General features: G+C 45.7%; 2 protein-coding genes and 1 long non-coding RNA gene across 4 annotated transcripts in view; all 3 read right to left on the bottom strand.

Annotated features, from left to right (window-relative positions):
• The window catches only part of rassf4 (Ras association domain family member 4), a 65,566-nt gene extending 61,362 nt beyond the window's left edge, over positions 1 to 4,204 (bottom strand). The window contains exons 1-2 of one of the 2 annotated variants that reach the window (XM_033012851.1): positions 4,085 to 4,204; positions 1,885 to 1,985 (exon numbers count right to left, since the gene is read on the bottom strand). The gene's annotated coding sequence lies outside the window, so the exon portion shown is untranslated. Of the gene's footprint in view, positions 1 to 1,884; positions 1,986 to 3,596; positions 3,618 to 4,084 lie in introns of those variants that run through there. The other variant, XM_033012852.1, reaches the window with a different exon arrangement.
• A 13,645-nt stretch (positions 4,205 to 17,849) lies between these two features.
• On the bottom strand, positions 17,850 to 29,972 carry tmem72 (transmembrane protein 72). The gene is made up of 5 exons (XM_033012810.1): positions 29,578 to 29,972; positions 21,738 to 21,804; positions 21,571 to 21,642; positions 18,849 to 18,997; positions 17,850 to 18,445 (listed from the first exon to the last, which is right to left on the bottom strand). The coding sequence occupies exons 1-5, from the start codon at positions 29,645 to 29,647 to the stop codon at positions 18,018 to 18,020; spliced, it is 786 nt and encodes a 261-aa protein (XP_032868701.1). The 5' UTR covers positions 29,648 to 29,972; the 3' UTR covers positions 17,850 to 18,017.
• Positions 29,973 to 39,752: 9,780 nt separating this feature from the next.
• Positions 39,753 to 53,997, bottom strand: LOC116966336. Its single transcript, XR_004409998.1, has 3 exons — positions 53,957 to 53,997; positions 52,905 to 52,907; positions 39,753 to 39,763 (listed from the first exon to the last, which is right to left on the bottom strand). It is a non-coding gene; the product is annotated as an uncharacterized LOC116966336 (long non-coding RNA).
• Positions 53,998 to 62,760: the final 8,763 nt, after the last annotated feature.

Raw genomic sequence — 62,760 nt, forward strand, 5'->3', positions numbered from 1 at the left:
TCTCCCACCCACCCCACCCACACACATACACAACTTAATAAAACAAAATTAACTAAAACATGACAAGGAACAAAAAGAAAGAAAAAAACACAGACGGACTGCAGGTGGGCCGCAGCTGTTAAGCCAGCACCACCATCTTGCCATCGCTTGTTGCTGTGAAATGTGTAGGCCAAAGGGTCCACTCTAAACGCAACTAGTAGAGGCCACATTATGGGTCGGGACCCTTGAGACTGAATGCACATTGCACTTTAAGATAATGTCGACACTCTGGAGATTTTCTCATCACCTCCTGAGCTGGAATATGTGTTTTTCTGCCTCACAGCTAGAATTGGTTCATGATCAAGGCCTGGTCCAAGCAGCACTGATGGCCATGGTGAGGAGTTCCACAGTTTAGCCTAGTCACATGATGCTGGTTTGCTGAATACATTAAAGGTCTTGGATTACTGTCAGGGAGCACTAGAACTCTGATACCATTCACGGAACACTTGGTTGCTCAGATTTTCTTCCTGCATTAGTCAGTCGTGAAACATGATATGGTGCGGAGCAATGATTTATACTCTTGGGACCAGGAGGCAGAATAACCTGGAGACATGCAGCTCATTCTTTACGGCCAGGATTACACCGTGACTTGTTCATAACGCCACACTGTTCTTTGTGCCTCACCCCAACCTCATCATTCTCCACCATCTGGCCTCCACTCACAAACATCTTGGAGATTGGTGTCATAGAGCATGGAAACAGGCCCTTCAGCCCAGCCTGTCCATGCAGCATCCAAGCTAGTCCCACCTGCCCGCGTTTGGCCCGTATCCCTCAAAACCTATCCTATCCAATTACCCATCTAAATGCCGTTTAAAGTTATAGTACCTGCCTCAACTGCCTCCTCTGGCAGCTCGTTCCATACACCCACCACCCCAAATGAAGCAGTTGCTCCTCAAGGTTCCCCTTGCCCCACTCACCTTCAACCTAATTGGTCTGGTTTCTTCCCACATCCCAAAGACGTGCGGGTTTGTAAGTTAATTGGCCTCTGTACATTGTCCCTAGTGCGTAGGGGAGTGGATGAGAAAATGGGATAACCTTGCACGGGTGATCAATATCAGTATCCGTATGGACTTAAGCCCCTGTCCTACTTTCACGACCTTGATTATAATCATGTATTATCTTTCCTCTGGCTGCTTAGCACACAACAAAACCTTTTCACTGCATCAGAAGGATGAGAGGAGATCTTATTGAAACATATAAGATTGTTAAGGGTTCGGACACGCTAGAGGCAGGAAACATGTTCCCGATGTTGGGGGAGTCCAGAACCAGGGGCCACAGTTTAAGAATAAGGGGTAAGGCATTTAGAACAGAGATGAGGAAACACTTTTTCCACACAGAGAGTTGTGAGTCTGTGGAATTCTCTGCCACAGAGGGGGGTGGAGGCAGGTTCTCTGGATACTTTCAAGAGAGAGTTAGATAGAGCTCTTAACGATAGCGGAGTCAGGGGATATGGGGAGAAGACAGGAACTGATTGTGGATGATCAGCCATGATCACATTGAATGGTGTTGCTGACTCGAAGGGCCGAATGGCCTACTCCTGCACCTATTGTCTATTGGTACACGTGCCAATAAACTGAACTGAACGAAGGCTCAGCCTGAAACAGCCTGCGGCCCATTTGTTTGCAGCAACATGGGACGGCGTGAATAGATCGATTCCTAGTGTGAAAATTCACATCTCGTGAACAGCAGAACTAAAGTCCCCCAACAAATACAAGCTTTGTGCCACAACTTACTTAACTTCCTGACACAAATCCACCTAATTTTTCCATGACAACTCTCTGGTCCCTGAGGAGGATCTACTATCATTCAATACAATCACCCCTCTCTTTCACAGATTTTACTTACCTGTAAATCTAGAAGTCCATCCTGCGCTCTGTACCGTTCCTTTTGCTCTGTCTATGTGCTCGAGTTTGACTTGATTGAAGTTATGTTTCGTATTAGCCAATCTGTTTGGACAGCATGCATTAGTGGTAGGGTTTTTCACCGTAACTTGGTATGTTTACAGATAACAGCCAAACTCATCCGTTCCAACCAAGATCTAAGCTAGTCCCATCTGCCCACATTAGTCCAGATCACTCAACACTTCTCCTATCCAAGGGCCGAATGGCCTACTCCTGCACCTATTGTCTATCTCCCTCTCAACCCCATTCTCCTGCCTTCTCCCCATAACCCCTGACTGCACGTTTCAGGTCGAGATCTTTCCTCAGACTGACACTTCAACCCAACTCATCGAATCCCGAAATGTCACCCATTCCTTCTCTCCAGAGATGCTGACTGTCCAATGCCGGATTCACCTATAGACTTGATATGCTGAAGCCTAGGGCCTCAAAATCCAGGGGGCCTCTGGCCAAGGTGTATAATATTTTTGACACTGTCATAGGCCTTTCATACATATGCTGTCACAATGCACTGTAGTCTCTAAACAACCCTTCAGTAATTTTCCTTGCCCTCCATTTCAGAATAATACTGTTTTAAGCCGATAACTCGACACTAGCACTGGCAATAAATAAATAAATAAATAAATGGGCTGCTTTCCAGCCCCGTATCTCATTGGCGACGCTCGGCTGCACATCGGTGTCAATCTGATGGCACTGAGCCCCGGCAAACTTTCCCACGTGCTCCAGTAAGCAACGATGGCGGATGCAGCCAGGAACATCTTTGGACACTTGCGGGCTTCAAAAGTCAAAAACTCAGGGGTGGGTTGGGAAGTGTAAAGATATTTGAACTAGGAAGTTGGCAAGGAGCAACGCTAGGGGTAGAGCTGATAATAGTTGCTAGAAGCCTACTGTGGTGCTGTGGTTGCCACTGTCAGCTTCGTAATAAAACTAAGCTTATTTGTAGCATCTGTGTTAACGATAGGAAAAGCATTCTCGTTTTGTAAACGGTTTTTGGAAGCAGATTTGATTCAGGTTTTTTAATATAATTGTAATTTTGTAATTGTATAATTGAGCAACAAGCAAAGGCCACCTGGCCAGATGTTAACGACAGAACTGCCACAAGGAGACAAAGAGTAAGGAAATGGCAAGGAAATGATGGAAGTGCACCTGGTCCTGATGCTTTACAGGAACTCTCTTCAAGAGACAAGTTTAGGATAAAATCCTTTATTTCCATCTTCTTCTAGTCGTGGGGGTGGGGGGGGGGGGGGGGGGGGCGGTGGGTAGGTTGGAGGTTGGGGGGGGGTTGGGGGAGGCCTCACAAGTGTAATAGCCTTCGGCATCTCTACATCTAAATCCGGCACTGTGCCTATCCTGCTGAGTGACTCCAGTTTTTTGTGCCTAAACCAGCATCTGCAGTTTCTTCCTCCACAATTAGAATGACAATGTACTCATAAAACTTGGAACAGCATTATATCAGCATTTAGCAACCAAACCAAAAAAACAAAATAGCCAAACACACAATTACATGAATGAAACCACCTGCAAACATGAAACAATACGAGCTAAAAATAACGTTTCCTCTGGCTCCAGCAACATGCTGGATAACTGTTGTCCCACACAAAGCGCACCGCTTCAAATGACAGCACGGTGAGTCCAAGGATTGCTTGCGACTTGCCTCACCCTAAATAAACTTTCGCGGCGATGAACTGTAGCAAGGAACACATTTGTCTGTTCTTCCCGTGGGGGCCTCCCTCCTCTCCCAGGACCTGTTCCCCGCGCAACACAATTAGTTTGTGGACAATTAAACCATCCCGCACGGCTGCGGCCCGTCTACATTCAGCGCCGATACAGCAACGCGGGGGCACCGAGCTGAGACTGGGACCCCATCCCAGTGTGGCCAGCAGCCCCCACACACACACACCATCACACACAGCAGCCCCCCGCACTCCAGCCCCCACACACCAGCCGCCGGCACCGAGCCCGCCCCGCCCCACAAACACACACACCGCCCCACAAACACAAACACACTTCCAGCTCCATGTGAAACAACATCAATAACAGATGCAAACTCCACCCCCCAAATGCAAACTCTGGGCGGTGTTCACAACATGAAGTGCCCCCGCCCGCTCCCCACAACCCACCCACCCCCATCCCCGCCCCGGCTTTACCATCACCGCCACCGCGCCGCTCCTCGCCGGCCCCAACCCATCCCATCCATCCATCCCCGGCCCCAGCACTGGCTGTCTGACGGGGGTCCCAACCACACGGCACCCGGGCTGCTGTCCTGAACCCGCCTCCCCACCAATCCCCGGAGCCGAGGGGCGGGAGCAGTAACAGCTATAGTCAAGTATGTATACATACAAGGGATTTGCCTTGCTCTATCCACACTACACCTTCCCACCCTGCCTCCTGCAAAGACTCTATCCCCCTACTCCCAATTCATCCGTCTAATGCACATCTGCTGATGCACAGCGGTAGAATTGCTGCCTCACGGGTGCTGTCTTTATGGAGTTTGCACGTTCTCCCCGTGACCTGCGTAGGTTTCCCCCGGGTGCTCCAGTTTCCGTAGAGGTTTGTAGGTAAATTGGCTTCGGCGAAAATTGGCTTCGGTAAAAATTGTAAATTGTCTTTAATGTGTAGGATAGTTTTAATGTGCGGGTCGGCAAAAATGCTGGAGAAACTCAGCGGGCGAGGCAGCATCTATAGAGGGAAGGAATAGGTGACGTTTTGGGGGATCGTGGACCGAAGGGTCTGTTTCCGCGCTGTATCTCTAAACTAAACAAAAACTAAACTAAACTAATCTGTGCCCAAGATGAGGTGTTCCTGCAGTAGTGGTGAACATTACCCGGCCAATCGCAGGTACTGACTGACCTCCCCACCGTTAAAGCCATCTTCAGGAGACACTGCCTCAGAATGGTATCTAATTTCACCACGCTGGCCACACTATCATTCCACTCTTACTATCAAGATGAAGGTAAATTAGACTTTCTCTTGCGAACTAGGCGCAAGAACATTCTGTCCATTAACCATCAGGCTATTGAACTACCCTGCACATCTTTAACCACAACCTTACCTCAGCACCATCTACTCCGGACTTTGGATAGATTGCATTACATACTTCAGTCTGGACTATTATGGTCAGTATTACTGATAACTGATTCTATTATTGATTATTGCATATTTATTGTGTTGTTGCATTAATGTGCTATAAAGCTGCAATAAGTAAGAATTGCATTGTTCTGTTCCCAGTGTATAGCTATCTATCTATCTATCTATCTATCTATCTATCTATCTATCTATCTATCTATCTATCTATCTATCTATTTATCTATCTATCTATCTAAAATTCTGATCTTGACCACTTCCTGTTGTTCTGTATATTGATTTTAGAAAAAACGCTGCCACTTACGGCTGTGATTTTTGGGCATCTTACTCAGAGTCCCCCTCCGCTGTGCAGGACAAGAGGATTTTTCCCATCGATGAAAAATAAAAGAGTTATTAGTGTTTAAAAAATGTTGAGATTCTCTCTCCTGAAGGCCATGCCCCTTCCGGAGGGACTATAAAACCCAGAAGTGTTGAGTGCCTCAGACAGTCTCTGCAAGATGGGGGAGCGAGAGGGTCATGTCTCTCAGTCTGAGCTGTGAATAACACTGACACATGTCTAATAAACTGTGAGTGTGGTTTTACTGACCTTGAGTGCCTTTAATGTGGTTTGAAAATGAAATTGTGGTTGGTTTGAAATAAAGCAAAGTAAATGATGATTGGTGGTGGTTGGTTTGAAATAAAGCACAGTAAATGGTTGTTGGTTTGAAATAAAGCACATGATTATAAGTCTAAACTTGACAACTCCCTGCTTGCACTGTATATTGATTTTAGATAAAACGCTACCACTTACGGCTGCGATTTTTGGCCATCTTACTCAATGCCCCTCCGCTCATCAGGTGCAGAGAATTCTTCCCATCAATGAAAAATAAAAGTGTTAGTAGTGTTTAAAAAATGTTGAGAATCTCTCTCCTGTCAATCACTCCATGAAGGCCACGCCCCTTCAGGTGGGAGGGGGAGGGATTATAAAACCCAGAAGTGTGGGTGTGGCTCAGTCTCTTTAAGATGAGAGAGGGAGAGGTCATGGCTGTCTGAGCTGTGAATCAACTGAACACACTGAATGTCTACTGAACTGTGAGTGTGGTGTTTATGTGGTTTTGTGTGGTTTTATGGAGGTTTTATGGTAATTTCACCATGCTTGAAATGGTATGAAACTGCATTTGAATGTGGTGGCCTTGCACCCTGCATGAAATGGTAGGAAACAGCACTTGAGTTTGGTGGCCTTGCACCCTGCTTGAAGTGGTATGAAATTGCACTTGAATTTGGTGGACTTGCACCCTGCTTGAAGTGGTACAAAACTGCACTTGAATGTGGTGGCCTTGCACCCTGCTTGAAGTGGTATGAAATTGCACTTGAATTTGGTGGACTTGCACCCAGCTTGAAGTGGTCGGAAACTGCACTTAAATTTGGTGGCTTTGCACCCTGCTTGAAATCGTATAAAACTGCACTTGAATTTGGTTCAACTACACTTGAGTTTGGTGGCCCTGCACCCTGCTTGAAATGGTAGGAAACTGCTTTTGAATTTGGTGGCCTTGCATCCTGCTTGAAATGGAATTTCAATGAATAGCGTGAGTCATCTGCCAGCCCACCAGCCGTGAGTGAGCTGCCAGCACATCAGGCTTGAGTGACTGAGCTGCCACCCCAAGAATCCATTTGGCCCACAATGTCCATATTAGCCCTCTGGAAAACAGTCCCTTCAGCCCACAACACCCATACTAGCGCTCCAGAAAGCTCCCCCCTCCCCACTGGCCACCAATATTGGAATTGGTGGAGAGGTGGAATATTATGTTGGTGGACCAGCCCTCCCGTGTGAACATGGGTCCCACTTAGTCTTGTGTTCACTAAATATTCATCACACCCAGTGCAGCAGCCATGGGCATTTGCAGGAATAGCTATGCTGGACCTTTAGAAGACTGAGATAGCAAGTTTTAGTTTTTAGTTTTGGAGATCCAGGCCCTTCGGCCCACCGAGTCTGTGCTGATCAGCGATCCCCGCACACTAGCACTATCCCACACAAACGAGGGACAATTTACAATTTTACCAAGCCAATCAGCCTACGAACCTGCGCGTCTTTGGATTGTGGGAGGAAACTGGAGCACCAGGAGAAAACCCATGTAGGTCACGGGGAGAACGTGCAAACTCCATACAGACAGCACCTGTAGTCAGGATCGAACCCGGCTCTCTGGCGCTGTGAGGCGGCAACTCTACCACTGCGCCACCTTGCACTGTGGTGACCTCAGTAAAACCACAACATTCCTCAACATGCGGACAGGTGAAGATGAAGTGCTGTTGTTTCTCCTCGGGGAATGTCCAGCAACCAGTTACACTTGTAAAACAGGGGCCAACATTGTGATGATGAGACATTTCATCAGCAAGAGCATGGTGGATATTCTACCCAGGCTCAGTCACAGAATATATTCAAGTCAGACACTGATAGAATATTGGAAATGAATGGGATCGAGGGACATGGGTTTCAATACAATAAAATACAATCAGTTTTATTCGTCACATTGCACATAAAGTGCAAGTGAAATGAATTTGCCAGCAGCGGTACAATGATAAAGAACACACAATAAAAATTTAACACAAACATCCACCACAGCATTCATCACTGCGGTGGAAGGCACAAAATTTGGCCAGTCCTCCTTCATTTTCCCCCGTGGTCGGGACCTCAACCCTCCACAGTCGCCACTGCGGGCGTCCAGATGAGTAGACATGCATGAAAGCCGCATGGTGGAAATTCAGGCTTCATCTCGTTGGATATCGGAACAGACATATGGAGCTAAATGTCCCGCTCCCATTTCTATTTCCAATGTTCGTAGTTACACATTTAGTGCACTTTTTCATGGATACAATGGGGCTGATGCACAACAACACTGAGAACTATATTCTGCACTCAGTATCTTCCACATTGCTCCATCTATTGTATTTGAGTTGGACCTGACTATATCTATGTATGATACATCTGATCTGTTTGCACGGCATGTAAAACAAAGCTTTTCCAAGTACCTCGGTACATGTAGATAATAATAAATCTAATAACAAAACCTAACATGATGACTGCACCACACTAACTACAACCCTAGCTCAGCACCCATCATTTATTGTGCACCTTGTTTTAGTTGCACTGAGGCTCTGTCTTTGCACCATTATGGTTACTGATTATTAATGATATTGTTATTGTTTATTGTATATTTATTTGTGTATTATTGGGCCAATGACCCTGTAAAGCTGCAGCAAGTAAGGATTTTATTGCTCCGTTGCAGGTACATATAACAACTGAACGAGAGTAGGAAGGAATTGCAGATGCTGGTTCCAACCGAAGATAGACACAAAATGCTGGAGTAACTCAGTGGGACAGGCAGTGTCTCTGGAGAGAAGGAATGGGTGACGTTTCGGATCGAGACCCTTCTTCAGACAACACTAATCCTGCCTGTCCTGCTGAGTCACTCTAGCATTTTGTGTCTATCAACTGAACATCTCTGACTCTTGACTTTTCATTGCTGAAACAATATTTTGCTGCCAACATGAGTTTGGCTAATTATCCCCTAAATATCAATTACATTTGGATGGGTGAATTTTAGAACTATGTTATTGACAAAACCCTAGACAGCAGCAGATCTTGGTGAGTCTTTGTGTGCTGGACCCAGAGGAGGATCTACTACCAGTCGATATGTTGCCCTATTCTTTTAAACCTCTTTTCTGCCAGTAAATCTGGCTGTAATAACTATGTATATTCTGCACTCTGTCTTCCCACTACACTTTATCTATTGTGCTTGAGTTTGACACGGATGAATTCACTGATCTGTTTGGACAGCGTGCAGAGCTTCTCACTGATCCTTAGTACATGTGTCAATTGTAGACCTAACCTTCTGAATCTAACGAAGGGTCCCGACCCAAAACGTCACCTATCCTTGCTTTGTGGATTATTAGATTATTGACAATGACGTGGAATGTGCCTTTGACAATATTAACAAATATGTTAATTGATAAATTTAATCGCATAATTCGCAGGACATATTCCATGTAAATCTTTAAGATGTAAACTTTCATAATTTACTTATTTCATGTTTATATCTGTATAGATAATATTCATGGTTAAAATTTCATTATCACAGTTTGTGAAATTATGTAATTTAACAAAAGTTAGTTTGAAACGGGTTTGATGTGTAAATGACATGCCCTTTAATCAATCTTTAACCGGATGGAAAGGCAGGGAAACTGCAATGAAATTCCATGCAGGATATACACAACAGCACTTTACCTTGCACTAAACATTATTCTCTTATCATGTATCTATACACTGTAAATGGATTGATTGCAATCATGTATTGTCTTTCTGCTGACTGGATAGCACGCAACAAAATATTTTCACTGTACCTCGGTGCATGTGACAATAAACTAAACTATATATACAAAAGCACTTAATCTTTTAAAGAGGAACACAAATTCTTATTTCGTTTTGTGCTTTGATTTTTTACTCCAGAATAAAATGAAAATCAAAGTAATATTTGTGAATGATTATATTAACACAAATACAAAACAGGCAATTTAATTGTTGTATTTCATTTATCCGTAAACATGAGGTAATGAATATTTTAACATTTAGCTCTCAAGGTCTCGACCCGAAATGTCACCTATTCCTTTTCTCCAGAGATGCTGTCTGATCTGCTGAGTTACTCCAGCATTTTGTGTCCACAAAAGAAAAAGTATTAGACGTTATGAAACATCAAACATGAGAAAAATTATTTTTTGATTATGAATTTGAACTTCTTCATCTTTCGTGTGGCGTGCACAGCTTAAAGTTGTTGGACAGCTTGTTCTATTTGATCTTCCGTTTGTGCACGTCGAGTTGATTGCATTAGTCCAAACAGGGCGGACCACGTGAAGGTTGCAATCTTCCACCCCAATTTGAACTAATTAACACTGTTCTATGGAAATTAATACTCTTGACCTCGTGTATTTAATCATGGAGTTCCTTTGATTCTAGTTATTTATGTTTATGACCTGAATGTCTTTTTGTTCCCCTAGTTTATCAATCTCAACTAAAAAACAAATATTATTCTCCTACATGTTCAATTATTCAACTAAGTCATTGAGGGTTTTTATTTAACATTTGCTCACCGGCTAATAAGGGAACTAAAGGTTTGTGTTCGAGCCCTTGGTTAGAATGTGGAATTCCCTTTCAGTATTCATTGTAGTTAGAAGGCCGATAAATTAATTTGAAACTGAATTAGATGGTTGCCTTAATAAAAAGCAATTGGCACTTCGAACTTGCTTAAGTGTCAAGTGGACACAAATACACCCTATATGTTTCAGCGAGTCTGAAATGAGAAAGATGTTGAGAATATGTTTCTAACATGTTGTATTCTTTTCAAAGATGTCTTACTCCAAGCCACTAATACACCAAGCAAGATGCACGAGTAAGCACACTCGGGGGATACAAAGGTTCAGGAGAAAACTGATTATAAGGCTAAATCAATAAATGGGTGGAACTCTTGTTAATCAAGGGACCTCTTGAATTACAACAAATGGCAGCTAGCAATAACATGCTTTGCGAGACCCGCATTCATAATAACTGATAATGATGCAAAGATTGCCACAAAAACTGTGCATGGGATTGTTTACTTTCGTGGGATTTACTAGATCAAATTTAGAAGCAGATTTAGCACAAATGAAGGATTTGCTTTGCTCTCTTCAAGGTGAATGCAGTAATACGATGCAGACAAAAACTCACAATCACAAGCAAAGATAAAATAGACCACAAAACACAAATGCGACACCGTTTGCTGCACTTACCTGAGATGAATGTATTGTGTACAAACACAAAAACGTCTTCTGTTCTTGAATGAGCAAATTAAAACCAGTGACCTCATGGTTCCATTACTGTCAGCTCAAAATACAAACTGAATACAATATGGATTCATTTATATGAATAACATTGCCCTAAATAGAAAGCATATATTAAACAAAGCAGCATGGTTCAACATACCAGTGAAATGCCAGAATAAAATGCTTTTGTTTCAATGAGGATATCGAGTTTCCCTGTGAAACTGTACTGCAAATCTTCTTGCCAATGGTCTAGAGTATTTAAATTATAGTCTTTTTCCTCTTCTTTCCAGGCCTGCTTTATATTGTAACTCCCACCATACCCCCAATGTTAGAAGAATGGGCATCCACTGAACTTTGCACTGGGTTAAAGCAGTGCAGACAACTGAGTTATATGAGAGCCACAATCTTCATTCCCTTCCCCCCCCCCCTTGCCAGACATTGGCATCTATCCACTCCCTGGGGAACCCCGATCAAATGCCTGACCTAATTGATATTTGTATTGGTTTATTGCCATCACGAGTAGCAAGAACGTGCTGCTACATTTGTCAATTTAAAATTAATCTGCATTTATAAGCAATATTTTTCCATCCATATAAACCCAATGTTGGGGATGCATTAACTTACTAAATAATAGATAAATAGGGTGGCAGAGCTAGTAAAGCTGCTGCCTCACAGCACTTTAGACCCTGGTTCAATCCTGACCTTGAGTGCTGTCTATATGGAGTTTGCATGTTGCACGTGGACTTTCTCCGGGTGCTCTGGTTTCCTCCCATATCCCAAAGACGTGCGGGTTTGTAGGTTAATTAGTCTCTGTGAAAATTGCCCCTAGTGTATAGATAGATAGATAGATAGATAGATAGATAGATAGATAGCCTTTATTGTATGGTGAATGGGTGTGAAAATGGGATAACATAGAATGTGTGCGAATGGGTGATCGATGGTTGGCATGGACTCGGTGGGCTGAAGGGCCTGTTTCTATGTTGTATTAAACTAAATGTCCTAACTCATTCACTAACATGATCGATTAACTAAGGACAATTAACAAACATACGTGTTACATTAAAGGTACATGTATGCCACGTAGGTAGAGTCACAAAGACACACTGGCCTGGTACAGCATTGTAATGTTGAGCCATGTCTCTCAGTCACTGCTTCTAATCTGCACCGTTCATGAGTGATAGGAGAAGAATTAGGCCATTCAGCCCATCGTCTACTCTGCCATTCAATCACGGCTGATCTATCTTTCTCTCACAACCCCATTCTCTTGCCTGCTCCCCATAACCTCTGACACCTGTACTAATGAAGAATCTATCTATCTGTGCCTTGAAAGTATCCATTGACTTGGCCTCCACACCCTTCTGTGGCAATGAATTCCACTATGACCAGAGTAGCTGTACAAAGCTTGATGAAATGTATTTATTGTTTCAAGTGCAAGTTTCCACACTGCTTTGTGGCCACAGTGTTGATCTATACAGGACAGGAGGCGTTAGTTATTACCTCTCTGGCTCTAGGCTTCCTCACAGCTAATGCCCACCAGGAAACACTGGAAGTCTGCTCCATTTTCCTGCCTGAACTAGGGTGAGTTGTGGAGGATGTTGTTTTCACTCACAGTTTCCCTTTGTTGCTTCCTGCCACGGTTTAGTTTAGTTCAGTTTAGAGATATAGTGCAGAAACAGGCCCTCTGACCCACTAACACTGTGGGCGTGGGGGGGGGGGGGAGTGAGCTCAGAGAACAGTTGGGGGACATTACGGGGGAGGGGGTTGAGGAGCCAGCGAGGGGGAACCAGAGTGATCGTGGCTGGTCGCTGGTCGTTCTCCTCTGCTGGGATCAGTCTCCTCTTTCCATTTGACTGGGTCTCCCACGGGGTGGGTGGGGGGGGGGGGGGGGGGGGCTTCTGCTGGGGGAGGGGCTGCTGCTGGGGGCGGGGCTGCTTCGGGTCCGGTTGGAAACCGGCGGCCACCCTCGGCTCCACTAAAGACGCGATGGCGCAGGAAGGGGCGGACCGTCCTGGGAATTGACGGGGAAGAGACTAATCCGCGCGTGTGCTCGTGCGTGTGTACATATATGTATGTGTGCGTCTGTGTGTGCATGTGTATATGTGTGCGTGTGTGTGTGTGTATATCTGTATGTGCATGTGTGTGTGCGTGTGTATATGTGTGTGTATATGTGTGTGTGTGTGCGTGTGTGTGCGTGTGTGTGTGTATATCTGTATCTGCACGTGTGCATGTGTGTGTGTATATATGCGTGTGTGTCTGTGTATACACATAATATATATACACATAAATACAATCATACTCAAGTACAATAGGTAGAGTGAAGAGGGATATACAGTACAGAATCTAATTCCAGCATTGTATATATACAATGCAAATAACAGTGCAAAGACAAAGGCAATGCCTCGATGTAGGTCTGAGCTTATTTGAGGTTGTCGTGTTTAATAGCCTAATGGCTGTAGGGAAGAAGCTGCTCCTGAACCTGGACGTTACAGTTTTCAGGTCCCTGTACCTACCCAATGGCAGGGGTGAAACGAGAATGTGGGCAGGGTAGTGTGGGTCTCTGATGATATTGGCGACCTGTAGATCCCTGCAATGGTGGGGTGCTCACTGCCTGTGATGGTCTGGGATGGACAATAAATGCTGGACGAAGTAACGTCCACATTGGATTGATGGACAATGGCCAGTTCCCGTGTGGCTGGGGTAGGAGGCCGAGGTGATCTGAGCGGACTTGGTCAGCTTGTCCATGTGCAGAGGGAGGGATGGAGTTTTATGCCGATAACTTTGACAACCGATGAACACTTGTGGACAAAAGTGCTGGATAAACTCAGCGGGTGCAGCAGCATCTATGGAGCGAAGGAAATAGGCAACGTTTAGTCCAGAAACTTTGCCTATTTCCTTCGCTCCATAGATGCTGCTGCACCCGCTGAGTTTCTCCAGCACTTTTGTCTATCTTCGATTTTCCAGCATCTGCGGTTCCTTCTTAAACATTTGTGGACAACCTCTCTTCAATAATCTGTGTGGGCCGTAGAAGGCAGTCTTGCCTCAAATGTTGCAGCATCCCTGTATGTCTGGTGGCCAAATAACCAACCCAAGCTGCAGAGCTCACTGTGATGGCTGTCGGTGGATCCTTGACAAGACACACTTTCCTGAAATTCTCCAGCTGCTTTTCTGTTGTAAATCACTCAATGTTGTGGGACTCTGATCTTAGAATGAGTGTATAGAGATAGAGAGAGAGAAACATAATCCTAGTTCAAGATGAAGTTGCTTAAGTGGCAGTGTGGTGTTTTTAATGCACTAGTATATAGAACCTTGAACTACAGTGCAAGAACAGGCCCCTTGACCCACAATGTCTTTGTCCATCAATGTGTATTGCTGATCTGCGCAGACAGTGAGGAAACATGGAGAGGAGAAGAGGATGTGTCGACATGTGTAGCAAGCGTCCACTGCTCCTAGAGTCACACAGCATGGAAACAGGCCCTTCAACTCAACTTATCAACATCGACCAACATGCCCCATCCACACTAGTCCCACCTGCCTGCCTTTGGGCCATATCCCTCTAAACCCAAGGTAGACACAAAATGCTGGAGTAACTCAGCGGGACAGGCAGCATCTCTGGAGAGAAGGAATGGGTGACGTTTCTGGTCGAGACCCTTCTTCAGACCTGAAACGTCACCCATTCATTCTCTCCAGAGATGCTGCCTGTCCCGCTGAGTTACTCCAGCATTTTGTGTCTACCTTCGATTTAAACCAGCATCTGCAGTTCTTTCCTACACATTTTGCCTATTTCCTCTAAACCCATCCTATCCATGTACCTGCCTCAATGTATGTATGTTCTTTGTATGTTGTGATGGTACCTGCTTTCTCTGGCAGCTCTACATCAATGGTGTAAAAAGGTTGCCCTTCAGTTTCGTATTAAATCTTTCCCTCCTCACTTTAAGCCCATGTCCTCTGGTCCTTGGTTTCCCCAACTCTGGGTAAAAGGCTGTGTGTGTCACCCTGTTTATTCCCCTTGCTCTGGGGAATCAGGCACGGTGAGGGTCTCGGACCACCACTAGGTGGCAACTATTGATGAGGCAGAGGCTGCAGGTTAAAGCACTGACTTGCATCAACTGGTCAATGGAACAAAAGTTCTGGGAAATGTTATAACATGTGGAGAGTGAGTAGATGTTTTGATTATACACCAGTAAATCTCGGAGCCAGTAGAGCTGCTGCCTCACAACACCAGATACCTGGTTCAATCCTGACCTCTGCTGCTGTCTATGTGGAGTTTGCACATTGGCTCTGTGACTTCCTGGTTTTCCTCCGTGTTTTTCCAGTTTCTTCTCACAACCCAATAATGACTGTGTTACTAAACCGATGGGGCAGTGCAAGTGGTCCTGGTGTGTAGATGAGCGGGTGTACTGGGGCTCGTTGATGGGAATGGCGGGAGAAAACAACATATTAGTGAGGAATGAGAGTAAAACTGGGTGGTTGATGGACGGCATGGACTCAGTGGGCTGAAGGGCATGTTTCAGTGTTCTATCTTTCCATATGTTCTATGTCTCTCCCACATCAGCTGCTGACTGACTGTCAGGGCAGTATCTCTGTGAAGATGGCTTCCTTCACGATATGATGGAACGTTATAAATCCCAGAAGGGAAACTGATCAAATCAGATTCACTGCTCACTGTACAGAGTCAGGAGATGGGTGAGGTTGGTTGAGGCTCCATTTCATGTTAAGCCCCCAATGTCATTGTAGATGTGATCTGGGCAGCAGTGAGATACCACAGTGGGCAACTGATAGTGTTCACACTGAGCTCCAGCAACTGAAGTTTAGTTCCTGGGAAACTCTCTTTAAAAAGCACATTTATTTTGGTAAAGTGTATGTTACAGATTTGTTCACCGATATGTAAATAATACATAAACCAGATGTAACTATTCTTTTAATAAAATGCCATGGGAAAATAAAAACAGTTCTTATCTAATTGATATTCCATGTGGACTATCTCCACTCTAGTTCTAAGGCTGGATAAATAAAATCATGGACACACACAACACAGAAACAGGCCCTTCCGCCCAACCCGTCCATGCCGACCAAGATGCCTCATCTAAGCTAGTCCCATTTGCCTGGGTTTGGCCTATATCCCTCGATGTACCTGCCTCAACCAACTCCCTCTGATCCCAGCACACAGTCCCACACCACCACACTCAGACACCAATCGCCATAGCCTCCTGATCGTGGACATTGGTGTCCATTAGTCCATAAGTGACAGGAGCAGGTAGACCATTCGGCCCATCGCGTCTACTCCGCCATTTAATCATGGCTGATCTATCTTTCCCTCTTAACCTCATTTTCCTGCCTTCTCCCCATAACCCCTGACACCCGTACCAATCAAGAATCTATCTAGGATGATATGCTGAGAGAATGGAGCGGCTGGGCTTGTACACTCTGGAGTTCAGGATGAGAGGGGATCTTATTGAAACATATAAGAGTCCAGAAGTCCAGGACCAGGGGCCGCAGTTTAGGAATAAGGAGTAAGCCATTTAGAATGGAGATGAGGAAACACTTTTTCATCCAGAGAGTTGTGAGTCTGTGGAATTCTCTGCCTCAGAGGGCGGTGGAGGCCGGTTCTCTAGAAACTTTCAAGAGAGCTAGATAGGGCTCTTGAAGATAGTGGAGTCAGGGGATATGGGGAGAAGGCAGGAACGGGGTACTCATAGTGGATGATCAGCCATAATCACATTGAATGGCGATGCTGGCTTGAAGGGCCGAATGGCCTACTCCTGCACCTATTGTCAACCAATCTCTTTAAAAATATCTATTGACTTGATGTCCACAGCCATCTGTGGCAATTAAATCCGCAGATTCACCATCCTCTGACTAAAGAGTTTCCTCTTCGTCTCCTTTCTAAAGGTACACCCTTTAATTCTGAGGCTGTGACCTCTAGTCCTAGACTATCCAGCCAGTGGAAACATCCTCTCCACATCCACTCTATCCAAGCCTTTCACTATTGGCTAAGTCTCACATCGGTCTAAACTCCAGCGAGTACAGGCCCAGTGCCGTCAAACACTGATCATATGTTGACCCACTCACCCCTGGCATCATCCTTGTGTTGACTGGGCTGCAAGGGGGCACTCAGAGTTGGAGGGCTGGTTAGTTTCAGTCTACCATGTGTGCTGTACAGGGGAGTGCTACTTCATTAGAGGTGGTCTATTAAATGGGATATTGATCTAAGCTGTCATCTAGTGAACCATCCCATATCAATTACCCCTCGTGATATTGTGTCCAATACTCATTCTCCAAGTAATGTTTCTAAAGTTCACCAACCCCCAGGCTGACCATTTTGCTGCTATCTGTGACAGTTTGCCGTGCACAAGAACATTGCAGTAACAACTCCACATCAAAAAGTACATCCGTGGCTGCAACACAGGTACATGCCTGAACTTCAAAACGCTCTCTGGAAAAGTCATCCTTCTTTTCTGCTTCAGCTCGGAAACAATCAGTGCATTGACATGAATAACACACAGAGTGCTGGAGTAACTCAGTGGGTCAGGCAGCATCTGTGGAGAACATGGATAGGTGACGTTTCACAGAGTGTTGGAGTAACTCAGCGGGTCAGGCAGCATCTGTGGAGAACATGGATAGGTGACGTTTCACAGAGTGCTGGAGTAACTCAGCGGGTCAGGCAGCATCTGTGGAGAACATGGATAGGTGACGTTCTGGGGTCTGATGTTTAGTTTAGTTTTGAGATACAGCGTGGAAACAGGCCCTTCGACCCACCAAGTCCGTGCCGACCAGCAATTACCCCGTACACTAGTTCTATCCTACTCGCTAGGGACAATTTACCAAAGCCAATTACCCTACAAACCTGCACATCTTTGGAGTGTGGGAGGAAAACGGAGCACCTGGAGAAAACCCACGTGGTCACAGGGAGAACGTACAAACTCTGTACAGACAGCACCCGTAGTCAGGATCAAACCCATGTCTCTGGTGCTGTGAGGCAGCAGCTCTACCTGCTGCGTCACTGTGCAGCCCACTAACATCTCCTATCCATGTCCTCCACAGAAGGGAGTGGTAACCCGCTGAGTTACTCCAGCACTTGGAGGTTCCTTGTTTCTCCATTGATGTGAATATTCATTTGGGAAGGTGTGTGTTCAGTGGGTTGAGTGTGAAGTAGGCCAACGTAAGTTCTCACTTGGAGATGATCAGTACTTTATCAGATGTGGTCTCATCTGGACCAGGCTCCTCCAGATCTCCAGCCTCAGACAGGACCATTTTAATAACACCTTCCTCACACAATGGGCCTGCGTTCGCTGTGGTCCCAGTGGGAGTTCTGGTCATCTTGTGCTGAGAGGTCCTTGTCGGTTCACTGGCTGGAGGTCTTTCTGTGTTGACTTTGAAGATATTTCGCAGGTGGTTTATCAGGGAGAGTCTCTTCTTTGCAGAGTGCTGTTGGAAGCTGTACATCTGCTCCCTCTGGCCGGCCTCTGACAGAACTATCGCAGTGACGTATTGTCCGGGGCAGCACCCTCTCCCCATCGCCTCTGCAACCTTCGTCTGAAATGTTTTCCTCAGGCTAAGCACAAAGTATGCGAGACCGCTCACTATCAACATGGTGCCTGGAATGAGACGGGAATCACACGTTTCTGTTCCTTCTGCCGATCAACATGAAACCATTCATCCCATGGGTACGTTCTCATAAATAACAACAAGCGCGCAGTGCAGGTCACCCCAGGACAGGAAAGATGGGCGGTCTTTGGTGAGGGGGCAGAGGAGGTTTACAGAACGCTGCCTGAATCAGGGTTCAGCTACAGGGAGAGGTTGGACACTTGGATTGTTTTCTCTGAAACGCCAGAGGCTGAGGGGTGACCTGATAGAAGTGTGTAAAATTATCAGAGTTTAGATAGGGTAGACAATCAGAACCTTTCTGCTAGGGTGGATTATCCAGACCTTGTTGTGGTTTGCTGGACCCAAGGTGCTGGGATCAGGGGACATTGATAATGCATTAGGTAATCTCCTCACCTGGAATCGTGGCGTGCCAAATGAGAACAGGGTGCAAGAAGCAAGCCACCGACAGAAAGATGAACGTCAGGAACTTCTGAAATCCATTGGGTCTGAGGGCTTTCTCCCAGAGAGTCCACATCTTGTTGTTTGATTTCTGGTAGACAGAGCTGTAGAAGCAAAAGCAGTGCTTTGAAGTTAATAAAAGACACAGAGTGCTGGAGTAACTCAGCGGGTCAGGCAGCATCTCTGGAGAACATGGATAGGTGACGTTTCACAGAGTGCTGGAGTAACTCAGTGGGTCAGGCAGCATCTGTGGAGAACATGGATAGGTGACGTTTCACAGAGTGCTGGAGTAACTCAGCGGGTCAGGCAGCATCTCTGGAGAACATGGGTGGATGACATTTTGGGTCACAATCCTTAAATTTACTGGTTGTAGAGGAGGGAGGTGATGAAATCCAATTATGCTATTGTCTGAGAAAGGCAACACATTCCAGGCACTCACCACACTCTCTGTAAAAAAGTTGCCTCACAAATATGAAATATTAAATATTAGTTTGTCCACCCTCTCTCTGCTTCTAATAATGTTAAATAACCGCCAAACAAGCTCAACTTTAACTGTCCTTCAGAAGTGAACCCCCTCTCTGAAGAAGGGTCTCGACCCGAAACGTCAACCATTCCTTCTCTCCAGAGATGCTGCCCGTCCCGCTGAGTTACTCCAGCATTTTGTGTCTGTCTTTGGTTTAAGCCCTTCCTCCTTTAGCTTGTTGTGTGTGAACAAACTGCCAACTGGACTTTTCACAGTAAATACTCTACATGTGGGCAGGCAGCAAATGTTGACTGTGCAGATGTGATGAGAATGCCCAGGAGCCCAGTCACCCCACTGGGGAATGTATGCCTGTTCTCACTGATGATGGATCAGCTTGGATGTTCAACTTATCAGTTGCATATTTTGGGAATTATTAACCTTCGAAAGATTAGCAAGGCTGCCTGCCCATTGGTATGTCGTGGGACAAAGGAAAATACATTAGTGACCATGGGGAATGTTCAGATAAAGTGAAGCGCAGGGGATTGAGTTTCCTCAAAGTCCCCCACTGATTGTTGTCAGAGTGGCAGAGAGCTGTACAGCAACTGTACATTGAGCATGAAAGGAAATGTAAACGTTGTCAAGATCGATCTTCAGACTGGATACCTGCAGGTTCCCTGGGTGTAAGGTCGATCAAACCCTGTTTACATTTGTACCTGGGGCTGTGACAAGGTGACATCAGAGTGGTGTGGGCTCAAGGGGCGAGGGGACATGACAGAGGGACCTCTGCAGGCAGTTGTTCCACTTAGACCATGAGGTAGTCTGTATCTACTGGCCTCCACAGCCTTCTGTGGCAATGAATTCCACAGATTCACCAGCCTCTGGTGTATCTCACTGTATCAATTGATGCATGTGACAAGAAATGGAACTTGAACTTGAACTTTGACTAAAGAAATTCCTCCTCATCACCTTTCTACAAGTCCTTCCTTTTATTCTGAGGTTATGACCTCTGGTCCTAGACTCTCCCACTTGTCCATGCCAACTGGGCTAGGCTCATTTGGCCCATATCCCTCTATACTTATCCAAATGTATTTTAAACATCCACCTCTATATCTTCCTCTGGCAGCTGGCTCCAGGTACAGCCCACCTCATGAGTGGAGCACTTGCCCCCAAGGTACCTCTGCCATCTCCCCTTGCCCCTGAGCCTACACCTGCTGTTGTCACGGCCAGAACCCCCAGGTGCAAATGTACACAAGCTGCGATCGGTCTTACACCCAGGGCACCTGGAGGGATTCGGTAGCAATATCATTTTTGACATATTTTCCATTCTCATCTTACAGTGAAAGCATGTTGCTGTCGACTCTGAAGTCAAATGTTGTTAACTGATATTGCTGGGTGATGCAGATTGCTTCAGACATAGAGTGACTGGACAGCCAGGACGTGACTGAATCCAAAATCCCATCTACAGCAGCTCAACCATATATAGGTTCCATAACGGGGAGGTATTATCCATGCCGATGTTAGTGCCTGTTGCAGGTACAGCAGGCAGCGAAGAAAGCTAATGGCATGTTGGCCTTCATAACAAGAGGAGTTGAGTATAGAAGCAAAGAGGTCCTTATGCAGTTGTACAGGGGCCTGGTGAGACCACACCTGGAGTATTGTGTGCAGTTTTGGTCTCCTAATTTGTGGAAGGACATTCTTGCTATTGAGGGAGTGCAGCGTAGGTTCACAAGGTTAATTCCTGGGATGGCTGGTAGGATGAGAGGGGATCTTATTGAAACATATAAGATTTTCAAGGGATTGGACAGGCTGAAGGCAGGAAACATGTTCCAGATGTTGGGGGAGTGCAGAACCAGGGGCCACAGTTTAAGAATAAGGGGTAAGCCATTTAGAACGGAGATGAGGAGACACTTTTTTCACACAGAGTTGTGAATCTGTGGAATTCTCTGCCTCAAAGCATGGCGGAGGCCGATTCTCTGGATACTTTCAAGAGAGAGCTAGATAGGGCTCTTAAAGATAGCGGAGTCAGGGGATATGGGGAGAAGACAGGAACGTGGCACTGATTGGGGATGATCAGCCATGATCACATTGAATGGCGGTGCTGGCTTGAAGGGCTGAATGGCCTACTCCTGCACCTATTGTCTGTTGTCTGTTGTCCAGGGCAATGGGGAGTGCTGGGACAGCTGAGGTCTCTGAAGTAACTATATTTCTACTTACGGGCAGTGATGACCAAGCACAATGTCAATGAAATATGGGCCCTCCAGAAGGATCAGTACTGCTGCTGCAAATCTTAACAGAAAACAAGCGTTAACCTTTCAATCTCCCATGTCTAATCAATACATACTAAAGGCCTCGCAGTAATGCACATTCATTAATATACTCACAGCAAGTAAACAGCAAGCTTTGTGAACTGCCCTTCCACTGCAGTGTGAGTGCCAACTCCCAGGAGAACTAAGTGTTTAATGGACAGAAAGCACAACATTTATTACAATTTACTGTTAGTTAAAATTGCTATTTCTCCCGCTTGAAAAAAGTAAACCAAATCTTTCCTATCCCTGTTTAAGAAGGAACTGCAGATGCTGGAAAATCGAAGGTGGACAAAAATGCTGGAGAAACTCAGCGGGTGGAGAAACGTTGCCTATTTCCTTTGCTCCATAGATGCTGCTGCACCCGCTGAGTTTCTCCAGCATTTCTGTCTACTTTCCTATCCCTGTACCTGTCCAAGTGTCTTTCGGCCCGAAACGTTGCCTATTTCCTTCGCTCCATAGATGCTGCTGCACCCGCTGAGTTTCTCCAGCATTTTTGTGTACCTTCGATTTTCCAGCATCTGCAGTTCCTTCTTAAACTCTTATAAATGCTGTTACACAATGTTTCACTTGTGAATGATGTAGCTCTGTCCTCCACTAGATGGCAAAGTGAGACCAGGGAAACATTTGCAAACTCCTCTCGTGAGACCAGACTGTTGGCGAAGAAGCCAAAACTGTCTGCCTTGTACAGATGTGATAACTCCACTTCATCAGACTATGCAACAGCTGGATGCTTTCTTACAGGAAACTTGGCTTGATTAGCTCCTCCCACACAGTCCTCTGTTACAATTTATTTCATGGATTTCTCCCCATCTTGATTATTCTCGGCTGCAACAATCGGTTTGCTTTGTTATTATAGTCACATGTAAAAAGTGTTTGTTACCTGCTATCCTGTCGAATTGTACAAGCAAGTCACAAACGTACAAGAGGAGTAGCAAAGAGAATACTACCAGAGACACACACTCAGGTGAATGTAGGCGTAGGGTGTCAACGTTACTGCCCTGTTGTGGCATGGTGGCACATAGAAACATAGACAATAGGTGCAGGAGTAGTGTCCATTCGGCCCTTCGAGCCTGCACTGCCATTCAATATGATCATGGCTGATCATCCAACTCGGTATCCCGTACCTGCCTTCTCTCCATACCCCCTGATCCCTTTAGCCACAAGGGCCACATCTAACTCCCTCTTAAATATAGCGTTAAATACAGCGGTAGAGTTGCTGCCTCACAGCGCCAGAGACCCGGGTTCCATCCTGACCAAGGGTGCTGTCTGTACGGAGTTTGTACGTTCTCCCCGTGACCTGCGAGGGTTTTCTCTGAGTGCTTCCCGTTTCCTCCCTCACTCCAAAGACGTGCAGGTTTGTAGGTTAATTGGCTTTAATGTGTGTGACAGGACTGGTATACAGGTGATCATTGGTTGTCGCAGACTGGATGGGCCAGAGGGCCTGTTTCCATGCAGTGTATCTAAACTAAACTAAACTAAACAACTCCGTTCCCTCACACCTCGCTCATGCTTGACGTTAGGCTCTCTCATATTAACCACAGGCTTCTAGTGCCTTTTTCCATAGAGACATACAGAGAGTATTTGTTTGATTTCCCCTGTGCTGCCCTCATTCTCCAGTATAAACTCTTCTGTCTCCGTCTGCAAGGACCCAACTCTTCCCTGGTCCGTCTTAACCAAGAGCTCCAACATCAAGAGTCAAAAGCCAAGAGAGTTGAGAGTTTAATTGACAAATGTGTGGACAAGGGAACAATGCATTCTTGCAGCAGCAGCAGCAGACCAGGCCAGGAAAAGCAATATACATCAATAACATAATAAACAGAAATATACAATAAACAGCCTGTCTGGAGGTTGTTAGTGAGTTGCAGGTCTTGGGTTTTCCTCCTCACATCCCGTACTGGCAGATCAGCAGTGGCCTAAACCTCCAAATATTTATCTTCCAGATATATATCCATCTCTATTTTGTCACTCTTCTCATTTCCACTTTTAGCACGATGAACTCTCACGCAAAACTCCAAATCACCACGCTTGCTGCATCTAAAACTCACCCTGATGTCAGTGAAGGTGATTCACTACCCCACCGGCCAGCTTCCACTGTGTTTTCATTCTCATCTTCCTCACAGTGCCATTGTGCTAGAACTCCAGGGGTTTGTTGGGATTCCTCTCGCTTTCTGCTGAGTCTCAGCTCAGCTAAGGATGATTAGATCTCCTCAGCGTTGCTAGACGGCTCCAGGGGGGAAGCATGGGTTTGTGGTTTGTCCCTGTCTTGTTGCAAACTGAAGCAATGTCACACACTGCTCTTGTTTCTGACTCTTGGCCCAGTGATGTACAAAGTAGAGAGTTGTAGATGTCGCCCAGTCCATCACAGTCCACACTCCCCAACATTGACCATTGATGGGGCATCTTGGTGGGCAAGGATGAGGAGGGCCTGTTTCCATGCTGTATGACTCTATGACTCTATGACTCTAAGACTCTATTTTCTGCCTCTACAGTATTTTACTTCTGTGTCATTTAGTGCCCCTCCCCAGATTCCTGTCACCAGCAATGCCTCTTAAACCTCGTGCCATTAATAAATGTCTCTGCACTGCTCCAGTAGTCTCGCTGCATTGGGTAAAGCCCAGTGTTGCACAGTGCAATGTGCTGCCAGACACCACTCCATCAGACGAAGCCTGGCCTCAGGTCTATACTGATGTAATTGTCACGATGACAGACTTCTGGCACTGCCTGACTGTACAACTGGAGAGTATTTGGTTATTTTGGCTGAAGGCTTGTTCTCTGGTTGTAGGCTGTTACTCGAGAGACAGGCATGGAGTGAATGATGTGCGGCCCATGCCATTAGTTCTGCAACCTCACACATGTCCCGAGCTTGCAGCATCAAACTCAAACTCGGCAGATTCATCCTCAGTCAGGGATGGCTCCTCATTCAGCACAGATTTAAAATCTACCAAAAATACGGTAAACTGTTGTTTAAAATCTTCACCCATCTGATGACTGAAGTGATTTCCTGACCTAACTAATGGAATTGATTCCAGGGTAGATAAAAATGCTGGAGAAACTTAGCAGGTGAGGCAGCATCTGTGGAGCGAAGGAATAGGTGACGTTTCGGGTCGAGACTCTTCCTTTGCTCCATAGATGCTGCTTCACCCGCTGAGTTTCTCCAGCATTTTTATCTACCTTTGATTTTTCCGTCATCTGCAGTTCCTTCTTAAACAAATTGTTTCCATGTTGATTAGCAAACTATTCCCGAACAGATAGAACATAGAACAGGCTCTTCATCTCCTCTTCCTACACGTGACCCACATTCCCCCATTCCCTGCATATCCGTGTCAAATCTCGACATATATTGCATACTGAGGATAATTTGATGGAATATTGACTGCTGTTCCCAATAATCCTTTGAAATACCTTCAAAGCTGTACCTCGCTACACGTGACAATAAACTAGGCTAAACTGAATTAACTTTTTTTAAAAAGAAGTGACATAGAAGAAAAAGGAATGACCCAATGAACACAATGAATACATTTGCAATGTGTAAACTTTATCCTGCGAACCGCGAGGCCAGTAAAGAGTTAAATAGTGACAAGTTAATTAGTGTGGCACGTGAGGAACCTTACCCCAATACTGTCAGTGTGAACGGTAATGGCTCACCTGATTCCTGGATTGTAACCGCATTGAGGAAATTAAACTGACATCGTAAACTCAAAGGGCAAAGGTGAAGAGCAGTTCAAACATTATTTAGAACGCAAGATTAGATTGGAATATTTCAGTGATCACTGATTTCATAACTTTATAAGTGATAGGAGCAGAATTAGGCCATTTGGCCCATCAAGTCTATCTCTCCCTCCTAACCCCATTCTCCTGCCCTCTCCCCATAACTCCTGACACCCGCACTAATCAAGAATCTATCAATCTCTGCCTTAGAAATATCCATTGACTTGGCCTCCACAGTCTTCTGTGGCAGTGAATTCCACAGATTCACCACCCTCTGACTAAAGAAATTCCTCCTCATCTCCTTCCTAAAGGAACGTCTTTTAACTCTGAGTCCATGACCTCTGGTCCTAGCCTCCCCAGGTGGGACCATCTTCTCCACATCCACTCTGTCCTTTTAACTCTGAGTCCGTGACCTCTGGTCCTAGCCTTCCCAGGTGGGACATGCTCTCCACATCCACTCTGTCCAGGCCTTTAACTATTCGGTAAGTGCTTACGTAAACATAAAACATCCTATGTCCAATCCTTACTCATGCAGGGGGGAGAATGGTTACTGCGATAGAGGACTTATCCGAGACTAGTTTGAATCAACCTGTATTGTAATGGTGCCTGATCCAATAATATTCACATTAAATCTGCTGAAAGTGACAGATCAAAGGGTGCAATTTACGTTTCGTCACCACGTTATTCATCAACCGGAAACATAAACTGTCTCTCGATTCCATATGTTGCTTGATTTACCGAGTATTCCCTGCATTTTCTGTTTTTATATCAGATTTCCGGATTCTGCGGTGCTTTGCTTTAGTGTGAGATTGGAATCTCTCAGCTCATTCCCAACATCCCATTACAAACTCCGTGGAAAAATTCAGTAACTCTTGAACACTGCACAATAATAACCTCGGCTATGAACTTATATGGACTGTGTTTGGTTGCACTATAGACTTTAGCTTGTTTTTGTACCAGCATTGTGGTTAGTAATTTATTGAATGTTTGTATAATAAATATTATCTCTGTGTACTGTATTTACAGGACTGTTATGCTGCTGCAAGTATGAGTTTCCATGTCCCATTGTTGATATCTATGACATTGAAACACTCTCGATTTGTCTGGGAACCACTCCTCACTTCAGCCTTGATGCTGTGGCTCCTGCCCTCGCTCCTCATTCAACTCAGTCACTGGCAACTCTGGGAGTCTGTACACTCTGGTTTTGTTCCACAGCCTCTGCTCCTCTGCTCCCCTCCTGCCCAACTCTTCCCCCTGCACCCCCCTCTTCCCCCGCCCCCCCCCCCTCTTCCCCATAAACCTATGTCCTCTGGTTTTTGATTCCCCTGCTCTGGGTAAATGACTGTCCAACCACCCTGTCTATTCCCCTCATGAGCTTATACACACTCTGTAAGATCACCCCCCATCCTCCTACACTCTTGGAGTAAAGTTCAAACCTGCCTGACCTCTCCCTATAGCTCAAGCTCTCCAGTCCTGGTAACATCTTCATAAATCTGCTCTCGCTGGTCTCCACATATTGATGACTATTTGCTTTTCTCCACACTTGCCTGGATATTAGATCCTTGGCGCATTCTAATTCAACACGATTTTCAATAAGAATGATGTGATTTCCGTGTGTGGCCTGCCAAAGATAAGATCAACTAGTGAGCATTTGCAGTGAGTGCCTGGGAGAGGGTTCGTATTTCCAAAAGATCTCACTCAGGAGAGTCTAAAACACTCCAAAGACCTACAAGTATGTAGGTTAATTGGCTTGGTAAATGTAAAAAAATGTCCCTAGTGTGTGTAGGATAGTGTTAATATGCGGGGATCGCTGGTCAGCCCGGACCCGATGGGCCGAAGGGCCTGTTTCCGCGCTGTATCTCTAAACTAAACTAAACTAAACATGAACAATCCAGTAATATTCTTTGGTACACAAAAATGCTGGAGAAACTCAGCGGGTGCAGCAGCATCTATGGAGCGAAGGAAATGGGCAACGTTTTGGGCCAAAGGAAATAGGCAACGTTTTGGGCAAACCCAAATGGTTTCGGCCTGAAACGTTACCTATTTCCTTCGCTCCATAGATGCTGCTGCACCTGCTGAGTTTCTCCAGCATTTTTGTCTACCTTCGATTTTCCAGCATCTGCAGTTCCTTCTTAAACAGTAATATCCTTTACTGAGCCGAAAATTCCCCTCAGTTTCCTTGTTGATAAAGCAGAGGGAAATGGGCAGAGAGGCAGCACTAATGAGTAACTTTGTAGTTAAATATCATCAATAGAAAACACTTATTTGGAGCAGTTTAGTTATCTAATATACAGAGCATCTCCACTTTAGAAGGATGATTGGAAAAGTAAATCTTCAATGAAATAGAACGAGTGGACAACTGCAGATACTGGACTCTTGAACAAAACACAAACTGCTGCAAACTAACAGAGATTTAAACCACAGGGCAGTGTCAGGATACGAGGAGATAGTGGAACAGTGGTGTTGAGTCAGGCTCCCCACCACTCACTTCATCTACACTTCACGCTGCCTCGGTAAAGCAGCCAACATCATCAAAGACCTGGCCCATCCACTCATTCCTTCTTTTCCCTGCTTTCAGCCGGCAGAAGGTACAATAGATTTAAACGCACACGATGAGACCCAGGAACAGCTTCTTGCCCTCAGTTATCAGGCTTCTGAATGGTCCTTCCATGTCTAGTGTACTGTCCGATTCACCTCTACCTCATTGCCGACATTGGACTTTGTCTCTGGTACGAACCGCTGCAATGTTGAGGAAGGAACTACTGAACGTACACAAAAATGCTGGAGAAATTCAGCGGGTGCAGCAGCATCTATGGAGCTGCACCCGCTGAGATTCTCCAGCATTTTTGTCTACCTTCAATTTTCCAGCATCTGCAGTTCCTTCTTAAACAAGGAACTACTGATGCCGGTTTAAACTGAAGATAAACACAAAGTGCTGGAGTAACTCAGCGGGACAGGCAGCATATCTGGAGAGAAGGAATGGGTGACGTTTTGGGGTGAGACGTGTCTGAAGAAAGGTCTCGTCACCCATTCCTTCTCTCCAGAGATGCTGCCTGTCCCGCTGAGTTACTCCAGCATTTTGTGTCTGTCTTCGCTACAATACTGAGAACTATATTCTGCACTCTGTATCTTTCACCGTGCCCAACCTGTTGTATTAAGATTGGCTTGATTGTATTTATAACTAGCATTATCTGGTTTGATTGGATAACATAGAAATCAAAGCTTTTCATTGATCCTTGTACACGTGACAAACATTAACCTAAACCTTGATCGATCAATTGAACGGCAGATCCCGTGCAAGAGTTTGAACTCCTGCCTCTTATGTTCTTATGTTTTTCAATGCAGTTAGGAACTTGCAACCCATCAGTATTGTGGGGCCACCTTCACCAAGACCTCAGCAGTGCAAGTAAATGGCTGCCCCCCACCCTCAGGAACACCTTGCCATGGGCAGTGAATACCTTTCCTGCATTGCCCAAATCCTGAACTATGTGTGCTTATCAACAAGTGAAAGTGAGAAGGTTGTCTGTTTACAAGGGTTTAATTGTCCATGGTTTCCTTACACAGTTTCTTTACCAGAGGACATAGGTTTAAGGTGAAGGAGAAAAGATTAAATAATAATCTGAGGGGTAACTTTGTCCACACAGAGGGTGGTGGGTGTATGAAACAAGCTGCCAGAGGTCTGAAGAAGGGTTTCGGCCCGAAACGTCGCCCATTTCCTTCGCTCCATAGATGCTGCTGCACCCGCTGAGTTTCCCCAGCAATTTTGTGTGCCAGAGGAGGTAGTTGAGGCAGGGACTATCCCAACATTTAAGAAACAGTTAGACAGGCACATGGATAGGACAGGTTTGGAGGGATATGGACCAGGCGCAGGCAGGTGGGACCAGTGTAGCTGAGACATGTTGGCCAGGGTGGGCAAGTTGGGCCAAAGGGACTGTTTCCACACTGTATCATTCTAAGGTGGTGGGTATATGGAACAAACTGCCAGAGGAGGTAGTTGAGGCAGGGAGATTAACAACATTTAAAATAAACTTGGACAGGTGCATGGATAGGAAAGGTTTAGAAGGACATTGGTCAGACATGGGCAGGTGGGACTGGCATAGATGGGACATCTGGGCTGGCATGGACAAGTTGGGCTGAAGGGGATGTTTCTATGCTGTATGACTATTGGTGGTGTTGCCCCTGGACAGGTGTGATGTACCTCACTTACCTGCTGCAGTAACGATGCCAAGGATACGACAGGTTCGGTCCAGCAAGTCCCACACTCTCGCCATGGCCATTTCAATCAATGTTCCCCCAATCCGTGCTGGGACCTCAGAGCCAAAGGGCAGGTGTTAGTGTCCGGCCATCTCCGGGTTGGTCGGGCAGAGACTGGTCACGAGGTAGAGACAGTCCCATTCACCTGTGAAGGCAGATGCTGTGTTAAACCTTAAGCTGGGACAGTGATGATGAAGGTCCCTCTGCCGCTACCCCTCCAAACTCTCCCTGTGTTTTGGAAACAACTTCTGTGGGCTTTTCCCATCAGACTGTGGACCGCTCCACTCCCACTGCAGTTCCAGCTTGGCCCAAGGTTACAGTGAATACACTTTACTGTTTGTTTTCTACTCAAACCTATTTGTTTAATCATTACCCATAAACAATGCCTAGTTCAGTGAATGGCATCTTGCAGAATCTCCTCCCTCCTCCCCCCACACACACTCTGGCCAACCCAGCATTAACATCCCGCACCAGGCCTTGACCAAGTTGCAAAGATTAAAGTCCTGGGTAAGGATTAGAAGTGTTTACGCTGAGAACAATCCCGCTGCTTGTTCCTCTCCACTTCATGTTTAAAGAATCTTACATCAAAAGCAGAAACCTTTGGCAATCTGTCCATCCGAATTCTGCTTAAAGTAACTGTAAACTTTTCCCAGTGCCAGCTTGTGAAAGTAATGATGCATCGACCACATTGCACGCTGGGCGGATGCATGTATACCTTCTCTCCATCCACATGGGGGTCTGTATGTGGGTGCGTGTCAGGATGGGAGATTGTAGGGCAGTATATTCAGAAACAATATGCAGAGAAGAAGTGATACCACAAAGAAGACCATGTATTGGAGACTTGCTAAAGGAGGAGGATAAACAAACCGGTGGGGGACACACCAGGCCTGAGCAGCATCTGTACAGACCAAGTGTCCTACATAATTCACCACCATCTCTTATCTGCCTCCACATATCCCGTATCCCTCCTTTCCCTGCATATCCATATGGCCAACAAACGTCTCTAAACACCACGATGCCCCCAGCAAGGGGGGGGGGGGGGCAGGCAATCACTACCCTGTATGTAACTATGTTGTCCTGCACATGTTCATGTGATGGGAGAAGAATTAGGCCATTCAGCCCATCAAGTCTACTCTGCCATTCAATCATGGCTGATCTATCTTTCCCTTTCAACCCCATTCTCCTGCCTTCTCCCCGTAACCCCTGACACCCGTACTACTCAAGAATTGATTCTTTAAGCTTTGCCCCTCTCACCTTAATGCTCTACCCTCTAGTATTAGATCTTGTATAACAGTGCAAGCTGCAGAACGTCATGTAACCAAAGACTGTAGGCGATCGTGGTTGCTGAGGTTTGGCTCAGTGTAGACATCGGGTCGATGGCTTGTGCTTGACCATGGGAGGAAGCCTTGGCTCTGTGCTGCCATCCTGCAGTGTTTGTGGAGGGCAGGGTATGTTACTATACCAACACTGTGTCGGGTCAGCTCCAGTCCCCAGTCTGGGTGCACCACGGACATGAAGGTCAGCAGAACCAAACTCAAAGTTGAGTCATAGTCATAGAGTGATACAGTGTGGAAACAGGCCCTTCGGCCCAACTTGCCCATACCAGCCAACATGTCCCAGCTACACTAGTCACACCTGCCTGCGTTTGGTCCATATCCCTCCAAACCTGTCCTATCCATGTACCTGTCTAACTGTTTCTTAAATGATGGGATAGTCCTTGTGTCAACTACCTCCTCCGGCAGCTTGTTCCATACACCCACTACCCTATGTGTGAAAATGTTACCCCTCGGATTCCTATTAACTCTTTACTCCTTCACCTTAAACCTATGTCCTCTGGTCATCGATTCACCCACTCTGGGCAAGAGGCTGTGTATCTATCTGATCTATTCCTCTCATGATTTTATACACCTCTATAAGATCACTCCTCATCCTTCTGTGCTCCAAGGAACAGAGTCCTAGCCTACTCAACCTCTGCCTATGGACATGGGTTGAAAGAAAGAACTTCACTTGAAAACCGCAACACTTATTAAATTGTCAAATGAGTGTTGAGTGTCAAGAAATAATGAAGGTTGAAACTTCAGATTTATATTGGCCAATGGCTTTATTCAGGGAAACATGAATTGATATTAACTGGTAAATGGAACAAGCTGCCAGAGGAAGTAGTTGAAGCAGGTATTGTATTGCAATTTAATAAATACACTTGGACAGGTACATACTGTAGCTAGGAAAGGATATGGGCCAAATGCAGACAAATGGGATGAGCGTAGATGGGGCATATTGGTCGACATGGGCGAGTTGGGATGAAGGGCTCATTTCCATACTCCATGACTCTATGACTCAAGTACCTCAGTTTCTTACTAACTATCTAACTGGATGGATGTTAATCTGGTTTAGTACATTAAGGTACAATGAATAATTTGCTAGAGGGTTAATGATAAACTGTATACGTGTGACTGGCTGGCGTGAGGAGTAGAAGGTGGATGATGTTGTCACAAGCATTGGTGGGGAGGTGGAAATTTCCCCTCATCTGTAATGCATGAGGGGACATTAGGTTAGCACTTGCCTGCTGATGCTGAACACAACCTGGGAACTTACGGGGAATTAAACACCAGAAAATAGCCAGCAGTGAAAGCTTGGATAACAAGGGCAATTCCACCTTCAGTGCTCTGTGCATGAATATGCAGCGACTGGCTCTGTGGCAAACAGCCTGAACACAAACATGTTGTGTTCAGAATAGAAAGAAAAATAACTTTGTGAATTATTAATTGGAAAATTCAGATAATTTAAAAGCTATGCATTGAAGGATATTTTCCATTCTACTGATACAACCCCACTGAATAGCTAGAGATTTACAATGTTAGCTTTTGGGCATTTGTTACAGATAATGACTATTTGAATTGTTTAGTCCAAAGTGCTTTTCTTATGGTTTATACTTGCCTGTTCCTGCACAGGTTATTCCGCTGTCTTGTTTCCAATCTCAATCCATGGGAATTGATTTTAGAAATATCACAGCTGGACTGATGTTGCTGTTATCCCCCCCTGAACCTTCCCCGTTCACCAGACTCCGCCTTGCTCTCAGTATCTCTGTCTGGCTGCCAGCCTCTGTGAAGACAGCATCGCTCCAGCCCGTCCCAATGTATCCTGCGCTTCCGAGGTTCACCAGGGAGAGAAGACCAACGTGTTCACTCAGAGTGCATGGAGATCGCTGGTCAGTATGGACTCGATGGGCCGAAGGACCTGTTTCCACTCTGTATCTCTAAACTAAAACTAAGCTAAACGGTGTAGGAAGGAACTGCAGATGCTGGTTTATGTTGAAGATAGACACAACATGCTGGAGTAACTCAGCGGGACAGGCAGTATCTCTGGTGAGAAGGAATAGGTGATGTTTTGGGTCTTAGTCTCAATCTGAAGAAGGGTCTCGAACCGAAACGTCACCCACTCCTTCTCTTCAGAGATGCTGCCTGTCCCGCTGAATAAACTGAAGGGTGATGGGTGTATGGAACGAGCTGGCAGGTGACGTGGTTCATGGAGGTACTATAGCAACATTTAAAAGACATTTGGATGGGAAAGGTCTAGAGAGGTGTGAGCCAAACACAGGCAAGTACCAGTTTAGGTGGGGTATCTCAGTCAGCATAGCCGAGTTGGGCCGAAGGGCCATTTTCCTGGCTGTATGACTAACCCAGTGAAGGAAGGTCTCTGTGACCAGGATTAGAGTGAAACCATCAGACCTGCTCCTGAGTTTCAGTCAGCAGAGGGGAGAAAGCCTGGTGGATCACTAATGGAACAAAGCAGAGCGATTACCGCAGAGCCTGGTGTGCTACTAATTGGGGAATGATTTAATTTCCTTTGAAAGTCAGTGAGAGGAACAATAATGAAAACCAGGCGCTGCATATTATTAAAGCAGATTATTGACGAGGCAGTTTGACACTATTTCCTGGCGTGACCCATTGTGTTTGTAGACCCTAGACTGTGTGAGGAGGAAGCTTGTCTCTACACAAGGCCAGCCGCTGGTGACTGGTCATCACATGGCCAGGCTACACATCGAGCTAGTGACATGCTGCATGGACAGGTTGCACCTGCACTCACTCTTCAGAACGGAGAAAGGAGCAATTGTTCTCTGTGTATGTGGACGAGCCCTTGAGGTGCCTAAGGTGTGGTCTCACGGCTCAGTTTCCCCATTTAACAGAAGACATCATCTCGATGAAGGAAATCCTCAAGCACTGAAAGTGGTTGTACAATGGGCTAGCTCTGTAGCTGACTCCTATTAGTCATAAAGTCTGTGACATGAGGAACTGCAGATGCTAGTTTACCAAAAACAACATAGTGTTGGAATAGCTCAATGGGTCAGGCAGCATCTCTGGAGAACATGGATAAGTGATGCTCCAGATTCTGACCTGAAACGTCACCTATCCATGTTCTCCACAGATGCTGCCTGACGCGCTGAGTTACTCCAGCACTCTGTGAAACGTCACCTATCCATGTTCTCCACAGATGCTGCCTGACCCGCTGAGTTACTCCAGCATTCTGGTGTGTGTTTTTTATTCGTAAGGACCGGGTACCTACTGTCTCTCTCGTGAGTGAAGGGTATTTCTCTTGCCCTCTGGACATCTCTCTCAAGATGAGGACCTGAGACAGTGTTCAATCGCTCAGCTCCTGAGTCACTCTGACATATGGCCACTGTGAGTCTGCCACAGGCCACCACTGCCCTTTACCAGTGTGAAGATCAGACAAACACTGTCCCGCTTTCACCAGCCATTAGTATTTGCGACCTGTTGTTCTTAGCTGAGGATTTTGTGCTGAGTTGGCGATTTACCAAATCAGCCTTTTATCATAATTAGTACGGATCAGTTAAATTCAGGAAGTGATTACATTAATAACACAAACTAACTTGCTAAAGAACTGTGAGCTCAGGCAGGGCTGCTTTACTCGGCAGCTAAAGTTATGAGCATGTGTTATCCTTGCAGCGTGCCTCATTAAACCATTCATTCAACTAAACATAATGTGGAATAACCACTAGTGCAGGGAGCCTCGACATCTCCTCTCTCCTTTGAAGTGGAGATTCAGATTCAGTTCATTATTTGATGTTTAGCACAATCTGTACAAATCTTGTTACCTTTTAATAGTTGAAGACATTTAGTAAGTTGCTGAATATTCTATCAAACATCTTCATGTGTATAGTGATGGGATCTACAGGAGGCATTGTGTCAATAAGGCAGCCAGCATCATCAGAGACCCACACCACCCTGGCCACGCTCTCATCTCGCTGCTACCATCGGGGGGAAGGCACTGGAGCCTGAAAACCGTGACCTCCAGGTTCAAGAACAGCTTCTTCCCAGCAACCATCAGGCTCTTGAACACTACAAGCCCAACAACATAGTCAAGGATGAGTTTCATCCCGGTCACTTCTCCCTCTCCTCTCTCCCATCAGGATAGTCACCGAGGATAGACACAAAATGCTGGAGCAGCCCAAAGGGTCAAGCAGCATCTGTGGAGAACATGGATAGGTGATGTTTCACGGAGTGCTGGAGTAACTCAGCGGGTCAGGCAGCATCTGTGGAGAACATGGATAGGTGACGTTTCACAGAGTGCTGGAGTAACGCTGGAGAACATGGATAGGTGACGTTTCACAGAGTGCTGGAGTAACTCAGCGGGTCAGGCAGCATCTGTGGAGAAACGGCAGCATATCCAGAGGTGAGTCCCGAACTGCTGAGTTGCTCCAGCATTTTGTGTCTATCTTAGCGGAACTATGTAACCATTTGACCTTTACAGACCGTGCAGCGGTACAGTGGCAGAGACCACCCGGGTTCGATCCCCACTACGGGTGCTGTCTGTACGGAGCTTGCACGTTCTCCCCGTGACCTGTGTGGATTTTCTCCGAGATCTTCGGTTTCCTCCCACACTCCAAAGACGTACAGGTTTGTTGCTTAATTGGATGTGAAGTGGAAGCAGTGCGTTATTGCTCTACAATGCACCCGTGTCCTGGTTAGTGCCTTGCCTTGGCCACGATGCTCGTGATTACTCTGCTCGGAGAACACTGAATTCTGCTTCTAACCAAGACCACATGTCACTGTGCAAAGCAGCAAAACAAGAAAGAAATCCCCCAGCTTCCCACATCCATGCCTTGCCTCATCTCCTTCAAACAGCGCCATACAAGTCAAGTCAAGTTTATTCGTCACATACACATACGAGATGTGCAGTGAAATGAACAGTGGCAATGCTCGTGGACTTTCTGCAAAAAGACAAACAAACAAACAACCAAACAAACTACAAACAGAATGGAACAGAATCACATATTATTTTACATATTAAATATTGTGGGCGGAAGGAAAAAGGGAAAAAAACAGCAATTTAAAACAAAAAGCAGTAGAGTGGTTTCAGTAAAGTTAGTCCCTGGTGAGATAGAAGTTTACATTCCTAATGGCCTCTGGGAAGAAACTTGTCTATATATCCCCAACAACGAGCCTCTTTCAAAACAAACCGTTAGCGGAGCTGGGAAGACTACTTGGAAGAGAAGCCTGCGATCGCAAGGGAGATTGGAAGTTTCATGTGGCTTAGGCAAGGTGCAGAGGCTAGTATGGAACTAATTTATTTACATCCCAAAAGAATTCATATTTTTATATATACGCTGTGAAGAAGCAAATATACTTGATGTCTTCAGAATATAATACCCCAAATGAAACTCTCGTCTTTAAGAACATCTTGTTCGCCAGGATGACCTTGACAAGTAGTTCCTCAGTACAGACAAGAACAAATTAAATCATTATGCACAATTTAGTGAGAAAAATCAGAGTTGATGGTCTGAAACGTTGCTGTTCTCACTGCCTGGTCAGCTGCATTGCTCTGTCCTCCCCCAGTCTCTGTCTTTGACCTACTGAAGATATCCATCAGGGAACCAAGGGCAAACCTCCAGCTCTGTCTCCCCGCATGTCCACCCTCATCCTGTTAATCAACTTGGTCAGAATCCGCACTCTGTAGTCACACACGCCGCTGCCTGGAGAAATGTCTGTCCCTCTCTGGCTGAAGGGACAGAGTCAGGCACCTTCTTCCAACGCCTCCCAGACATCCTCCAGCAACGCTGTTTGTGCAGACAAAATGTGTAGGAGGAAACTGCAGATGCTGGTTTAAACTGAAGATAGACACAAAATGCTGGAGTCGCTCAGTGGGACAGGCAGCATCTCTGGAGAAAAGGAATGGGTGATGTTTCGGGTCGAAGACTGCAGAAGGGTCTCAACCCGAAACTTCACCAATTCCTTTTCTCCATAAGTGTGTGTGTACATGAGTGTGTGCATGTGTGTACGTGTGTACATGAGTGTGTGTGTGTACGTGTGTACATGAGTGTGTGCATGTGTGTACGTGTGTACATGAGTGTGTGTGTGTACGTGTGTACATGAGTGTGTGCATGTGTACATGAGTGTGTGTGTACATGAGTGTGTGTGTGTGTACATGAATGTGTGTGTACATGAGTGTGTGTGTACATGAGTGTGTGTGTACATGAGTGTGTGCGTGTGTACATGAGTGTGTGTGTTTGTGTGTACATGAGCGTGTGTGTGTGTGTGTACATGAGTGTGTGTGTACATGAGTGTGTGTGTGTTTGTATGTTTGTGTGTGTGTACATGAGTGTGTATGTTTGTGTGTACATGAGTGTGTGTACATGAATGTGTGTATGTGTGTGTGTACATGAATGTGTGTGTGTGTACATGAGTGCGAGTGTGTTTGTGTACATGAGTGTGTGTGTGTATGTACATCAGTGTGCGTGTGTGTTTGTGTGTACGTGTGTGTGTGTGTACGTGTGTGTGTGTACGTGTGTGTGTGTACGTGTGTGTGTGTACGTGTGTGTGTGTACGTGTGTGTGTACGTGTGTGTGTGTACGTGTGTGTGTGTACGTGTGTGTGTGTGTGTACGTGTGTGTGTACGTGTGTGTGTGTACGTGTGTGTGTACGTGTGTGTGTGTACGTGTGTGTGTGTACGTGTGTGTGTGTACGTGTGTGTGTGTACGTGTGTGTGTGTGTGTGTGTACATTTGTGTGAGTGTGTACATTTGTGTGTGTGTATGGATGTTGAGAGGGTGCTTCTTCCACAAATAGAGGTATCTAGAACTGGTCCAGAATAAGGGGTCTACCATTTCAGAGAGTGACAGGAAACTGCAGATGCTGGAATCTTGAGCAAACACAAAGTGCTGGAGTAGGGCCCCGCTCTGAAACATCACCTGTCGATTCCCTCCACAGATGTTGCCTGACCCATTGAGTTTCTCCAGCAACTTTGTGTTTGACTCTCTGAAAGATGAAGAGCACACTTCATAAGAATGGCGCTGTCATTAGCTCAGTACTCTGGTGCACTGACCTACACCAACACAACTGGTCTTCAAAAAGATCAAAATCTGCTTGAAAATCATTTAAATCTGCTGGAAAATGTAACGTTAAACCACCAGGAACAACCTCCATGCAATTACTGGAGAATCTAACTTTGTTCTTTTTAATAAGGTGACCTCTAATCTTGCAGTTCCCAGGAGATGCTGTTATCTCACAGCAGAAGCAAGGACTGCATCGAAAAGACAAATGTCATCTTCGCAACCCTGTACTAAATGATGTGAGGGTTTTTATTAGCGGTGCAGTGTGTGAAGTGAATGCAATACACTGCCTATAATGAATATTTTAATAGTATCATTCATCACTTAATAATTGTTATTCCATTCTTTGTCTTATACTGTTATAATTAAACAGTAATGGATGCCTGCGTGTACTGTGGCAAGGAAGTAAGGATGGACAGGCTGACTGAAAGATGACTCTGTCTGAGCAGCTCCTTCCATCTCTATACTGCTCCTTCAGTCTCCAGAACCAATAACACTTGGTGATCAGTGTTTAATCTAAACTCCTTCAATCTGTGCCTGCCTTCAAGACAACCTGTGGACTCTGTTGCCCTTGCCTTCTCTAATACCTCAGCGTACATGAGATAGGATTGTGTCATAGAGTCATAGAGTGCGGAAACAGGCCCTTCTCCCCAACTTGCCCACACAGGCCAACATGCACTATCTACACTAGTCCCACCTGCCTACATTTGCCCCAAATCCCTCTGAACCTGTTGTATCCATATACCTTAGATAGACACAAATAGCTGGAGTAACTCAGCGGGATAGGCAGCATTTCTGGAGAGAAGGAAGGGGTGACGTTTTGGGTTGAGACCCTTCTAAATGTTTCTTAAATGTTGTGATAGTACCTGCCTCAACTGCCTCCACTGGCAGCTTGTTCCATACACCCACCACCCGTTGTGGCCTTCAGGTGCCTATTAAATCTTGCTGCCCCCTCACCTGAAACCCATGTCCTCTGCTTCTCGATATACCCATACTTACATCATTCATTTCAGAACCCCTGGATGTCTGGCAGTGCTGAGCAGTATTGTCAGCAGAGTCATGTGGGACCTTGACTGGCAACATGCACAGCCAAATCCCACAAACAGGGAGGAAACAAAGGTCAGATCATCGCTGCATCAGGGGAGATGACTTTGTGTAAGACACAAGGTGCTGAAGGAACTCAGCAGGTCAGGCAGCATCCACAGAGTGAATGGACATGTAGGGACTGTCTACTGAACCCATTCTGCCACCAATGGATACATACGTCAACCTGCATATTTTTACCTAATCACATCTTCCACACCGAGATCGCGGCTACTACTTCCCAAGTCTCCTCCCCTTCTAGATTAACCCAACTGCTTCACTCCTGAGAAAATACACAAGTGCTGGAGTAACTCATCGGGTCAGAAGTTATTTCAGCACTTTGTGTCTTTTTTTTGTAAACCAGCATCTGCAATTCCTTGTTTCTGCGTTTCACTTCTGAGGTGTGCACAGTATCGTGTTCAGGACAGGCTCTGTGGGCCGAAGGGCCTATTTCTGTTGTAGTTCCTTCCTTCACATTTTGTCTGCCCCACTGTGAAATCTCCTCAAGGTATGTCTACTTTGAAGAACTTCTCCTCCTCTCTCCAACGAGAGTTCTGCATCATCCTCTCTCATTGCTCCCCCTCGGTGATTGCTCCAGCTCCCATTTGATCTGTTGTTTTCACACCTCACCCTTCAGTTTAGTCTATTGTCACGTGTACAGAGGTACACTGTTGCTTTTGTCGTGTGCTAACCAGTCAGCAGAAAGACAACTCATGGTTACAATTGAGCCATATACAGTGCTTAGATAAGGGAATGACGTTTAGTGCAAGGTAAAGCCAGCAAAGTCCGATCAAGGATAGTCCGAGAGTCACCAAAGACAGCATTGCTCTCTGCTTGTGGTAGGATGATTCAGTTGCCTGATATCTTCCATATCTTGATGTCTCCCTCTCCCCTCACCCTCAGTCTGAAGAAGGGTCTCGACCCAAAATGTCACCCTTTCATTTTCTCTAGAAATGATGTCTGTCCACTGAGTTATTCCAGCATTTTGTGTCTATCTTCGGTGTAAACCAGCATCTACAGTTCCTTCCTACACATTAGGATCTAGCAGCAGATATTTGGAATGATTTTGAATCCACCACTAGGTGGTATTGTAAACACAGGCATCTTGGAAAACACCAAATCTATTTCTAATCTGCAAGTAGATAAAATCTACTTGTTGAATTTTAATAAGTTGGCCGAGGTATTCTAAAATATTTTACACATTATCATTGATATTAATTATATAAATTGTGAATGATTTAACGTTAAATGCAAGAACCTCTCATTTTACCACCGTCTTTTCTGGATTTATTCCAATAGAACCTTGACTTGTAAACCGAAAACCAGCATCTACTTTCAACGTTGAGTCTTCAATAACTTGGAGATACAAAGAGCAAGAGACATCAGTCATATAAACAAATCTGCGGAAACCAAAGCAATCTTTGATGAATGGCGTTGGATATAGTTAAAAGGATATTAAAAGGATTCCAAGATCGAAAATGATAGTTATTTGGATTTATGTAAGATCTTTAAAGAGGAGAAATATCTCGGGAGTGTTTTGGCCCAGAACCTGTAAATGTTTCTGATGTAACAGTGTCCTCCCCTCTAAGAAATATTCTGCATTATTATGGTTGCCAAGCATTAAGTTTATTAATTTATTGTATCACTGATTATTGTATTATTTATTTGTGTGTCTATTATGTTTGTGGTTCCGAGAAGCTGCAGCAAGTAGGGATTTCATTGTTGTTACACTCTTGAGCTCTTGGTACATTCATAGCAAAAGGATTTGAGTATAGGAGCAGGGAGGTTCTACTGCAGTTGTACAGGGCCTTGGTGAGACCACACCTGGAGTATCGTGTACAGTTTTGGTCTCCTAATCTGAGGAAAGACATTCTTGCCATAGAGGGAGTACAGAGAAGGTTCACCAGACTGATTCCTGGGATGTCAGGACTTTCATATGAAGAAAGACTGGATAGACTCGGCTTGTACTCACTAGAATTTAGAAGAATGAGGGGGGATCTTATAGAAACTTACAAAATTCTTAAGGGGTTGGACAGGCTAGATGCAGGAAGATTGTTCCCGATGTTGGGGAAGTCCAGGACAAGTGGTCACAGTTTAAGGATAAAGGGGAAATCCTTTAGGACCGAGATGAGAAAAACATTTTTCACACAGAGAGTGGTAAATCTCTGCCACAGAAGGTAGTTGAGGCCAGTTCATTGGCTATATTTAAGAGGGAGTTAGATGTGGCCCTTGTGGCTAAAAGGATCAGGGGGTATGGAGAGAAGGCAGGTACAGGATACTGAGTTGGATGATCAGCCATGATCATATTGAATGGCGGTGCAGGCTCGAAGGGCCGAATGGCCTACTCCTGCACCTATTTTCTATGTTTCTATGCTCTATGTTTCTATGTTGACTCTTGACACCTGCACTGGTGCTGAGGTGGCTTTTTCTACAGGGGACACTCATACTGGAGACCTTCTTCTTCTTGCGTATGGCGTGCACAGCCTGAAGTTGTAGGTCAACTTGTTCTATTTCATCTTTTGTTTGTGCACGCCGGGTTGATTGCATTAGTCGAAACATGGTGGACCACGTGAAGGTTGCAATCTCCCATCCCTGGAGACCGAGCCAACAGAAACAACAAGAGTCTGACCAATTTTGAAGAACAACTTGTCTTTAATAAATAAGAGAATCTATTCCTTTGGGTTATTTTTCAAAAGGTAACAACGTTGGCTGGTTCTGAGATGGAGTCTGCCAGAGACGGACTCAACCTGGGGGAGTTCCTGTTCCCAATGTCATTTATTGTTTTGCCTTTTATGGATAAACCCAAAGTTAAAGGGAATGTTTGAAGATGGACCACCATCTTCCTGTCTTGCCCCAGAGGGCCTCTTTACTCAACTCAGGGAGTTTTTGCTCTGGCCCTGGTCCAGGACATCATCATTGTTTCACCATTACACGCTTACAAATAAATGCTAATGTGTTATGGTCGTCTATAAATAGATCGCAGTAAAACGGGATGGGGGGAATGAGGATGTGGTCATGGAATCATAAAATTAGAAACTTAAAAACTTTTTTACTTTTCCAAATGACTCTGTATTTTTCAAAAATACCCTGGGATTGAATCTGGTTGGCCGTGGTTTCAGGCTGTTGTGTGTTTGCCCAATGGCAGAGCAGAGAAGATGGAATGACTGGTGTGGAAATGGTCCTGTTTTTCCCAAGGTAGCGTGGTGTTCATGGAATCTGGAGTCATGGAGTCTGGAATCTGGAGTCCTGAGGTCCTGGAGTCGTTAGGGGGAGGGGAGGAGGTGAGCGTAGTTTCTGTAGTAGACTGGGCTACATCCACATTTACTCTGCTGTTTCTTGTGATCATGGGCAGAGCTGTTCCCCAACCAAGCTGTGATGTAACCCAACAGTGTGTATCTGCAGAAGTTTGTAAGACTCGTTAGAGACACGATGAATTTGCTCGGTCTTCTCAGGAGGTAGAGGCACAGGTGTGCCTTATTGACCATAGCTTTGTGTGGTTGGCATGACAGACTATTGGTAATATTAACACCATGGAACTTGAAGCTCCCATTCATTTCCACTTCCATCATTGATGCTGATTGGGGCATGTATTCGACCATGCCCTGGTCAATAACTAGCTCCTTCATCTTGCTGACGTGAGGCAGATGTTATTGCCCTGTCACCATGTCACTAAGCTCCCTCTCTCATTTCTGCAGGATGGGATCTACGATGAGACTGATGTTACATTTACTATCAGGCAATGGGAAAGAGTTAATTTCTAAGATCTCTTTAGAGAGGAGTATGATATAGTTCTACATTAGTTTGAAAATGATAGAATTCAATCCAAAACTAGGCTCTTAGTTCAATCCCATGTTGGAGTTTACAATGAAGCTTGCAATACCAAAACATAGCAGGAGTGAGCAGTCAACATGGGTTTATGAAAGGAAAATCATGCTCGATTAAGCTGCAGGAGTTCATGAAAATGTGACTGGAAAAATATATAAGGGAAGGCAATGAATGTGATGTATTTATATTTTCAAGTGGGGCTTTAATAAGGTCCCACACAGGAGGTTGATTAACCAAGATAGAGTGCATGGAATTGTGGTAATGTACCAAGATGGATTGGGAATTGATAATTGGGCAGCAGAGGCGAATGGAATGGTTGGTTGTCATGGTGACATGGGCAAGTGCAGGAGGAACTGCGCTCAGCTCCAGCTGTCCACAAACAACATCAATGAATTGGCGCAGGAACCAAATATCATGTTTCCTACTTTGCTGATGATACAAAACTATGTAGGATTATGAATATGAAGGAGGGTGTAATGAGGTTTCAAGGCGATATGGAGAAGTGAGAGAGTGTGTGACCACATGTCAGATGCAAGATACAAATGTGAAGTTATTCACTTTGGTGTATAACAGGGGTGTTATTGGGCAGAGCAATGGCAGATTGAGTTTAATGGTGATGAGTGTGAGGTGGTGCAGTTTGAAGTTGTACCATGAATGGTTCATGTATACTTATTAGTGAGTAGTGAGAAATAAAAGGATCTTGACATGCAGGTCTGAAGATCATTGAAGGTGGCTGCATGAGTAGATAGGTTGTGAAGAAGATGTATGGGAACTTCCTTCATTAGCAGGGGCATGCAGTAGAAGAGGAGGGAGGACCTGTACAGGTCTATAAACACTGGTCAGGCCACAGCTGGAGTATCCCTGCAGTTCTGGCCATCCCGCCTCAAGAAGAACATCATCTTGCATTGGAGATGGCGAAGAGGAGATTCTCCAGGATGTTGGAATACAAAGTTTTAGTTATGAGGAGAGACTGGATAGAGTGGGTTTGTTTTTCTTGGATCAGAGGAGGCCAAGGACTGGCCTGATAGAGGTGTATAAAGTCAGGAGAAGGGATGGATCGGCAGGAAGGATTTGCAAGAACATTTTTTCCCATGACAAGAGTCAAGAGTGTTTAATTGCCATGTGTACTTACAACAGAATAATTCTCACTTCCAGCAGCATAACAGGCCTGTAAACACAACACATATGGATAATATAAAATTAATATTCAATAAATTAATCACCACAAAACCCAAAGTTCTTAGTGCAACTAATAACCGTCCATAGAAGTTGATGGTTGAGGTTAGTGTTGTGCAGTGTTCAAGAGCCTGCAGGATGTTGGGAAGAGTTCAAAAGGGAACTGCAGATGCTGGAATATCGAAACTCAGCGGGTGCAGCAGCATCTATGGAGGGAAGAAGCTGTTCTTGAACCTGGTACTCAGTTTTCAGGCTCCATATAAGAGTGAGATGAGAGCGTGGCCAGGGCGGTGTGGGTCTCTGATGATGCTGGCTGCCTATTTGAGGCAGTGTCATGTGTAGATCCCTTCGATGGTGGGGAGGTCAATGAATGTGATGGACCAGACAATGTCCACCACTCTCTGTAATCTCCTCCATACACACTGTCTGAGCAGTGGTGGACAAAGGGCATCCCACAAAAATATAAGGAGCATCTGTGTGACCACTTGCACCATGAAGACATGACTGAACTTCTCCTGTATATTATCACTGGGAAACAGTTAGTGATCGAGATCAAGGGGGCTGCCAACTGTGCCAATGTTATTTCCCAGTTGCCTGGGAATGAGAGCGAGTGTTAGAGTTAACCCTTTAGTCAAGTCAAGTCAAGTCACATTTATTTATATAGCACATTTAAAAAACAACTCTCGTTGGCCAAAGTGCTTTACATTTGTTATAAGAATAGCACAACAAAACAGACTACATACATATATACATGTAGCCCTCACTCAGAGGACATCAGGAAAGGCTTGGGAGTATAGATAAGTCTTTAGTCTTGACTTAAAAGAGTCGATGGAGGGGGCAGTTCTGATGGGAAAGGGAATGCTGTTCCACAGTCTAGGAGCTGCAACCGCAAAGGCACGGTCGATCACCCCTGAGCTTATGCCTAGACCGCAGGATATTCAGCAACTCCAAGTCGGCCGATCTGAGGGGCCTGGAGGTGGAGTGGTGGGTGAGCGGTGAGCCATTCCCTTCTCAATGCCAACTGCACTCTGGAGCAAGGAGATGTCTGGGCCATGGGCACGTCTCAGCTCGCACACCGGGATTCTGCACTGGATCCTCACACATTCCTCTTGGAAATACCAGGCTTTGTCAAGGTGAAAGCTCGGCGTGTTTCTATTCAAACCGATTTACATGAGGCAGAAAGTAAAGTCTCCTGGGAATTAATCCAATCACGTCATGTAATCAATCATAATCAATTTATGTTTGCGACCGGGCCAATCAGGTACCAATGGTAGACATGGTGCATGTAAAGACAAAGGGAAAAAAAGCAAATGTTTGGAAGATTGCGGGAAAATCTCTTTGTTCCCTCTGGTCTGTTGGCTGTTGCTAACTGCTGATTACTGTAGCAGAAGGGGGCATGAACAGCAGTGCCAGCGGATGAGAGATTATAACAAAGAGGTCACAATGTGCTTCATCTAACTGCAGCAGTGGGACCCTCATTGTCAGGGCAGTGGCTTTGGTTGGCCAGGTGTTTAACACCAGACCAGACCAGAGTGCTGGAGTAACTCAGTGATTCAAGCAGCATCTGTGGAGAACATCACTAGGCAACGTTTCAGGTCAGAAGCCTTCTTCAAATTGATTGTAGGGGGGGAGAGAAAGCTGGAACAGAGTGGTGGGGTCAGAACAAAGCCTGGTGAGTGATGGGTGGATACAGGTGAGGAGCTACGCCGTGTCACAGAGACAATGCAACAACACCGTAAGGAGAGAGAGAGAGAAGGGGACTCAACGACAACCCAACCACCGCCCACGTTGCACCAAGGTGTGTGGATCGTGGATCGGCCTCTACAGACATCTGCAGACCCACAAGTAGATGACCCTATGGAGAGGAGAGGACGGTCATACTTGTTTCGAGTGACCGCCCATGATGATGATGATGAAAGGTGAGGAGCGTTTGATAGGCAGATGGGTAGAGTGGGTGACAAAGGTGAAAAGGAGACAAAAAGGTGAGATAAGGAGAGATGAGGAAAGATAAAGCTAGAAAGAGGGACACAGGTGGCAGGGAAAGGGGGGGATGAGTGGGATAGTAGGTGTAATGGGTGCTCACTGGAACGAGAGGTTGCGCACAGAAACGAGAGAGGGGTGGGGAGGGTTTTACTTCAACTTGGAGAATTCAATGTCGATACCATTGGGTGCAAGCTGCCCAGGTGGCGGTGTGGTTCTTCTGCAGAGTTTTGTATCCAACAGAAGTTTGGAACGTATCTACTCCAGCCCAGGACATGTGGCGTTGGACAGATTGTTGATCAATGGAGTTATGAAACACAGGATCAGTCTTTAGTGAGCATGAGTCCAATTCACTTACACAAGAGAAACTTCCTTAATCTTCCCTCTTACAGGAACTGAAATTGTTTATTTCACTCATTTGGTCTTCCAGTAACTGCTGAGCCATTATATAAAAATGAATCAATGATGCCAAAGAAAGTACTGCAAGAAGGGTTTCGGCCCGAAACGTCGCCTATTTCCTTCGCTCCATAGATGCTGCTGCACCCGCTGAGTTTCTCCAGCAATTTTGTGTACCTTCGATCTTCCAGCATCTGCAGTTCCTTCTTGAACAAAGAACTGCAGATGCTGGTTTAAATCAAAGATAGTCTTGTGTCTACCTTTAGGTACAGGATACTGATGTGGCCCTTGTGGCTAAAGGGATTAGGGGGTATGGAGAGAAGGCAGGTACAGGATACTGAGTTGGATGATCAGCCATGATCATATTGAATGGCGGTGCAGGCTCGAAGGGCCGAATGGCCTACTCCTGCACCTATTTTCTATGTTTCTATGTGTCTACCTGAATGATGCATAACTTTGCTCTTCAGTTCTGCACCCCCTTATTCCCTTAAATAAAGTCGCAATGAGTGAGCACTCTAGCCTGACCCCACTGTGAAACAATGGACCATTCCCCATTGGACAAGACACTCATGCTGACGCCATTAAACCGGGGAAAGTGCTTCAGAATTCACAGAAAACAGGAAGATCAGTGTATTCCTGGTGTGATCCGGGGCCAAGTGAGAGTTCAACAACAATTAGTGAAATAGGAAACAGAAACTTTCTTCCAAATGACTTATCTTTGGAAAACCCCTTAAATTGAAAACTAAGCAGTCATTGCCCTTGCCCTGAATTTAATTGTGAAATATTGTGGTCAAACTCTTTCTGAAGAAATGGTAGCAGGTGTGAGTGATTATGAAATGGGTTGAGTTTTTGAAGCAATAGTGTGTCTCTAGAGGCACAGACAAACCTGGCAGGGCCCACACTGCTGTAGAGAGGTGGGATGCAAGCTAGTTAACTATCACCTACAGCCCAGGCCATGTGGGACTGGGCCAGTGGACTTCTGAGACACATGCCTCAGTGTTTATTGATCACTGGCCCGATTCACCTCTCCGCATTCCCTGGCCTCTCCAGGCACTCCATAAACCGGATATGCAGTGACCTAGGTCTGAAGAAGGGTCTCGACCCGAATCGTCACCTATCACTTCTCTCCATAGATGCTGCCTGTCCCACTGAATTACTACAGCTTTTTGTGTCTATCTTTGGTTTAAATCAGCATCTGCAGTTCCTTCCTACACAATATATTTAAAGATATTTCCCAAGGCAAGGTATACATTAGTTAAGCCAGGGTCTTTAACTCAGCCTCACAGATAAAATTATAGGAAGAGAGGGAGAAACAAGGGGGCAGTGGGTGATCTTAGAGAGGTGTCTTTTACCCAGGATAGGGGAATCAAGAACCAGAGGACTTAGGTTTGAGAGGGGCAAACTTAACAGGAACCCAAGGGGTAACTTTTTCACTCAGAGGGTGGTGGATGTATGGAACAAGCTGCCAGAGGTGGTAGTTGAGGCAGGTACTATAATATCAAGAGTTTAGAGGGACAATGGCCAAAAGTGTGTGTGTGTATGTGTGGGGGGCGGGAGGGGGGGTTGGTTAGCGACCTAAAATTGAAGAATTCAATGTTGATTCTATTGGGTTGTAGCTACCCAAGCAGAATATGAGGTGTTGTTCCTATTGGACACGGAGTGGGTAGAACATGCTTTGTCAGGTTGTGGGGGAGAGGAGAGCTGGACTGACGAGATTGCTTGTGAGGAGCTAGAATAGACTTGATGGGCTGAATGGCTTTCTCCAGCATCAGAATTCCGCTGTGACCCACACGCCCACACAGGTCATCCACGTGCCTTCAGCAGTCCGTTACTCATTTGTTATGAACACAGTCTGGCTTGTGTTCATTTCCTCACAGCTCATATTGTCCTTCCTTTTCCTGGGAATGAGGAGCCATGTCCAACCCGCGGCCTTGTCTCGTGGCTCTCTTCCCAGCTCATTGTTCACTGCCTGCTACTTGTCCACTTTGTTGGCCAATATCGAGAAGGAACAAAGCATAAACGAAAAGGCAACGACACCAGTAGGTGACCCAAGGGAGAAGCAAAGAACCAGTTTGAAGAGACGATAAGATTGAAGATCAAAGAAATAGACACTAAATATAACATTTCTCATCCTTGTAATGATGATGAATGTGATTCTGGGAAGGTCAGTGTTGGTTCGCATTCAATAATTGCTCTTGAACTTAAATTGAAGGTTTATTTCACAAAGTGACACAGAGTGCTGGAGTAACTCAGTGGGTCAGGCAGCATCTGTGGAGAACATGGATAGGTGACGTTTCACAGAGTGCTGGAATTACTCAGTGGGTCAGGCAGCACCTGTGGAGAACATGGATAGGTGACGTTTCACAGAGTGCTGGAGTAACTCAGCAGGCCAGGCAACATGTGTGGAGAACATGGATAGGTGACGTTTCACAGAGTGCTGGAGTAACTCAGCGGGTCAGGCAGCATCTGTGGAGAACATGGATAGGTGACATTTCAGGTTGGCATCAGAATAGACAGGCATTGGACATGTACTTGGATAGGATGGGCCAAATGCACTAGCTCCAGAACGGTGCATTGATTAACATGTATGAATTGGGTCAAAGGGCCTGTTTTCATTTTGTGTGACCCTGTGACTAGAGTCGAGCCTGGAGTCCACTTGGCAGATCTGCTTTTATAAAGAAGCAAGTTGCTCTCTGCCCAAAGAGAGCAGCTTGGAGTGAGTGTTGCATTAACAGCGCAGCTCGGAGTGAGTGTTGCCTTTGAAAATTATCCAGGACTTGCACCTAAAGTAAAACAATGTGCAGTGTTACTGCAGGGAACTTGCAGGGAGAGAGTTGGGTGGAATCAGTTGTCCAGTGGCAAGGCCGAGCTGACGGATGGGACTGACAGAATCCTGTGCCAACCTGTTGCAGGATTCTCCCAGCAATAATTCTCTATTCTCAGCTCCCTTGGCATCTTGAAATATTTCAGCTGTCACAGTATCTACCACCAAATACAGTTTCTCAACAACGCACCCTTGATACAGTACGTCATGGCACAGGGTCAGGAAGGTGGGAATGTGGAAGGCAGGTTTGATAAATCAGTCATTAATACAATTTGTGCCCGAATTGAATATGCATCCCGGTTTGGGATGAGTTGAGTGGAGAGATCTGGAGCAGTGCTCCCTCTGCTGGATTAACTATGAAGCGCTGGCGTTCAGTTCATGAGTTGAGGTTTCTCAGCAAATGCAATGTAAAGCATCGACGTACACCCTCTCACTGCATGCTTCTCTTTCTATGGCAGAAGTTTAAATAAGGGCGGCACAGTGGCGCAGCGGTAGAGACCTGGGTTCGATCCTGACTGTGGGCGCTGTCTGTGTGGAGTTTGCCCGTTCTTCTCTGGGTTTCCTCCGGTTTCCTCCCACATTCCAAAACGTGCGGGTTTGTAGGTTGATAGGCCCTCTACTGTAAGTTGCTTGATGTTATACACCTCTACAAGATCACCCCTCAGCCTCCCGCTCTCCACCCAATCATTGCCAATTTGCTTCTTCACGTCACACATGTTGTTGTCCCTTGGACAATGTGGCCAGCTGTTTGTCCAGGTGACCGACAGGGAGTGACAGTGAATACAGGTATAAAGAGGTGTGTTCCTCACTGAACCTCCCCACCAAAGGTCAGATCCACAATGCCCCTAATGCACAACAACCACTCATAATTCCTCAGACCCACATGTCACCTATCCATGTTCTCCACAGATGCTGCCTGACCCGCTGAGTTACTCCAGCACTCTGTGAAACGTCACCTATCCATGTTCTCCAGAGTTCCGTGTGTAGGAAGGAACTGCACGTGCTGGTTTGCACTGAATACAGACACAAAATGCTGGAGTAACTCAGCGGGCCAGGCAGCATCTCTGGAGAGAAGGAATGGGTGATGTTTTGGGTTGAGACCAGTGAGTTACTGCAGCATTGTGTGCCTATCTGCTGTTCCTTGTGTCCACTGATACATGCTGGACACTGAGGGTGATTCTCACATTGGCCCACACATTGATGGAGCCAGGCATCCCATGGGACACGGAATCAACACTTCCCTTCATCTTCTATGTTGATACTGGTTAACGAGTTAGCCTGCCGCTTGTACAGAGGCAGGGGGTGGTGCAGGGAGCAAAGCCCTGGGGAGTCTCTGTCAGTTGTGACACTGTCAGCCTCTGCTCAGCCCAATATAATGAGGGAGGAGTGGGGCAGAGAGAGTGGATGGGCTTGTTGACCCAGAGGGGTGTGTGGGTCAGGGGTGACTGGGTCTCCATGGGTGTGAACGAGGTGTGAGAGACGGCCTCTGCCATCGGTTTATTACTCGTGTAATGGCAGCAGTTGGCTGGGTCACGCCACATTGGCAGATGACTGGCTCCCTTTGTACGTCCCAGCTCCCCCCTTGTGTAGTCAGCTGTGGGCCCCACCACTGCTGATGCTTCTTCAAAGCCTCACTCTTCACACCAGGTACAGACCAAGTGAAGACACTGAACTTACATTCTGCTTATCCAGTTTAGTTCAGTTTGTGGTTCTCACCCCGGCCACTCCTACTTCTCCCATCTCCCATCAGGCAAGAGGTACAGAAGTGTGAAAACGCACACCTCCAGATTCAGGGACAGTTTCTTCCCAGCTGTTATCAGGCAACTGAACCATCCTATCAATAACTAGAGAGCTGTCCTGAACTATTATCTACCTCATTTTAAATATTGTTACAGAGCTTGCATCAGCTACCTCCTCCGGCAGCTCGTTCCATACACCCACCTGAGCAAAAACATTACGCTGCAGCAGGTAGGAATTTCATTGTTCAGTTGTTGGTACATCCTGCTGTTGACTCTTGAGTTGCTGCTGATTCACAATGTTCTCCAGCAGAATTGGTGGAGTTAACGAGGATTTAATGTGTTTATGTACAGGTCTGACTGTAAATCACCCTGATCATACTCTGGGCTGGACATAGGCTTGTGTGAGTTTTGACTGTGGGCTATAGAGGGGATATCACAACACACATGGCCCAGTGTGCTAGTGTGTATATGGATCAGAATCCTCATTACATAAACATATGAGAAAATCGTGAGTTTTTAATTTTAAAAGTTTATGTTATTTTGGTTTCTGGCTCAGTCTGATGAAGACGTGTCAACCCTTGTGAAGTTTGGGGAAACAAAGTGAAGAATGTGTATATTTTTTTTGAGAATTTTTTTCCTCAGTTGATGACATTGCAGCTGCTGGATTCCTGACCTGAGGTCAGAAGGGGCAGGAGATGTGTGTGCGCGTGCGCGTGTGCGTGTGTGTGTGTGCGCGTGCGCGTGTGCGTGTGCGTGTGTGTGTGCGTGTGTGTGTGTGTGCGCGTGCGTGTGCGTGTGTGCGTGCGTGTGTGTGTGTGTGTGTGTGTGTGTGTGTGTGTGTGTGTGTGTGTGTGTGTGTGTGTGTGTGTGTGTGTGTGTGTGTGTGTGTGTGTGCGCGTGCGCGCTGGAGCGTTGTGGTCCTGAGGTCGTTCACATCGGCCATTAACCTGCCAACACGTCTTTTAGCAAATGGAGCACTCAGATGCATGCAAACTCCACACAGACAGATGAAGAGGTCAGGATTGAATATGGAGGGCGAGCTGAACCATGGTGCTGACCTTACAGCAACAGGACGTCACATAACACAGTGTGAGTTCAGATCCATTGATGACAGCTGCCTGATAGACAATAGACAATAGGTGCAGGAGTAGGCCACCCTACAAGCCAGCACCGCCATTCAATGTGATCATGGCTGATCATCCCCAATCAGTACCCCGTTCCTGCCTTCTCCCCATATCCCCTGACTCCGCTATATTTAAGAGCCCTATCTAGCTCTCTCATGAAAGTCTCCAGAGAACCGGCCTCCACCACCCTCTGAGATGAAAAGTCTCAGAATATTGAATTACTATTGTAACTGTTATCCAGAGCCAATAATTTCATTTTAAAGATGAGACATAATCGGGCCCCTGACTGTGTTCACACTGTCTATAACCTGTAACTCTATCTGCTATCCTGCTTTACATTTGGGAGCAGTTATGCTGCAATTAAAGTCTGACCTTAGCTGTCTTGTAGATTTAGTTCTAAGAATGATATTTTTTGCAGGGAACTACATACAGACCTGTGTCGAGATGGGCAGCAAGGGATGTGTTCTCATTTCTGCCTCTTGCACCATCCATAGGGAAGGATGTCGGGAGTGTTGGTCTCCAAGAGATGTTTCTTCACCCATCCTACCAAACCTCTCAGTAGCTCCCAATACGTTGTTGAGTATGTCATGTCTTCTTAGCCATCTTACCTACCTGTGATGCCACCTATGAGGATTGCTATCCTTGTCCTCCTGTTCCTAAGCAATTCCTCAGACTCTACCCTACACATTCCAACCTGTAGTGATTCCAAATGCATCATCTCACATTTCTCTGAATTAACCTACCTGCTATTTTACAGCACACATCGCTATCACTCTACAGTCGAGACTACCTTCCACACTATCACTTCCACCACCAGTCTTGGTGTCATTCATTTAGTTTAGTTCCGATTATTATTGTCATGTGTACCGAGGTACAGTGGAAAACGATTTTGTTGGGTGCTGTCCAGTCAGCAAAATGACTACACATGATTACAGCGTCCTGGTGCAGGATACAGTAGATCATTTAGTGCAGGAAAGATGAATCAAAGTTGTCCAATGAGATAGATGGGAGGTCAGGACCACACTCTAGGTGATGAGAGGATGGTTCAGTCATCTGATGACAGCTGGGAAGAAACTGTGCCTGAATCTGGTGCCTTGACTTTTCAAACTCCTGTACCTCTTGCCTGATCTTCCCAAATCTCTTCCCAACTCTCGTTGCACTTACGTGCAATGACAATTAAAGAAAATATATTATTATTATTATGATGGGAGAAGAGGGAGTGACTCGTCCTTGATTATGCTGGTGGCCTTGCTGAGGCAGCGTGAAGCTTCCATGGAGTGAATGGAAGGGAGGTTGGTTTGTGTGATGGTCCCAGCTATGTCCACAGCTCTCTGCAATTTTTTGTGTTCTTGAATGGAGGTCGTTCTCAAACCAGGTTATGAGGCAGCCCAATAAAATGCTTTCAACGGTGCATCTGTAGATGTTGGTGAGAGTTGTTGGGGACGTGAACTTGCTGATCTTTCCTCCCACATCCTCAACCAAATCATTCACTTATATTACAAAGAACAAATGCCCCAGCGCCGATCTGTACGTGACATCACCAGCCACAGACGTCCAATCACAAAAACAACCTTCTGCTGTCACTCACACTCCTAGCACCAACCAACTTCATGTCCAGCTCAGCGCACATGACCCAGAACCATTTGAATCATTCTCTCACCTTCACTTCACCGCCTCAGTCCAGTTGTTGTCATGTGTACCGAGGTACAGAGGAAAGCTTTTGTTTCGTGCTAACCAGTGCGTGGAAAGACAATGAGGGAGAGATAGATCAGCCATGATTGAATGGAGGAGTAGACGTGTTGGGCCGAATGGCCTAATTCTACTCCTATTCCTTATGACATGATTCCTATTGAGCCGTTCCCAGTGTACAGATTAGATGTGAGAGTGGGGAGATTGTTATATGTGATAGGGCTCTTAAAGATAGCGGAGTCAGGGGATATGGGGAGAAGGCAGGAACGGGGTACTGATTGTGGATGATCAGCCATGATCACATTGAATGGCGGTGCTGGCTCGAAGGGCTGAATGGCCTACTCCTGCACCTATTGTCTATTGTCTATTGTCTATTGATGTAGATCTGCTTCTGTGTCTAGCATGCAAATAGTCACCTGGCCTGGGGGCCATCTTGATGTGCTCTGGTCACATCCTTGTCGTGGGACCTTGTGAGGGAGTTTAGTGGAATCCACATGAACCACATCTACCGGCCTGCACTCATCAACACACTGTGTTCCACTTTGAAGCATCGAGATGGCTTGGCCATCCAGGACCAGCCCTTGACAAAGCCACGACAGCTCGTTCCAATGCTCATCATTCCTCTCCCTTGGAATCATCTTTTAGAAAGTAGCCTGTGGAATCTAGCCTTGGTGGGGGATGGCATGGTGGGTCAACGTATATTGTGGGAACCAGAGATGTTCTGTGGAAAATGTGCTGTTAAAACAGACTTAGTGCTGTGTATATGGGAATTGGAAGAGAGGACTTAAATAAAACAAATAAATCGATCCCCTGACACTAAATCTCTCTCAAAGATCACGTTTAAACCAATCCCAGCGAAGCCTATCACTGCCATGACAGGGGTCGTGACCCCATGATTTACATCCAATGTATTTTTAATTATGTTTTGCTCAAAGGACTTCTCCTTTATTTTGAGCCTTTATGTTGGATTTTGTAATGGTGACTAATTATAGAGATGGACCTGACCCCATCAGTCACACAGAGTGTCCGTGCCCATTTGCTTTTTGGTTGACTTCAACAACAGGTTTTATTTCTCAACCACATTGCTTCAGTAACGGACTCTCTCTCTGTCCTTTTCCACCGACTTTATAAAGCAAGCACGCTCTCCAAACGATTCATGGGTAGAATGTTGGCCGGACTCCCTCAGGATTATATGTTCATCTCTATTAGATGATCCTGAATTAATCTTGCCCAGGAGAGACTGAAGAAACCAGGAGAGTCCCTTCTTCCAACGTGAAGTGCTTCGTGTTAAATCCATGAGAGTCAGATGGGGAAACAACTGTGAAAGGCAAAGACAGTCACTGAAGGAAACAAGTTATTTTATTCAGTTAGGACTGGGAAGCTTCTGAATGCTGCTTGGGCCAAATTGCATTGTACCCCCACAGCACTCACATCTGTTTATCATTAATGACAGCTTTCCTGCCGAAACACTAAGATAGGATAAAGAGAGAGAGAAAGATGGATGGGGAGAGAGAAAGGGAGAGAGAGAGAGAGAGAGAGGGAGAATGAAGGAATACAAACACTGTCACAACCATTTCACAACTGCAATCACAACAGCAAAAATTGGAAATCGTTCATAAACTCAGCGGGTCAGGCAGCATCTGTGGAGAACATGGATAGGTGCTGTTTCACAGAGTGCTGGAGTAGCTCAGTGGGTCAGGCAGCATCTGTGGAGAGAAGGAATGGGTGACGTTTCACAGAGTGCTGGAGTAACTCAGCGGGTCAGGCAGCATCTGTGGAGAACATGGATAGGTGACGTTTCACAGAGTGCTGGAGTAACTCAGCGGGTCAGGCAGCATCTGTGGAGAACATGGATAAGTGACGTTTCACAGAGTGCTGGAGTAACTCAGTGGGTCAGGCAGCATCTGTGGAGAACATGGATAGGTGACGTTTCACAGAGTGCTGGACTAACTCAGCGGGTCAGGCAGTATCTGTGGAGAACATGGATAAGTGACGTTTCACAGAGTGCTGGAGTAACTCAGCGGGTCAGGCAGCATCTGTGGAGAACATGGATAGGTGACATTTCACAGAGTGCTGGAGTAACTCAGCGAGTCAGGCAGCATCTGTGGAGAACATGGATAGGTGACGTTCCACAGAGTGCTGGAGTAACTCAGTGGGTCAGGCAGTATCTCTGGAGAGAAGGAATGGGTGACGTTCCACAGAGTGCTGGAGTAACTCAGTGGGTCAGGCAGCATCTGTGGAGAACATGGATAGGTGATGTTTCACAGAGTGCTGGAGTAACTCATTGGGTCAGGCAGCATCTGTGGAGAACATGGATAGGTGACGTTTCACAGAGTGCTGGAGTAACTCAGCGAGTCAGGCAGCATCTCTGGAGAGAAGGAATGGGTGACGTTTCGGGTCGAGACCATTCTTCAGACTGAAAGTCACGGGGAAACTGTCATGTTACAGCAGTGGGTTGAGATAGGAGGATTTATGATCACCGTTTGTGGAGCAGCAACTAACAATGTTGCAGACTGGCGTGTGGCAAGTACCAGTGATTGGGAAAGTACCGAGTCTGATTGGCAAACAATGTGCTCTTAATCTAATTCCACACAGATGGCAGTTCTGTTCATTGAATCAACTTTCTCCTTTAAGAGGAATTTGATTTAGTCAAATAAATCATATGAGGATGAAGGAATCAACTTTTAATTACAGCCCAGATTCCCATATTCCTCTCAGACAATTATAAGTCCGTTTCTAGTGGTACGGTAATTACAATGTTTAGACAGTGAATTTTATCCCATTGCATTCTCTCATATTGGATATCCCTGTGACAGAGAGGGTGAATTATCTGCCAATGATTGTTTGGCTGTGTGGAACTGCACATCCATTGTTTCCTCATCTGTAAATAGTTCCCCCACGGTAAACGCAAACATTTCATCAAAAGGCTCAAAGTAAAACACACTATATCCCAAGCAATATTGGATAACCAAGACAAGGCCCAGAGCCACTTGTTGGTCTAGGTGGGACATTATACTTCTTCATAACATAACCACACATCAAGTATATTACAGTCATAGATCTGTACAGCATCAAAGCAGACCCTTCAGCCCATCTGTTCAATGACCACCAAGTTGGCAGCTTGATCTAGTCCCATCTCCCTGTATTTATCCTTCCTATCCATATTTCTCTCCAAATGTATTTTAGAAGTCAGAATCAGCAGTTAACTTCAGACATGGACTGCCCGGTGAGTGGACTAATTGCCCCTGAGGTCCCACTTCAATCTCCCCCCTCTGACCCTCAGCATAAGCCCTCTAGTTTTAGAATCCTCCACCCTGGGAAAACACCTGGAGCTGTCACTTCATCCATTCCCCTCATACAATTTACTCAAATGTCTTGAGTTACATTATGGCTTTGTATCTTCATCTGTGAGCTTTTATATTTTGGCATTTTTTAAATACAAACAGTATTGAGTTGTGGAAATGCACTGGGGTGTAAGAGTTTTAGTTGGGGCGAGAGCAGGGAGTGGGACTGATGGTCTCTGCAACAGCTAGCACAGGCAGAGCTGACCGAATGGCCTCCATTAGGTGATTGTAAATTGGAGGGAGAGAAGGAGAAAAGGAGGAGAGAGACAGACTGTGAAGTATATCGGCAGTAGTAGATCAAGTGCCTGTAACTAATCGCAATGATGTAAAGCCATGTAAAGCAGGGGAATCAGACAGCGCAGAAACAGGCCCTTCAGCCCATTTTGTCCATGCCGACCAAGTCTATCTCCTCCAACTTGCCCACGTTAGGCCATAACTGTCCGTACCATTCCTGGCCATATCCCTGCCCAAATATATTTAAGGTGAGGAGGAAGAAATTAAAAAATCTGAAGAGTAACTTTTTCACAGAGAGGAACAAGCTGCCAGTCGTGGAAGCAGATGTGATGAGCATGTTTAAAATCTGTGCCTTCTGGTTCAGGACTCCCCTTCCCTTGGAGAAAGACTGCGACTATCTACCCAATCTAATGAAGAAGGGCCTCGACCTGAAACGTCACCCATTCCTTCTCTCCAGAGATGCTGCCTGTCCCGCTGAGTTACTCCGGCTTTTTGTGTGTCGACCTGCGGGAATATGGGAATGATAATCGGTGACACCCGTTTAAAAATCAGAGGGTTGGGGGAAGGAAGGAAAGAGAATAATTAAAGAGAAGGAGAGATTTAACCGTAATCCTCTAAACTGAAGTAAAAGTTTAGAGTTGTGGTCAAAGATTTGTTTTTTACACAGTAATATTATCCCTCAAGATGATTTTTGTTGTGATTTGTGTTTAATGTTGTCACATGTATGGGGATACAATGGAGAGCTTTGTTATGCAAGCTCTCCAATCAAGCCAGATAAAACCGCACATCCATACAAACAAGTCAAACGCAAGCCCAATAGGCAGAGCAAAGAGTTAGATGCAGAATGCAGAATATAGTTCTCAGCATTGTAGTGCAATCATTCCATAAACAAAGTCCAATGTCTGCAATGGGGTAGAGGTGAATTGGACAGTACCCTAGCTTATGGAAGGACATATTCAGAAGCCTGATAACAGAGGTGAAGAAGCTGTTCCTGAGTCTGGCGGTGCGCGCTTTCAAGCTTCTGTAGCTTGAGTCTGGATGGGAGCAGGAAGAAGAAGGAATGGAGGGGGAGAAGTCTTTGATGATGTTGTCCGCTTTTCTGAGGCAGCGTGAGGTGTAGATGGAGTCAATGGTTTGGAGACTGGACTGTTGATGCTTTAAGGACTGATGGCACAATGGGCTAAGTGTTCGGCTGGCAACCGGAAGGTAGCTGGTTCGAATCCCGCTTGGAGTGCATACTGTCGTTGTGTCCTTGGGCAAGACACTTCACCCACCTTTGCCTGTGTGTGTGGATGTAATTATGTGAAGCACTTTGGGGTCAATGCAAGTTGACTAAAAATGTGCTATATAAATAAAGAAATTTAATTTAATTTGATGTTCTCAGACTGGGAATATGCTCATTCTCAAAGGGAAAAGCTACAGTATTTTCTAAGAAAGAACTATTCTTAACCTTATTATCATAAACAGCCTATTTGCAGGCATTTTCCAATCTCCCACATGCTGGGACTAGGAATAGAACCACAACTCCTTGTCATCCTTAAGAGATGTATAAATTATCAGCATGCGCTGTTGGTTCCTGCAAAGACTTCCCACATATTCATAACAACTGGCTGACAAGATGCTAAGTGCTTTCAAAACATATTGAATTAAAAATCAAAATTATTAAAAACAAAATGAAACCCTCCATGGCTGCCAATCGGGCTTGTTATCGATCGCTTCTCATGTTTCTCCCAGCGGGACAACTTATCCAAGAAGAAAAGGGAGACTGACCCCTTTTCTCAGGCAGAGTTGTAAAGAATGTGCGTTATTTCCCCTGGTTTGGGACCTGTGGGACCCACTTTCACCACTGCCCTCTGTGTCACGTTGATTAGAATGATTGTGGCTACCTCAGAGATAATGTGGGTCACTTCACTGTTTGTTCAGCTGCTTAGAAACACATTGGAAAGACCAGGCTTCTGGCTGGCAGTGATTAAATGGCAATTATTTATCAGGAATATTTATAAGACACAGATTTCTCTTTGAACTGGCTGGATAAAGCAGCAGATTGGTCTGGCCCGCTTGACACCTTAATGAAAGTATTAAAAGCAAATCCTCATTAGGTTCTGGCAGTGTTATCATCATGATAAACTCTGCTGGAAAGGCAGAGAAACAGCCCCCTTGCTTATCCTTGCTGCTGCTATAGAGAACATAGTGAAAACGGCAACTTAATGAACGAGTCTAACGTTAAATGAAACGGGCGTTGTGTGTTTCAAGAGCTGTTTCACAAGTGCAGTAACTCACCAGCGCTGTGAGGGCATTCTGTTTACGCTGAGCCAGTAACAGTTTAGAATAACAAGACATTGCTGGCCCGTTGTCTCAATGAGAGTTTATATGGCAATAATCTATGATAAATGGGGCTTAGCTTCTAAACCAGTGTTCCTTCCCCGCAGCTCACGTTTTCATTGTGTGTGAACCCTCTCCCATTATTGGGAAAGCACTGGGTGAGATTCCTGTCAGGACTTTGGTCCTGAGTGGAATGAAGCGTTAGTGTAGGTGGGGATCTGGGATTACACACAAATATCATTCATGGACCTTTATGGCCAAGATAAGACTTGATATTTTTCCGAACTTGATACTTGCAAGCTACAATAGACAATAGACAATAGGTGCAGGAGTAGGCCATTCGGCCCTTCGAGCCAGCACCACCATTCGATGTGATCATGGCTGATCATCCACAATCAGTACCCCGTTCCTGCCGACAAGATGGTGCAGAAAGACCATAGAACATAGAATATACAGCAGAAAAGCAAGTCCTTCGACCCACAAGGCCTGTGCTGGACATCACGCTAAGACTATTTCTTACCTGCCTGTATATAATCATTACCTCCATTCCCTGCATATATCATGTGTTATATCCAAAACTCTCTCAAATACCTCGGGCGTATCTGCCTCCACCGTCATCACCGGCTGGTTTCCAGGCAAAGCTGGTGACTGTCTACAGAAGAAATCTACTCAATCATTGGACTCTTATCCTTATGTATGATTAGTTCATAAGCTCATAAGATATAGGAGCCGAATTAGGCCATTCGGCCCATCAAGTTACATATGGTGTGTTTTTACTCGACTGTATGCAAATCAAAGCCATTCCACGTATCATTACATAGAGTCACAGTCATAGAGTCGCTGCACGGAAACAGGTGGCCGCGTGTGGTAATAAAGGAGCTATTACTATTAATACTTCTAGTACTAACAGGGTTCCGTTCGTGACCGCTGTTTGTGAGTCAGAAATGAGCACAAACAGGGGGAGAGGATCCCAGAGAGAGGTGTGGAGAGCGGGGGGGGCGAGCAGGTATTGGAATAGCTGTCACCAGCCAGCCTCATGGACTCAGTCTGAAGAAAGGTCCTGTCTCAAAACATTGTCTGTCCATCTCCCTCCACAGATGTAGACACAAGAGACTGGAGATGGGGTGGGAGATTGCAACCTTCACGTGGTCCGCCCTGTTTCGACGAATGCAATCAACCTGACGTGCACAATCAAATAAGATCAAATAGAACAAGTTGTCCTGCAACTTTAGGCTGTGCACGCCATACACAAGAAGAGGAAGACTGAGGATGCTGGAACACAAAGTGCTGGAGGAACTCAGTGGGTCAAGCAGCATCTCTGGAGGTTATGGATAGGACCTGGATAGACCCAAAACTATGCCTATTCAAGTCTTCCAGAGATGAAGACTTGCAACCGCAAGAAATGCAACACCTGTCCCTTCACCTCCCCCCTCGACTCCATTCAAGGTCCAAAGCAGTCGTTCCAGGTGCGACAAAGGTTCACCTGTATCTCCTCCAACCTCATCTACTGCATCCGCTGCTCTAGATGTCAGCTCATTTACATCGGTGAGACCAAGCGTAGGTTGGGCGATCGTTTCGCCGAACACCTCCGCTCAGTCCGCAATAACCTACCTGACCTCCCGGTGGCTCAGCACTTCAACTCCCCCTCCCATTCCCAATCCGACCTCTCTGTCCTGGGTCTCCTCCATTGCCAGAGTGAGCCACAGCGGAAATTGGAGGAACAACACCTCATATTCCGTCTGGGGTCCTTGCGTCCTTATGGCATTAACATTGAATTCTCCCAATTTGGCTAGCCCGTGCTGTCTCCTCCCCTTCCTTAACCCTCTAGCTGTCTCCTCCCACCCTCCCATCCGCCCGCCCTCGGGCTCCTCCTCCTCCTCCCCTTTTCCTTCTTTCTTTCCCCACCCCCCATCAGTCTGAAGAAGGGTTTCGGCCCGAAACGTCGCCTATTTCCTTCGCTCCATAGATGCTGCTGCACCCGCTGAGTTTCCCCAGCAATTGTGTGTACCTTCCAGAGATGTTGCCTGACATACTGAGTTCCTCCAGCATGTTGTGCATTGCTCAAGATTCCAGCATCTGCAGTCTCTCACAGTGAGTGAGTCTGCCCAGCATTCCCAGCGTTGCTCTGTTCAGCCCAGCCCCACTATCGTTGTGGCTTGAGGTTGGGATAAGGGGGGGGGGGGTGCTGAGGTAACATGGAAATGTCCCATTCCCATCCGGCAGAAGATGCCTGCAGCCCTGCAATAGTCGTCAAATCCCTCCTGCCCACCTCACCCCTCTCCCAAACTCACGTTCATATGTAGGGTTGTTCATAACTCTGGCGATCGTAACCCGGGGTGGACTTGTGTAAGGATAGGGACAGGTCAGAGCAAGTACAGGAACGCATTAGGAACCAGGGCCCCTTCAGCCCCTCATGCTAGCCCTTTGTCACTCTATTAGATCATGCCTTATACGTGCCCAATCCCCTTCACCAGAGCCCCCTCCAAAGCCCTTGATTAAATCATCGACAAAAGTCAAACACATCAACATCGCACGGCAATATCCCATACATCCTGGCAGGATCTGCTCGGAACACCATGTCGATGAACTGGGAAGAGGCCCTCCTTAGTCAGGCAGCGGTCTCCTCTGCCAGTGGAAGGACAAAGTTAAAAAAAATAAGCTCCAAAACAAAGAAATAAATAGGGTTATGATTAATAACCAGAATGAGCAGATGTAATAACAGGGTAACTAGTTAATCTTCATTAGAGCAATCAGTTGAAGATTATGGCTTGTGTCCTTTCATCAGCATCTGACACTTTGTTGCACTCAAACTCCTAAATATTTGTGAATAGTTTGAAAGGGAATTGATTTATTTAGTGTTTTTAAAAAGTTTTCAAGACAAGGACAGATAGTTAACGTCATACTATTGCTGGAGTGACCTTGTTCCCTTGTGATACTGGACACTGCAGGATTGTGGGGGCAGATTTGGGATCTGTTCTGTGCCAGCTGGTTGTAGACTTCACTCATGGACCTTCCCGCCTCGTCACCTGAGCACACCTGGTGCTATGGAGCTCA

This window comes from Amblyraja radiata, chromosome 37 (assembly GCF_010909765.2).
Source record: "Amblyraja radiata isolate CabotCenter1 chromosome 37, sAmbRad1.1.pri, whole genome shotgun sequence".
NCBI lineage: Eukaryota > Metazoa > Chordata > Chondrichthyes > Rajiformes > Rajidae > Amblyraja > Amblyraja radiata.

What these genes read in the sequence shown, in the direction of transcription:
- tmem72 (XM_033012810.1), bottom strand. Translation starts at nt 29,647, where the DNA reads ATGGCCATGGCGAGAGTGTGGGACTTGCTGGACCGAACCTGTCGTATC. An exon ending in TGGCATCGTTACTGCAGCAG is followed by an intron (nt 21,805 to 29,577) that starts GTAAGTGAGGTA and finishes TTAAACACTTAG; the next exon opens with TTCTCCTGGGAGTTGGCACT. An exon ending in AAGCTTGCTGTTTACTTGCT is followed by an intron (nt 21,643 to 21,737) that starts GTGAGTATATTA and finishes TTTTCTGTTAAG; the next exon opens with ATTTGCAGCAGCAGTACTGA.